This window comes from Aphis gossypii, chromosome X (genome assembly GCF_020184175.1).
Source record: "Aphis gossypii isolate Hap1 chromosome X, ASM2018417v2, whole genome shotgun sequence".
Classification (NCBI taxonomy): domain Eukaryota; kingdom Metazoa; phylum Arthropoda; class Insecta; order Hemiptera; family Aphididae; genus Aphis; species Aphis gossypii.
In genome coordinates this window covers 9,468,772-9,540,860 of record NC_065533.1, presented here as the reverse complement: position 1 = coordinate 9,540,860, position 72,089 = coordinate 9,468,772, and the positions used below count along the sequence as shown (strand labels likewise).

Sequence of the window (72,089 nt, the reverse complement as noted above, 5' to 3'; positions counted from 1 at the left end):
TATTTTTTTGTATTTTCTTAAATAAAATTGTGTCCTAATATAACTTGAAAATGGTTTTAATTTATGAAATAAAAAAGTACCTTCAATGAAATACCAACATTTTTTTCTATTTGTTTATTAATATTGTAAAGTTATAACAAAATATAATTTTATATTTTAAATAATTTTTTACAAACCAAAAATACTGCAATAGAACGTAGGAAATTTAATTTTTTTATAATTTGTGATCAAGTATGTATATATGTGTAATATGCATTATATTATAATATATAGTATTATTCTAATGATTATAATTTTCCAGAATTATATACTACTCATATATAGGTAATCATGTATTTCATGAAAAAACTTAAACATTTTATAATTTATTGATTTCATACCAAACTTGCTACACGAAAATACACGAATTCATACGTGTTCGCTATTCCGTAAAATACTCGTCATGCGTTAAAGAGACGATGGAATTTTGTATAATTAATTTAATTTAATTATAAATATTTAGTATGGTATCAACATTCAACATTGAAGTGGCACTATAAAGGGTGGCTTATTTAATCAAACCAATCACACATGTCAACATCGTAGGCTACACGACACTGCAGTATACATTTATTCGTATTATGGTTTAAATTGCAATAATAATGCTATATGAATCGATTTATTTTGTAAACTCAAATAAGCCGACTACGTCTGTATGGAGGCTTCGAGTAAGTAAGACTATCACGATAGGCGTACTATAATAATAATACGTGTGTTGACCACGTCATTATCGGGCGGGTGTGACATCAAATAAATCTAAACCACCACGAGCGGTGCTTGCCTCGAATTAATATGACCGTTTAGTTTTGCTTTTAGACACTCATCCTAATCGCAATAGTTTATTTTGTGTTGTGCGATGTGTAATGTGTATACGCACACACCTACGGGATACACCCAAATCTGCAGTGTGCGAATCATACAGCACGATAGACCTATAAACACGTCGCGCGGCGAAGTCAGTGTAGGCGGGTAAGTAATTATACTTACTTACACGCGTAACAGTCTTCTCGGCCGGGCGGAGGAAATTTCAAAATCACAATTTTTCACCGACGGGCACCTCGGCCGCCGCCTGCGGAATACACGCACACGTATTAAATCGCGTTTGAGCTCGCGTGTCTGTGTACGCGCATATTATATAATATTATGTAACGTGTAGGAATATAATATACATGTAGGTACATTGTACATATAGTCGTCGGGAGTCATAATATATAGTGTGCGGTGCGCATAACTTCAACCCTCGACCTTAAAGAGCTTATTTTTCCACACACACACGCCGCGTAGGTATATAATACGGTAATGTGGCAAATAAAATAAGGCAGTTTTCGACGGGGCGGCAACCCCTTTGTACGACGCTTTTCCCGAGCCTTCAGTGCGCCTTTGAGCGTGTGTAAAAATATATAACTGTCTATCAGACGACGTTGCGGTATGCCACCGTTTTCCGCCGATTTTGTTTCATTGGTCGCAAAGGATTCGCGGCAACACACGCCAGACATTGATCACGCGCGCCGCACACTCGGCCGGTGCAGTAGCGCGCCCGGGCGGGCCCACTCTTGTGCAGACATTTAGTCCTCTCGCCGCCGGATATTATAATAACCCGTCGGTCGTGTGACGTTCCGAAGTGAAACATATCGGACCCAAGAGACTTCGTCATCCGGCGCGCGCGTTTCCTCCGGCAACGCCGCTTGATATACCTACCTCTGGTTCACTGTATACACACACGCTAATAAATAAAATTCAGACGCGCCAATTTCACTTCTATGTATGGGACCTCTGCTTCCATACCTCGCTCGCGCCGTATTCCTCTCCCACTGCTCTCGATCAATTTCTCACTCTCTCGTTGGTTGCCCGAAAATATATGTATATAATATATATAATATTCTGTAATATACAGCACTGCAGCTTCTTTCGAACGCAAAACGCGATCGCCCGAACAACAGTCCCTAATTATTATCATCATTAGGTACCTATACGCTATTACGTCGTTAAAATCGATTCATAATAAATATAATATTGCGATAAACGGGGAAATATTAAATAGACTTTGTGAAAACATATATATGTATTATATATATAAAAATTATGATCATACAATACGATTTTAAACGTCTATTTAAATTTCAGTCTATGTATCTATAAACAATTGAAAATTGAAAACAAATGTCTATTCGTTTATTGAGTTTATCAGGATTTCTAAAATATTCATTGTATTATTTTAAATTAGATACTTTATATTATATTGTATAATTCGAGTAACTAATCTAAAATTGTTTTATAACATTAACATTTAAAATTTATTATAATATTATATATAAGTATATTGTACATAAATATATACCTACGTGTATAATACATTTTATAAACTATATGTACAATGGATGGTTTGGAAAGTTGTGAAGCAATCCCTAAACAAACACCTCATTTTTATATTTTGAAGTTTTAAATTAATTAAAAATTATATATACCTTTTACGGTAAAATGTTTTTGACAGTATAATTAATATTATTCGATAGCAGGAAATTTTGGTGATATAGTTATTCCTAAAATGGTTGAATTTTACAATTTCATTAAGTACCTATATAAAATATACTTTCATTTAGAAAGCTTTAAATACACTGACTAAATTAACAATTCATGGTTTCGTATTTTTATTTGTTTTATCAGTTGTACACAATGTGTACAGTATACTTTTTGCCGTACAAGAAACTTAGTGACCTATGTGTTGCATATTTAACAACATGCTGTTAAAGTAATCGACAAGACTATATTGTGGTAGGTAACATAAAAGTCATCAATATATTTTGAAGCAATATGTAAAATAATGATGATAACTTGTCTTTTTATACAATCAGACCAGGCCTTTGAGAAATTTTTCAACTATAAATTTTAATGTGCCTATATTGGTCGAAATTGCGTGACCTATGCACTTATAAGTGCTGATTTCTATTTGAAGAGTATATCAACTTAAACTTTACTTGTATGATATATAAATCGATATGTTCTATTTCAGTAGCTATAAGAGACCGAGTAGTTGAACTTTACTGAAAAAAAGGAAATAGACGGAAATAGTGAATAATGTTAAATAACGCGTAAAAATGATTTGTTCCATACGTTTTGTTGAGCGATAAAAATGAAAAAATGCATTCAAACAAAATTGTTCAAGTAGTAAAGTGGGAAAATAGTAAACGCAATATTTCGATAAATCTACATTATATAATATGCATTTTAAACTAAGAAAATTGATCGAAAATTATAGTATGTATAGACCCGATATGCATTAATCACTATTTCGATTTATTCTGAAAAATTACTATTCTATTTGACAAAAGGGTTAATAATCTATATATTATTGGTTTATGTCTTCAATTAATGTTGTTTGTATCAAAAGACCAACGTTCAAAGGACATTCATATATCTATTAACCGATATCTATACAAATAATACTATAAATATTTAGAATACATTATTTTATATTTTAATAGTAAAATATTTACTTTAATATTATTTATATTATTATTAAAATGAAAAGTGTATTTTAACTTACATATTAATATTTATGTTTCTGTTTTTTCAAAGTTTGTTTTTGACTTAGGTATATATTAATCGCCATATAATTTGACACTAACCGTGAATATTTTTCCTTATACTGAAAATTATTCTTGTCATATACCACCAGTAAGCTATAGATACAATAAGCGTCGAAATTTATCAAAAATAAATGTCATACAATCGGCAATGGACGTATATGCTTATTATAAAAACGTCATAACAATCGATAAAAATTAGCATTTAAAATACTGGGTTAGGTAATAACTTTTTTTAGATAATATGTCACAACATTTGTATCATTATAAACGATTTCTTCCATGCATAAATATATAAATTCCATTAAGTTCTGGATAGGTCAAACATACAGCCGGAAATGCGGAAACTTCACTCAAATACTCGTCATGGGATACTCTACAAAAGTTAATGTTTTGAAGCGAGTGTTTACAGCTTAAACATCATAAACCATGTTCGAGATAACTTTACGAATATTTGAAATTGTTATTGTAGTACAACCTGCAAACTAAAATAATTTAATATGAGAATAAAACGTCGAAGTTATGTGGCAAAACAAAATCAAGTAGGTACATAGTTAGTTGATTGGCATGGCTACGTGTTGTGCATTGACCCTTGCGAATATGGTAAGTTCAAGTTCTCCCTGACTTATATCTAGTAACTAACAGTATACCAGTAAGTTATTTTTTTAATTTCAAATAATTATGCTCAACGAGACTTGTTTTCCAAATACCTTTAGTTAGTACTTACACACAACAGTTATCCTGTTTATTAATTATTCAAGTTTGGAAATTGCACACACCTTAAAAAAAACGGAAGAAAAAAATTATCTAATATTATAATATACGTATAATATAAAGATATTATATTTTATTATAAAAAGTAACTAGAATAACATAGTTTTATAATTCAATGAACAACAATAATTAATAAAAATATAATATTATACAATTTAAATGGATTTAAATAATAATTATTAATTATACATACGTTTTAACGAAAAATATGTAATAATAATCAGATATTATCATTATTTTATAAATAAATAATCTTGAAAGCCAGACTCAAAAAAGAAAAATTAATTATTGAGTTTAAATTTATTTTTGTTCTTAACAACTATATTATAATACTACGCTGAAAATATACCCTAATCGGCAATGGCGCTAATATTATAAAAACAATTGATAATATGATTGAATTTTTTAAATCTTTTTTTTTGTACATAAAATATAACGAAATATGCAAAAATATGTTAAGTTAAACTTTTATTTTTAATTTCATCATTTTATAAAGCAAAATTTATTTAATGTATATCTCACTCATCTATAATATCCTCCAAAAATTACAAGAAAACATATAAATATCAAAAGTCATGAACTTTATTTGCATTCCGTTATTATATATTCCGATTAAATTAAAAAAGTATTTTTTTCTTGTCCAATTGTTTGGTGTAACTTGTAAAGTTATTAGCCATTATTTTGAACAAAAAAATACACACAATAACAAAATATGTTAATTTATCAACATTAACTTAATAACCAGTTGTTATAGTATTTACTATGTAGTATACATTGGGAATAATAATTTAAAAACTTTATTTGTTAAACATTGATAAGATTGGTATACTTTTATTATTACATCTTACAAAATTATATGTTAACTACAAGCACATTTTTATAAAACTATTACAAAAGTTAGGTTAGTTATTATAAACATTATTCGTTTACTGTAAAATGTTGATAACATATTATATTATACAAGTTATTAATTTTAATAATGCAACAGAAAAGCTCAATTATAATTGTATAATATTTTATTTTTAAATTAGATAACTTTACTTATACCACAAAAGTTTTAATATTCAATTAACAGACATAATAAACTAAAATTATGTAAAAAAATAGTTTCATAAAATACATAACTACAAAAAATAAAAGCAGGAATTACCTGAAAGAGATATTAAGAAATTTTCAATATCATGCTATTACATGCGTAGGTACTTCAGATTTTTGTGAATTTTCTTCCAACACAATTTTATGCTAATAATGAACGTATGTAATAAGTTCAAAAATGTACTAGTTCGATAAAAAAATCTGAAACTTCTGTTATTGAATAAAATATGTAACAACACTATAATACCTATTTAATAATTAATAAGCATACATGATAAAACTTAACAAATATTTATTAATTTTCAAGTTGTACCAAATTTTTTATTTCTGACATTTTATATGATATAGCCTTTGTTAACTATTGTACTTACTGATATAGAACAAACGGTTTTGTATGTTATATATACACTAATACTCGTACACATTATACGGTTGATATGACGCTTCTAAAAAAAATCAACTTATCTTAAATATGGTCATGCAAATTTTCGAATTATTACAAAATTTACAAATTAAAAATATCTCTTATAGATCTAGCTTGGTTATAATAAAATAAAAATATATGTTGTAAAAATTATCTGAAAATTGTATCAAAGTATAAAAGAATATTTATATATATTTTATGTTTCTATACAGCTTTACGGATTACTTTTAAACAGTATTTATTATAAATATAAAATTATAAACGAAGTTCATAATGTTATTTTACTTATATAACATGAAATTATTAATGTTTAATGTACAGTTTTCTGTATCATGCTAAGTCAAAATTAGTACAGATTACTAACTATAGTCTAACAAAATATAATTTATACCTAGTTAAGTTTACCGAAACAGGTTTTTTACTTAGCATTAAAATGTGAAAATATTGTTCACAGCTACGCTGGTATTGTATAAAGTTAAATGCAGTTAATAATCACAGATTAAAAGTTAAGGGTAGTCTATATAATTTACTGTAATGCATTAAAAATGCTCCATATTTAGTTCTATAAAATTTCAAAATTTTGTATTTTTATAATATTTTCTGTAAAATATCAATAATACCTATATACTGTATAAACAACTGCTAAATATTTAAATTTGTGTGAAAAATTAATATCCATACACCATTATGTTATATATTTTATTTTAATTAAATAAAAAATGGCATAGTGTAATATTATAAACTGTTAGTGTTTGAATAACATTAGAAAGACATGATATTATGTTAATCAATCTTTATATTTTACAAAACAGAAAATTATTTTTCATTAATGATTTTTATTAAAAATAAAATCTCACCAACACTTGATAAAATTTGTTGAAAATTCAAAAACAAATTATCACATTTACACCACTGACGACAATTTGCATTATTTTAATGGACCATTTATAACAAATATATCTTATCATAATAAATCACCGAGTCATACATATACGAGTATTATAATTAAAAGGTGAACTTTAATGCATAATTGCTTTTTTTCACTAAATTTTGCACAGTACATTTATTTTATGGCTTTAGAGTAATCAAAAATAAAAAACAAAATTAAAAATATTATTTTCTGTATATAGTTTCATATTTCAAACTAGTTTACTAAAAACATTTTTTTGATACCTATATAATATGTAAATGCATATTCAATATTTTTTTGTTTATTATGAGAAATATTTTGACTATTTTAGATATTTATTTTTTTTTAGATTATAACTTTTATAATTTCATTATAGACAATACAAACTGTTTATTATTTTATATATTTATGAAAAAATTAAAAAATAATAAGTAATGTTTTAAATTACATCAATAATATGCAATAATAATTTGCAGTACTTAATCTGATCAATCTACGATTTTCAAAACGGTACAAAGGAAAATTAAAAATTTACCATATTGCTTTCTATTAATCTGATGAAAATACAGATTACAAAAACATCTATGTATTTCAATTGGTATGGGTAAGAATATTTGAATATAAAAATAACGAATTATTAATTATATACATATAATGATATTGGTAGATTGATAGTAATTATTTCAACGTTAGTTTTTTAATGCAGTCAATTTTTTATAATACTCGTACATAACTTAATTTAACTTTATAATTTAATAATAATACTATTTTTAATATTGTGTAAACTAATTGAGCCGTTTTTTTATTTGGAAGGTAAACTTATAAAGTTCCAATTAATATGCATAGGGTATTAGCCATTAGGTATAATGTATAAAAGAGAAATGAATATTTTCCATACATTTTTAATTGTTTGACTTGAATCGTTGATATTCTATACAATAATAATATGATATAATCAAAACAATATAGTGCACATACCAATATATATTTTTATTCGTGTGACTGCATTCTCGTGTATTTTATTAGAATGTGTTTTTTTTCGTGCTAATTAAATGAAAAAAAAAAAGATTAAAAGAACCCATATAAAATATTGTATTACGTCAACATTAATGCAGATATTTATTAAACATTTTGTGGAAAATATTATAATTATGGTTTTCATAAATGATAATATATTGTATATCTATTTATTTACATTTTTATATAATACTTTTATATTATTAAAACCATGTTAAAAATGTAGGTACATAGTAATAAATTATAACTATGCACACATTTTAATAATATTAATACTTTAAACAATATTATATTGTGCACCGAGTAAATAATTAACCAATAGCATTTTATTTTAAAACTATGAGGCTAGACAACGGATTCCGTATTGACTGCAAAATGTAAACTAAAAACAGCTTATCAAATAAAATCGTTGTCGACGCTAAATATTTTATAGATATGTGATTTTTGCAGTACCCTTTTAAAAATTTGGTTAGTTATGTTCACGAATCGCAAATTTTATTTATATAAATGTAATATTTTGCATATTTTTGCATATTGTATCATGTTTGTATACCTAATGTAAAGTATTGCATATATTTTTAAATGTATACATGAAATATGCATGTTTGTGGTATATTTAAAAAAGTAATAAAAATGCAATATGTCACGTTATTGAGCGCAGATAATTTTAATTTCATAATATCAATGATTACGTTCCTTGACAAAATAATTTCAAATATTTTAAAAATGCTACCGATTTTTTTTTCAACCAAAATATTATGATTTAGGTATTATAAAAAATAACATTTAAATATGCTTCCTTTTTATTCAATAATAGTTTGGAAATAATTTATAATAATTTTAGTGAATACTTTCATATTTTTATTGCATATTTTAACAAAATTAAACACATATCTTGCTATTTTATACTGGATACAAATCCCATCCGTAATAATAGCTAGATAATAATGTAATGATGATTGTGATTCCAGTTCTCGAGTAATAATATCTTATTTATTCTGAATGAATTGATTGTGTTTGTTAATTTGTTTGCCATTAACAAATAAAAATATAGTAATATACCTATTTGTGTGCAGATTTAAAGATCCATTTAAAACGTCACGAGTCACGACTGTCGAACAGTGAACATTGAAGTCTGTTGACCTGAAACAAACGTTTCCTACTTGAAACACTGCACCTATAATACTTACTTAAGTACTCAAAAAAGTTTTCAATTTACACAGAGTACTGTCACGCTGAGTGTATTGATTTTAAAATACCAGAGCACAATAATTTAAGAGCATAATAAGAGTACTAGAGTAGATAGTGGTGATTTATCTTCTAGTCTATCTTGGAAGTGTATTTTTATATACAAGTTACATTATCTATTCTTCTTGCGAATAACTCATTTACGTGATTAATGTAGTTTTATTCCTTAATATAATATCATGTATAGCCTAAGAATATTAATAAGTATATCAGTCACGGTTTTACGAATAGGAAGCGATGGGTGGCAGGTTCCTTGTATAGATTTGTATAAAATATGTTTAAATACATCATATTATTATAAAAATGTATAATAAATAGAAATTATTTCATATATAATACAAGTATAAATTATATAGGTAATACCTACATAAAATTACCTAACATTTATCGATTGAAAACAAATTGAAATACTATGAAAAATATGATATTATTATTGAACTTTTTAAGAACCACCCATGGTACTATTATCAAGCAACAAACATAACATTATTCTAAATAAACAATATAGCCGAGCTTGGAAAAATATAAGTCAAAATAGAGAACGAGTTTTCATTTTAATCGGTTCAATAGTACATACAAAAATATACGTGTAAACAATATTTATTGTGTAGTGTGCAATTAGTTTGACTACAATGATGTTTGATTAATTTAATGACACTTTTTTATATATATAGCAGGAAGAGTATTCATACATTTCGATTGGTTTTTTAATGGACAATCTATTTGAATAGTGTATACAAAAAAATGGTTTTAATTACAGCAATACTTTTCTTAGCTGAAGAATTGATCTTGGCTATTTATTATTTAAAAAAAAAAATTCTGGAAACTTATGCCAATTATTATTTTTATAACAGTTTTTTGTCTTATATGTTGTGAACGCAAGTAATCTAATAAAATTATTATTATTCATAATATTATAATTTATCCAGTCACTAAAATAGTGTATGAACATGTAAACTGCCACAAACGACTTTAATCAATGAAAAAATGACTATACCTACTTCATATTGAAAACATATTAATATCCTCAGATCATACCTATTCCGCGTGTCATTCACTTACCTGTTTGGTATCGAATATATATTACCAAATAGATCACATCTGTTTTTTTTTTTGTTCTGGTATTATTGTATTAATTATTTTAGACACGTCAATTCTATAAATCTCTACTGAAAGTATAACTTATTTGGATGCTTCTCATATGCAGTAATTGATCATATATTTCTTAATAATAAATCCTTCAGTGTCCTAACTACCATGACAGTATTATTAAATATCTAAGCTAATAACCATATACACAACTCAGAATTATATTGTTAGCAAAATTAGGCATTCTTAAAATTAAATTATAATTTATAGTAAAAAATATTTCTCTATTAACATAAATATATAAAAAAATGTGTTAAAACATTATAATACACATTAAATAAACTACTTTTATATATACATATATCTATATAATTATTTATTATTTAAATATTGTAAAAAAATGTAACCATTAATGGTTAAGTAAAGATACAGATGAAATTTATATGAATATATATAAAAGTATAAATAACATTCTATACTAATATAGGTAGTAGGTACCCAAGTTAAGTTCACTTTTTTGATTTCAATATTACAGTCATTGTGTATTTATCTATTTTCTGCAATCGTCAATTGCAAACCATGACACTCATTATACTAATATGTTGGTATATATATATACCAATAGGTATATACAACTACACAAGGATTTTAGTTGTCATTTATTTAAATTTATTTCGTGAATGATATAATGTGGTTATCATTACATTACCAGATTAATAACTGATAAATCAATTTTTTCAACAAAAATGGTTAAAAATAATATAAGAACAATTCTGCTACTAACGTACCTATAAAATCGTACCTAAAAATCGAAAATTGTAAATTAAAATAGTTTAAATATAAATAAAGTAATATTAGTTTTCACGAAAATTCATAGTTATAGATCTTTGATAAACATAAGCATAGGTAATTGTCTTAAAATGATACTTACATTTCACTACTAATATTGTTATATTCATTATAGTATTTAAACAGGTTTATAAATAGAATTCATAAAACTTATCAATTCTAGTGAATTTGTAATTGATTTTCTGGCCTCATTACAGTAGGACGCATTTTCTAAGGAATATAAAGCTTTCTGTATTTTGATCGGATGTCTTTTTTTTAATAACTTGAATTTATTTTAGGATACAATTATTATACATTTAATAAAACACTACGGTCTTCCAAAAACTGTTTAAAGTTTCTGTTGTTTCTAATTAAATGGGTATAAAAATCAAAAAACAAAAAAAAAAAATATAGTTTATTCTATATCTTAATTAGTTAATATCAAATAAGGATCAAACGAAAATAAACAGTAGTTTATGGCTGCTATTTTTATTTACATAAATTGTGTACAATGTTGGCGCTAACGAATTTCAGTTTGCTCAACTTTCGATATTTTCGTTATTTTTTAGAAAAATAAAATATTAGAAACAATGGAAACAATCGAAATCTGTCAATCATCAGCCAATGTTAGCCGTTACGATCCGTAACGCTCGTACAAGTTAGCAGCTGTGTTCAATAATTCAGACCGATTTATTTTCTGACATAGATCGTAATGTTGAATCGCATTATGTAAACATTTATGTTCACAGCATAGTGTATACAATAAAGCTTAGTATACTCGTATACAAAGAAATCTAATAAATTATTAGAAATAAGTAAAAATGCAAGTGCTCAGCAATTTCGATATTTTGTTTTTTTCCTATAAATATACGCTGTAAACTCGTGAAGATTTGATGGTTTCATATTTTATAACTTTTTTTTATTATTGTAGATTATTTATAAAAAAAATCGAATGTTTATTGTTCATATAAGTGTCTTTGTAGTTTTTCAATTTATTCGTGTTGACGTTATTTATTTTTTTTAAATTAATATAAAATCAAAATGAAAAGTAAAATAAAACAGACAGAGAATTTATTTTAAAATTTATTGTAAGTATATTTTCTTATTTTCTTTAACGATTGTATAATAATTTTCAAAGTGTGTGAAATTAAAATTAAATAAATCATCATAATCTACAACTGTAACATACTATAAACACTAAAAATTCAACGTAAAAAATTCAACATATTTTAGGGCAATTTTCAAAAAGTTATTCGTATAAAATGCACATTTTTTAATATTTTAAGCAACGAATATAATATTTTTTTGTTTTCTTTGCTATCATAGGTACTTATTTAATGGAATTTAACTAGAAAAAAAATTAAAATTATACTCAACTGCTTTTTCCAACTCGAATCATTACATATTTCACGATGGTGAATTTCTAAGTGTACATATTTTAGCCATATAATATGCAGTGTGCAATGCGGAAAACAAACAGAAATAGTAAATCGCTTGCTCTTCAAATATTAAATATTAGCGTATATACCGATATATATTTCATTGTGATACATTCCTCATAGAAATTATATTTTGATATTCTCTTAAAGTCGTATATAATATTGTATGGTGCAATTTTCCGTTTTCATAATACATCGAGAGCAAATTCAATAGTATGATTTTCGCAGAGGATTGAGCTGATATATTTTTTTTCGTACAGTGAGTGCTTTTTGACATCACACCTGGAAAAACACATCAACACGTCATTAAAGCAAACGCACACGACCGTATTTAGAGCGTTTTCCGCGGAAGGCATCGAAACGGCCATTTTTAATTTGCAACGAAGATAACACCTACATAATTTGCACCATCACTGCAGAAGTAGGCGGAATTAGTGTTTGCAATTTGCCCCCAAAACGAGTATTCTGTGTAATCGATTATTTTGTCAAGACCCTCGTTTTATGAAATCCAATGAAAATAAGAATTTTTAATATTACAATTAATTTACAAAATATATATTTAAAACAAATAAATAATATAACCTCGATGTATATTTATTATTTTTCATGAGCATATAAATCTATTTTAGATTCTGAACGAAGTGATGAATGTATTGATTTTACAATGATGTGTGTGTTTTTTTTTTTTGTGTCTGTGTACAGCATAACTAGTCGAAATAATGCTCCAATTTCAAACTATGGGGGTGGTTTCCGATGTAAAAGTGAATATCCTTGGTGCATTATAGAGGTAAAAAGTTAACATTTTCCAACAGTTTTCAAAAAAATCGAGAAAAACAAAAAAAAAATGACGGAAAAACGGCAATTTTTACGCAAAACCAGTTTTCAACCAAATCGATTTTTTTTTATGGTTGTAATTCAAAAACTAATCACTGAAAATACTTGAAATTTTCACCAAATGTTAATGTCATAGGTATCTGTATATAGTTAAATTTTCAAAAAATTTTGACTTTTTTTGAGTTATTTATAGACCACTGAAATTTTCGATTTTTTTGAGAAATTTTTTTTAAAGTGTCGATAAAAAATTTTTGGATGACCAAAAAGTTTTGAAAATTTAATACAAGGTTCCTTATGAGTTGTTTTTAATGTAGCTAAAAAAAATTAAAAATCGTTAGTCACAATTTTTTTTTATAAGCGTTTTTAGTTCAAATTTTTACGAAATCTGTCGAAAACGCGAAAATTTGCAAGTAATTTTGAAGTTAAAAAATCATAAATTTTTTTTCTTTTATAACTAAGTTTTGCAAATTTGGTACAAGGTTCTCCATACATTTTTCTTCAAATATCTGTAAAAAAAACTCTACCGGATTCAGACAAAACAATTTTATGAGTGTTTGAAATTTAAATTTTTACAAAACCGCGTTAAATAACGGTTTAGCCTCAAACGATTTTTGATATTTGTTATTATTCAAAAAGTATAAGTCGTAGATACTTGAAAATTTTACCAGTTATTTAGATTGGCATTTTATTTACTTGATTTAATTTTCAAAATATTTTGACTTTTTTTGAGCTATTTATAGACAACTGACATTTTCAATTTTTCTGAAAATTTTTTTTTGAAGGGTCGATAAAATTTTTTTGGCCCTATCAAAATACTTGAAAATTTTATACAAAGTTCCTCATAAGTTATTATTATAGTGATTAAAAAATTATAAGAATACATAGGCCATTTTTTTTTATTAGCATTTGAAGTTCAAATTTTGACGAAAATTCGTCAAATTAGGAATATTTGCAAATTATTTGAAGTTGAAAAATCATAAAATTTTTTGTGTTTATAACTAAGGATTAAAAATACAACACTAAGTTTTCCATAAGTTTACCTTCAAGTATCTATAGAGAAAACTCGAAGCATCATTATAGGAAAAATTTTAAGTGCGTTTGAATTTTAAATTTTAACGAAATAGCGTAACGATAACGATTTATCCTTAAACGATTTTAAATATTTGTTATTATTCAAAAAGTATAAGTCGTAGATACTTGAAAATTTTACCAGTTATTAAGATTCTCGTTTTCTTTACGTGATATAATTTTCAAAATATTTTGACTTTTTTTGAGCTATTTATAGACAACTGATATTTTCAATTTTTCTGAAAATTGTTTTTTTATGTGTCGATAAAATCTTTTTGGCCCTATCAAAATACTTGAAAATTTAATGCAAGTTCCTCATAAGTTATTATTATAGTGATTAAAAAATTATAAGAATACATAGGCACAATTTTTTTTTATTAGCATTTGAAGTTCAAATTTTGACGAAAATTCGTTAAAATTATGAATATTTGCAAATTATTTTGTAGGTATAATTCATAAAAATGTTTGTATAGGTAGCTAAGAGTTGAAAATTTAATACAAGATTTTTCATAAGTTTAGCTTACAATAATTATAAAAGAACTTAAATTTTGGTGTATTCAGGCCATTAAAACATAAACCACCTTTTTCACCAACAACTGGAAATTATATCCTAGGCTGACAAATCATCTTCGTTCAGAATTGTTTTTTGTATACAATGATAACTATCATTGGATTCAAATTTAACACTCCTATAATATATAATAATGATCCATACGGCACCTAATGTACAGCAGAGCGGTACTCACTTGCCCGCTTTTTTTTATTTGATAATCATAAGAGTAATATCAGTAAATAAAAAAAAAAAAAATTAAAAATACCTCATCCTCGCTGTTACATGTTGTAGCCAACTGCTGTAGTAAATTTTATAATAGAACGACGTTCGGACTAAAATATTGTCATAGGTATGATATACTATTTATGCCTAATATACTTTTGACCAAAAATCTGTAGAGTATAATATATTATTATTATTACTGTTCGACCGACCGTTAAATATATATATGACGTCATGTAACATCTTGTGCGATATAGCTACTTTTAACATCAAATTTATTTACGATTTTACGAGTCCCCAGTGATTTTTCGACCGACCAGCTCTCCCCTGACGTTGTCACGGCCAGGTTATTTTTTCCGTTTTACTTTCATTCTTCTCTTCTTTCATTTTATTTTCCTTTGTTATTAAATTCAGTACACGTACGTCGGTACGTCGGTATGACGGTAAACTGTACAGACGCAATACATATTATATTCACCAGAATACCAGATACGTATACGTATATAAACATATGGGTACTACACACGGTGATTACTCTCGAGAACAATGTCCAAATCGCAATTTTTGGTTAAATAAACTTTTTGTTTTTTGTAGTTTTTTAGAAGTTCAGCATTAACAATTAAACCGTAAAAAATTCCGATAGCCAGAAAAGCGAGTAGTACCTACATTGTTTATGGCGCATTCGTTTTCTTGTTCACGTCGATCTCCTCTAAAATAGATAAATTACTACAGTCTATACTCTATACCCAATATATTATATTCTTATACACATAACACAATGATACCCTTTTTCACCTTATTTGTTTCCATTATTTTCGTTGCGTACGTTTAAACTCTAACAGATAATAATGTAATGTTTGCATATACAAATTATATGCGTGTACCCGTGTACGTCTTTGTATCAATCTGTCCACAGTTTTTTTTTTATTTCTACAACATATTATTACGTATTGTTTCAACATTAATAAAATAACAAGTTTTTAAAATATATTATTGGGTATACTTATTAAAAAAAAAAAAAAACTAAAAAACGATAAAAAAAAACTAAAAACGATGCACGGCAAATCATATGCGCAGTCGTTTGAATTTTGGCGTAAATTTTAAAATAGTTTTACGACAAACATACACTGCATTCGTGTTCACAAAAAGATATGATATTATATATCGTTTGCAATCGTGTAGTACCCAAATAAAAAACCTAGATGATTTAGAAGCCTATATATTACCTGGATTAACTCTATACCAGCCAATTATGAGCACATATTCATTGGGGTTTTCCAGTGATTTTTCAATATTATGCTTCTTAGTCCTCAGATATTCAAAAATTGAAGAATAATAATTTTTTACAGTGACTAGGTACAAGAATACAATAGCCAAAAATCAATACGTTTTGGTTCATCGCTCGCATTTATCGTTCGTTTATTTACTTACGAAAATGGAGTAAACATAAGTAACACGCATGTAGTAGGTACCTAAATAATATTACACATAATATGCCTTTTAATATTATGAAAAGAACGATTCTATAGCAAGTTTGGATTTTTTCGGAAATTTAAATAATATTTATGTATATGTAATTAGTGTCTTGTCTTATTTCACTTCGCATATACCAGTCCATTTACAATAATATATACATATAATACATACTCCAAAACTTGTTTACCTATTGTCTAAACTTAAAAACATATTTATAAATCCTTTGAATAGTTTATGGAGATTAGTGATTTAATACAGCTTGGCGAAGTGTCGTATGCAATCTACCCAGAAGGCATAAATTAATTCTAATATTAGTTTTAGGTATATATACATTTTGTGTCTAAGGCTTTTTAAAACACAAAAATAAATATTTTATTTTTTTATCTGACCATATTTTGACCGAAAAAGTTTTATGACTATTAATCACATGGTTCTTAAACGTAATCAAAATTACCTAACCAAAATCTTTTTCAAAATAATTATTAATAAAAAAAAAAAAAATGTTATTTTTAGTCTTCCCAGCTAGTGGCTAGAATCACGTTGACACCATTCTCCATATAGTTGTATGTACATATTTATTTAATTTTAATTATATTAAACCCACATGTTTATAATTTTAACTATAAAAAATTTTTGAGAAATATCAAATAACTATGTTTCCGCGTCGATTGCTTATAATACATATATCAATGTTTAAAGTATAAAATCTATCGGTGCAAACTAAAAAAACAAAATTATATTATTATTATCGGTATTGCATGGTATTAATAAATTACAAAAAAAAAAAAAAAAATGAATGAACCATAAAGAGACAGAACATTTCGAAGCAAACATTGTTTTTATTTTTTCCTTTTCAAATAAAATATTGTAAAAAAAAAATAATATTATTTATATAAATTCATACTTAGCTCGCTTTGGCGAATTTATACAAAAAAAATCATTTGTCACAAATGGTGATGTTATGAATAAATAAATATGTATACGTTTATAGTTAATACTTATATAGAACAATACACTCTTTAGAATGTATTGTTATTATTATTATTAAACAATTCAAACATTAATTCACTGAACAGCGAGTGTTGTTTCAAGTTATTGCGTTATTTTTAATTTCAATCGTAGGAGGAAAGAGTTATCGAGTAAGTTATTAGTTTTCCCAGATTCTCTTATTTAAATTCTTACTATTTCGAGAGTAAAAAAATCGATGACTACCGAACCACGCAGCGGCAGGCTACTTACGAAATGAAATATATATATATATATATTTTTTTTAAATACTGCTGCGATATTTTAATAATAAAACATCGTCATTTGTAGGTATACGTTTCTAGTAAATTTAATAATTTTTAACAAAAGAATTCCGGATATCCAGTCGTTGTTATAATATGGTTCTTATAAACTAGTCTGAATTATGATATTATTTTAAATGATGACTGCAAAACATTGTGATGCCAATTTCTAGCATATCTGAATCTAAATTTAATGCACTGCACCAGACAGAAGCAAATTTTATAGTTAAAATTATATTATTGAAATGGTATTTTTCATACTTTAAAAGCGCTTGATGCTTGAGAAAAAAAATTTCGGTTAACAAAAACAATTTTTAGATACAAAATGATTAACATTTTCATGAGAAATGATAAAAATTTCATTATTTTCTTCTGTGATAATTTATAATATTACATTGCTCCCAAAATACTCGAATTAATGAAAAACAAAAATTGTATCTTACTTAAAGTAATAATAAGTAATAGCGTTGTCCTGTTATTAAAATAGCATTAAAATATGATTGGTATACACGCACTCCTCAGCTCCGGTGCAATTTTATTATCGATTTTATTTTTATTATATTGTACTGCGCATTCGACGTTTTAAAAATCAATTTTCAATTACACACTAATCGGAAAGTGGACTATAATGTTGAATATTATATTATGTTAATTCGTTCAATAAATCGAAAACACGCTTTTGCCGAACAGTTGAAACACATCAGTATAAAACTGCTATGTAGAAAAAAAAAATGCTTAGCGAATATCATTTCCGCGTTCTGATGGCAATGCGCTGTTGTGACCACACTGGTCAAACACATTAAAATCATATTAAATTTGAAAGCAATTATTTTCAAATTCCAAAAACACTTATGAAAAGAGTGTTGTTTTAAAAGTTTTTTTCTGATTTCACAAACAATTAAAAACTTGGAAATTGCTTTTATTTTAGTTATATAAAGCTTTTAAAGTTTACCAAGTTTCGCTATATAAATATCGAATTAAAATTGCACGTGTATATCATATTATCACAATATATTTTAACTGGTACGATATGGAAAATAAATATTAACAAACTCATGGAAAATACAGCTACATTAATAAACAATACGAATGATATATAATATATATAAAATAATATTATAAACAATAATATACTTTAGGCTTTTTTCTTATAGTTGGTATTAAAAAATATCAAAATAATATTTATAAACGACACAGATGTGTCACATTACGTGCAAGAGATAAAAACATGATATAGATCTACTCGAAAGCTGTTTTCTTAACGATTTACAAATCACGATATCATCTCGGTAAATTCATATTAAAATTTTATAAATGCTGAGTCAAATAGCGTTGACAGATGATCTTATGCAGACATTTTAAAATTAAATAGAAAGACGTTAGTCTTTAACTACAAAAATACCGAAAAAATTATAGTGCATTTTGTAGTGTTAAATGGATATGCCAGTAAAAATTATTTTCGATTATAAATTTATAATGATAACTAATAAGAAATACACGACAATTGTCATGTTATTCTGTCTTCTTAATTTGTACATTTATCAAAGTAATCATAATTTATATAAGCTTAGTGAAGATAATTTTTCTAATATACTTAATGTAAGGTAAAAAATTAAAATAAATATAAAATTTTATGCTTAAAAATAATAAAAATATTTTAGAAAGATATAAAAATTACTTAAAATAAATTTAAAAAATAATTTGTTTAAGTTATTTTGTACAATATATTATGCATTCACCCTTAAAAAATATTTTTATTTTATAAAAAATATGACGATTTTATAATAATTTTAAATATACTTTGTTTAATAATCAATGAAACAAATATAAATTAATAATAAATGAAAGCAATTTAAAAAAAAAATAGCTTTTTAAAATGATATAGCATTTGCCATTTATTCATAGTTGTTTCCAGTGTAGTTGTATTGTTGAAATTACCATAATATATACATTATAGATATTTATAAAAATGCATTCCAAGTATAAAATGTTATAAATTTATAAAAATACGAATATTTATTCAAAAAGTAATTTATTTCATTGGAAATCATATTACGGAAAATATAAATCCCTTCAGTAGATGAATTTAAATATGTAAAAATATGAAAGACAAAACTATACAGGCCTTTATTTTTTAAGAATCTTATATCGCTCAAAATATGCAACCATATCTAGTCAAATTTGGTAAATTATTATGATGCATAAGAAAATATCTAAAGTATTGCACAATCTATTATAAAAATCTTTAAACTACTCGTATATCAATATTATGATTATACCAATGATTAGAGCAGTGCGCGATAAAATCGTATTTTTATACACTTATATGTACACGTGTAATACCTATATAATACGTAATTATTTCAATATTTATACTGTATTAATAAAAATAGCCCAAGTGCTGTCGATGATATCCACTGTTCATAAATAAGGCTTTGCAATAGTGTATAATATTATATTATAGTAAATGTAGTACCATGTTACTCGGGATTTTTGTAGTTCAGTGAGTTTGGTTGTTATTTAAGCCCGATATTTCGCCGCTTAACAATGACGTCTTATATTATGGGTAGAAAGTATAAAATAGAGTGAAAAAATACGTATCTAAAAAATACAATCTGCGTTCGGTTTCCAATCGGTTGACTTGAAAGGTGTTTCATAAACGAAGAAATGATGCATTTTAAAAATAGGTTTTCGAGTACAAAGTGCCATGGTTAAATTTAATAAATTGATGGCTGTGGTGCTAGGGAAACATTACCTTGCCGCTCTGAACTGAAAAACTTATTTTCAAAAACACAGAGTGGTTACAATTTTCTCTCTTTCTTTTTCGTGGTAATGCACCTAAGGGCCTTTTAATATAAAATATTGTTGCTCATAAAAAATGAACAACGCAGTTTAAAAATGTGAATTTTATTTCATAACAGAGTTTCGTTAACTGTGTTCTGTACCAAATACCAATATTAATAGTATAAAATTTTAAATGAACTATAATCGATCGAACATAGAATATTATTCCTAAATTACTATCTCGTGCGCAATAGATTGAAAAACACCATTTCAATGCATTCAATATTTTATACTTAACCATTTTACATATAACACCTAAGAACTGTATAGATAATATAGAAATCATGATTATTTGTTGATGTTTTAACTTCAATGGTTGAACAGTAATGCCATTAATTAAAACTGTTAATAAATAATAGTGTTGCATGTTAACTGTTAACACCGAAAAGGCAAAAACGCTGAATGGTCGATATGCACTTTCCTAAAAATATCACGTATTGGACATCTAGAAACAGTTTTTTTTTAGCCTTTAAAACCCTTTCAAAAAAGGGTTCCAATTAAATTAAAAATGATAAAGTGCCAACCCGACAAAAATAAATAATAATAAAACAAACTTGTTTAATGAACGGGTAAAAATGCATTGATAATCATTTTGATTATAAAACGTATTTGTTTAACTATTATTATAGTTGTAGGAAACTACAGTTGGTATTATACCTATATTTAAATATTATATTAATATAAACGATATTATGGTCGATTTATTTTTAATTAAAAAGTTAAAAATTTAAATATTGATTTTGATAAGATCGCTATATTGTTCGCTTTTTTATTATGCGTGACAAATTATTATTGTTGAACAATATCAACCATACTCGATTTATTATTGTTTTATAAACAGGAAAAAATATTTTAAAAAATATTACAAAAAATAAAAATATATTACTATGTTATAAAATATAATGAAAAAATATAGTAAGTACAACGGATTGTGATATCGATATTGTACTTACCACGGATTTTTTTTTCGTCTTGTCATCTTGTATATCACGGCGAGCACCAAAATGTAAAAATGTGTTCAGAATAAACAGTAATTTATTATTTTGTGTAAGTCGTGTTTCGTTAACTTGACAATATATACACATCTAGATAATATAATGGATCCTTGAACTCGACGACTAGCCTGCACTCGCCTTTCCCCCATAACACACACACACGCACATACTATAATCTGGAAGGATTCGTCGGTATCCATTACCATGGCAAATGCCGAAGCACGTTCCTTTGTGAAAGTCTACGATATCATCATCATATACGATTTTAATAATAATAATTTCGACGCGTCCAGAACCGACGACGACTCGATATATCGCACGCTGTCGGTGTTTCCCAGCGCCAATATTTTAATAATATAATCGAGACCTCTTTTGTTTTCCAATATAATCATAGCAGTGGAAATTTTTTCCATTCGCCGTTTTTCGCAATCTCTTATTTTAACGCTCCACCGTCCAGCGACCTGATTAATTATGTCCTATACACGTGAGAGATTCGGGCCAAAATAAAAACTCGATGTCATTGCACTGTAGAAAATACTTCTATGATTCGTTAGAGCAAACGTTAATCCGACGTGAAATAATAAATAATAAGATAGAGAAAAATATAAAACCGTTTTCAAGAAATCGACCTATACCTGCAACGCGGATTCGGACAGTGCAGAATGCGTATACCTACACTCTTATATAATTACATAACGTATTATATTGGATTCAGTAACTGTTGTGTATCTATTATAGTATTATCTATATATGTACGTAGGACTCGAGAGTATAGGTCATTCGTATTTTATCCGTCTCATTTGTAATTAATAATTATGACGGCGACGTTAATAGACAAAGTTGGTTTGATGTTTATTAGCGGTAATAATTTCACGCCCGTGTTAAGTTTACAGAGTCAAAATTTATGCGAACAATTGTTATAGTATATATGCTAGTATAATAATGTTATCGTTATTCGTTTACATATGGTTTAGACGGTTTAACGACAACAATTAATGTTTTATTTATGCGTTTAAACACTTTAAACAAGTACACATCGTACACTCGGTTGTCACTTGCCAACACATTCATTGATTTATCGAAACGTCAAAATGAACAGACATGTTTTTTAAACTGTGGAAATAGTTATTTTCTTAAATACGCTTTACGATTTCACTTAGTATCTAGTAAAATTGATTGCGTTTATTAACGATTTATTCCGCTTAAACTCATAAGCATCTTTATGTTAGTGCACAAACTATACTCGTTTCAGAAACACCACCAATAAATTTAAATTCACATTTTTTCTTAAAATGGAAAAACTTTATTTTTATCCTATTAATTAAAATCGTATGTATTTATTTATTGTATTAACTCCAAACGGTAGGTATGTAGGTAAACAAAAATAAAACGAATATAATGTGTAACAGTTAGTATAGTAAATTAAAATTAAATTAATGTAATACAATAGGCGCATTGAGAATAAACAAATACTCGTATCTTAAACTCAACATTAACCGATTAAGGCAGATAATCTGAGAGAACATTATTAAGAAAACGTAGCATTCGGTGAAAAGAATAGTTAAAACTATAAGAGGTTAAGTATGAAGCTTAAAATCATGGCTCAACATAAAAAAGAAAATCAATTTAATTAATAATACATGGTATACGACAAGTCTTTCCGGCATAGTGGGACTTGGACGAATCTCCCGCTAATCTACACAGGTAAAATACCGCATCTGTGTAATGTGTGTGAAAAGACTTCATCGAAAAAGACGAATTAACAAGAACGGATTCACACGGATAAAAAATCGTACCCATCCGACGTGTGTGGCAAGTAGATAACTCAGAGTGGACATCTGACAGAACACCACCAGATACACACAAGCTCAGATCTTAGATCAATGAAAATAAAATATAAACTGTTTAATAAAGTTCAATTCAAATTATAATATTATAATATTACTATTCGCATACTACTTTTTAGTGTAGTAGCGGATCACTAATTATAATAAATTGTTATTGGCTCATTTTATGTCCTAGATAAAAATAAAAAAAAACTTAATCTCTGTTTATAAATTACGATTTATACTATATTGTGTAAAATTGTTTATTTTAAAAGTATCGTTAAGTCAATAAAAGTAAAAGTAAGTTTATAGATAATGTCTTTTATGTGCGACATAAATACGATGTTATTTAAAATTTTTAAATTCAGTGATTTTTATTTAATTTGTACACGTTTTAGTATCCTCTGTATTTTAAATTGAAACCCACACTCTTTTTACTCCTAAAACCTTTTGGACTCGATCATGTTTATTTGATACCTATTTTTCTATTTTTATTTTAATCTAAACTAGATACTTTTTAGTTTTTGATTGCTATCTGGAGAAATTTCTATAATTAATTTTTTACCAGTTACTATTTTAATTAAACTAAAATTTCCAATACTACTCATGATTTGTTATAAAGATGAGATTAACAAAACTAAGTTTGCGGTCTTTTTGCCAATACTAATCACATTAAATCATCACAGCATCCAATTTCAAATTGAAAAGATTAAGAACTTACGAACGTGATACGTGTAGAATGTAGATTGACCAGTGACCACCACCAAATGTTGTTTATTGGCATTCGAGATTTTGGCTGAAGGCGAAAAGTGAAATACACAACTTTATTGGACGATTTAACACCTTGAAACGACCGGTGGACTTATCTTTTCACTCAAAACAAATCTTTTAGTGTTATGATAAAATGAATAGCATACATATTATTTGTATAACTCCCAGACAGTAAAAAAAAATTAAACGAATTATGAATCATCGAAAAAATAGATCAAATTAAGTAGATTAATTAATGAGGCTTAAGTCCAAAGACCATGTTTATAGGGATTTATGCATGTATATAATTTTAATTAAAAATATTTAAATTTGAGTATATTTTATAATTTGTAATTAATAATAGTACGAGTAGTAAGTACTACTAAGTAGTTAGTTGAATTTGTACATAATTATAGTAACGCAATTGTGTATATAAATAATATTAATAATAAGTAAACAATAATTTGTGCTAAAAATGTTTAAAAAAAAAATGTATATTTTAGTGTAACTCACTAACGTATTGGATTTAACTTTTATTAATAATAAATAACATATTTTATAAAAATGTTATCATTTTTTTTTTATTTATCAAAAAAAAACTAAATGGTCACCAAAGGTATGTATATGTTTATAATAAAAATTATATTTTCCCAGGTGAATTTTTCATAATATCCAGTAAGTATTTCAAGTTTGAACGAAAACTACACTTTGCCAAAAATGGACGTCCGAAAAAACTGCAAAACGAACAATATTTCTGTCTCATGATATTTTTATTAAATACTATACACGAATATAACAATTTTTATTCACATTAATTAAAAAATAAAATGCTTAAAATAATACAGTAGAGTCTCGATAACTCGAATTTTGAGGGAGGTAAAAATTAATTCAATGTATGTATTTTTTAAGTTACAAATATTACATTGATTTAGTGTATAAGAATTGCATAGAGTCGAAAAGAAATTTGAGTTATCGAAGTTCAAGTTATCGAGACTCGACTGTATTACACTAAATGGTACCACAATATTGTTACAATAGTATTATAGTTTTCTTGTATTTCGATAAAAGTGTATGCGAAGAATATTTAACATTAATATTATTAAATAATAATAAAAACGTACAATTATTGTGAAATATTTGATGATACGATATAATGAAATATTCAAAGCAGTTATTACTTATCTATTTTAATCATGTTTTTACTCAGAATTTGAACAATCGTCCGATTAAAGGAGCTAATTCAACGAATTTTTATTTTCACGTAATCATGAACATTTCACAGCAAAAATTTACTAATCAAACGTCCCCAGAAATTTTGTAATTTTGAATTTAAAACGTAGCGAAGGGGAATGTGTTTATGATTCTAAAAATACTACGGCATTCAATTTATAATCAATAGCACGGCTGGTTATATAAAACATTTTTAACTCTCTTCTACGCAAAAAAAAAATGTTCACTGCAGACTCAATAAATATATTTTAATATTATTTTAAAACACATCATTTTTCAACACAATGTATATTGTGAATCTAAAATATAACACATTCTATGTGAGATAACACAATAAAACGTAAGTATCATGGGAAAAAAGTCAAGCGTTAAGAATGTATGTATCATACAAATGGAATAACTACAATAAAGATTTTTGAGTACAAAACAAACGTAGTTTCAGTAATTTTATAAACACGTTATAATATATAAAACGGGCACGGCAAAATATAAAAATTACATTATAAAATATTTTTGCAGTTAGTTATAACAAAATATTATTTATGTGCTTAGATTTAATGAATATAATATTATGTATAATATACATACATTATTTATTAATTTAGCAATAATTGTTTCGTATTATTGCGTCTTTGAAAACTTTGAATAAAAATGATTTTAGTTACAATTGATATTTTTTATAAAAGTATTAAAAAATAATTAATCAGTATTGTTTGTAGTATAAAATGACGGTCGGGGTAGTATTTAGAGCTTTTGATGATCTAATACATATTTTGTATAAAGTAAATTATTAAACAGTATTTGTCAGCTACTGAGATTCAAGGTTGCATTATATTAAAAAAAAAAAAAAAAAAATACATACCTGATATTTTCAAACTCAGTAAAATAAATATATATATAAGTAACTAAATAAAATATTTTATAAAAGTGAAATGTAAATATCAAATATGTATATAAAAAATTCGATGTTTAAACACGGAATTGGTTTTTTATTTTAATTTTTTTTACCAAATTATTTATAATAAATTATTTTTCTTTTATTATTATTAATTTGTTATAAGCACATATATGTATAATATAATATCATTACAGATATTAAGGAAATATAAAATATATAATATTCCACCAAAATTCGACTATAAGCAATTTAAGAATAAATCATATTATGATGTAAAATAACTAAAGACGATCATATTCGACTACATCTATACTAATTAGATTTTATCCAAATTAACTTAAAAGTAAAATTCTATCATTAATCTGTTGATTTACTTCCTACTAACAGTTCTCAGTGCATTTTGCTTACTACAAACATTAATTATTGTAAACACATTAATAATCCACAATCAAAATCCATTTATAATCACCATTACATGGTTGAAACCGCTTTGAGCGTATTCAGCTAAAATAAAACTCGTTACCGAACAAATTTACTACTCGCACTTTATGCAATTTGCACACTTTTCCAAATATACTGAATAATAAAAAAGTAATGATATTGGATGTGTTTCTGTACTAAATATTTTTACATTTGTTTTTGCATCAAACAAAAATTTAAAAACATTATTAAAAATAAATGGCAAATTTTATTCGTTATAATAATCATAATATATTAAATATATATATTAAGTGTTCACATACTTGTAATTATATACAACAATTATAGTTCTAAATTTAATTTTAATTTTTTTTTTTTTTTTTTTTTTTTTTTTTAATTTCATTTAATGATTTCACAATGATTTGTTGAGTATGTGGATGAAACATTTATAATATTATTGACTGTAAAAAAATAAAACGCATTTGAAAATGCACGTAGAATCTACATAGAAATGGAGTTTACCTTTTTTATGTTTTTTTTGTACTCAAGTAGTGGCAATTTTCAAATATTGTTATGTGTATCAAATTATTCCTATATTTAATTATAATTTTATTTTTATTTTTTAATTTATTAATTATAATATTATTATAACCAAAAATATTGAAATCGTTCAGACGTATAAACATTGCAATGGATAAAATATTTATAATAATAACAATAACATAGATTAATTTCATATAAAATATTATTTATTGTTGTATTATATATTTTTTATTCTCAAATTTTAAACCAACAGTAGGAGCTTTCGTTGTAAACTACCCATTAAAATAGTACACAAGAACATTGTGTAACGTATCATGTATGTAGGTCATATAAGATAATTTAAAATTTGGACTAGTTACAAAAAAAAAAAAAAAGATAGAATTCAAGTCACCGTTGTCTGCGGATCATGACGCTCAGAAATAGCCTGATAATATGTAGTCGTTTTGCCTATCCGAAACGCCGTGTTACTGACGTAAGTTACTGACATGATGCTACCCAAAATTGAGACCATTTATAAAAATGATATGGCAATTACAGCAATACGTCCAAAACAGTCACGGTCGATAAATATTGTTCTTTGATTTACAAGATATAATAAAACAGGGTTCAAAGTGAAATTTTATTATTTATTTTCGGTAGATGGAGACCTTTTAAAGTTGTGTATTATTTCTTGCAAATCGAACGCTGTCATTAGTGCTGTACAGACAGGTTGTTTTCAAAACTTTTACACAGAAAATCTTCAGCTACGTTACGAAAAACCCCTCTAATAGTGGTAAAATGCCGAGCACGTTTCGGCGATATCCATTTCGGTGAATAATACTATCGTGGCTTGAAATATTTACAAACTGTCAATATATCCCGATAAAGGGCCCTGTCAAATATTTTATGTGCAATTTTTAAAAGAAAAAAATGTACGTTAAATCTATATTCGAACATCATAAAAATATAACGTTATAATTGTTCGCATAATTTAACGGTCGTGTGTATACTATGCGTTTGTATAATTATGGAGTGTACCACTAACAGACGACGAGTGTGTCGAAACGATACCAAAAATACGTTACTAATCGCGTATACAACTCTCCGGCCAAAAAACCACGTTGTACATACTAATCGTAATATTGACGTTATCATCAACGAATTCTATTAATATAGTGCGCCGCTTTAAGGAAAAATTTTACAATAACTATAGTTGACAAATTATTTTTGTATTCCATTTAAAACATATTAACTCGTTAACCTTTAACCGAACTCTCGATAAATGTATGTCCACCACGATTTTTATGCTGCTGAACAATTTTAATCTCAGACCCGAAAAATTTGAAGTCACGCCACAAATGATGGCGATGTGGAATAATATTGGGTAAAAAATGACTATCGGTAAGACTTCAAGCGCCACCGCTAACGTGGCGGAAGATGGCTGTGTATAGGTACCACCTGCAGTACACGCAATATTATATAGAAAGGCAGTGGAGAGAAGTGCAAGCGGCGGTGAAAAGAGATTTTGCGAAAATACACAGGGGAAAGAAAACGCGCATACACATACGTACTTAGGGATGTATATATAATATATATATACCTATATATATATATACATCACATATACATACCCCGTATGTGTGCGTGTATACAAGTCACGGTAGTAGTAAAGTCGAGACGGTGAGCGGCAGGGGAGAGATGTCGGGGAGGGCCTGTGGTGGCAAGAAAGCGAGACGGTCGAAGGGGCTGGTGATGGGGTTGTGGCGTTCGGTAGAGCGGAGGGGTTGGCGCAATTCAATTACACGCCGTTAGCTCATTTAGTATTTAGCTGACGGTTGTCGTCATAGAAACGGGGACGCGCGCAGAATCCACCCCGACCGGAGGTGCCCAGGGGGTGTCGTCGCGCGCCTTATAAAACGCTGATACCGACGCGGCGGACGCTCACTTTCAAATCCAAGCTACGATGACGACGACGACAACTACAACGTCCGCAGTTTCAAGCTGGCCACTCTCTCCGACCCCGGCTCCGACTTCCAACACTCAACTGCGCTTTCGAAGTCGTTCGCGTAAGTATGTTTTATAATTTATTATTTAATACCGAGGTGATGATCAAACAATATGATATTATTGCTAAACCTGCAGTGTTGTAAAGTATTTGAATAAAATTATTCGAGTAGAAGTTTTCGAATTGTTTTTCTTTTTTATCATAAAAATAATATTTTAAAATATTTTTCATAAATATAATAATATTATATTATTATATCTCGTTTTTTTTTTTTTTTTTTTTTTTTATAACTTAATTGTTATGTATTATTTTATCTGAAACTTTCATTGAAACTTAATTGAAAAACTATAAAAACCAGAATTTTGATTTACATTAATTTGTTCAATATTTCGAACTATATTTCATAATTTTTAATATTAGGTTCTATTTAAAATTATAATCATATTTTTTATGATATAATTGTGATTATCGGAATCGTAATTCAAATCTTTCCAATTTTTTTTAATTTTATTTATGTAAATCTGAAAATTTTTTTTTTAAGTATTCTTTACAACACTACAGTCTAATATGTATACTACGTAATTTAAACACGCATATGATGTACAAAAATATAATACCTACATTGTATTATGCTTATTATGGGTATAAAATTATGAAAATTTTTGCTAAAAAATTCCTTAAACGGTTAAAAAAAATAAGTTCATATATTTTAAAATATAAAATTCGTTTTACTTATGGTAATTGTGTCCACTCATTAAAACGTATAATAATTATTATACTTACAAAATAATTATTTTATTACTACCAAATAATTTTTATTATATTTTATTAAATTTACTCTCATAAAATAATCATATTTTAAATGGATTATATATCCTTTTATATATTAAAACAATTTCAGTAAAAAAATTAGCACGTATTTTATTTTATTATTGTTTACAACGAACACTTTTTATTATCTACTTTTCTGTATTCTTTTTAATAATTTAAAAATGATTCCATACTTATATATTTTTTTAAAAGTATAATATTATATAATATTATATTTTATAATATTTATTATAAACTGAAAATAAAATATAAGGTTTTACAGTTATTTTTTAATGTTTGTTAATCGAAAAGATTTAAATGCATCAAGTTACATTTATTTTTAACGATTCTATATTTAAACCCCATTTACGCGTCAAAGTATAATTTAATTCATATGAGATTGTAATAAATAGCCAATCAAAACTTTTGGAACAAAAAAAAAATAATAAATATAGGTATATATATATATATTTGAGTAACAAAAACATTAAGACAACGGCCCTTATTATATTATTATTGTTTCTTCAATTGACTTCGGGAAGTGTCTATAAAAACTTTCGTTCCCCCAAATCATAAAATTATTTCAATAAGGGTGGTGATTTTTTTCCATTAGATATACATAATATTGTACACGTACCTACTTAAACATTTTTTTTTTGTTGCCCAGTTCGTGGGTGTTTTATTATTCTTATTATTCAATTCGGGTGCAATAAAGTATAGATGTGGGGGATGTAGGATTCACCCTGGTCGTAATAAAAAAAAAATAAAAAACAATAATAAAACTTCACGTCGATAGGTATGTGTTATTTAGTAGCTGACAAGTGTAGGAAGTCGATGAGTCGATCCCCTGTTCTATTATTATTATATTTTATATAGATAGGTATAGATAGGCAGACGGCCACAGGAAACTCGTACGTAAGTGCGGTGTCGCCGTCCCGTTCGCCCATCCCGTTCACCGATCAAAGGGGGCACTTGGTATACGCGATAAAAGTGCACTTGACATGTTGCCCTGACTTTTCACACGCCGTGCCCATAATTTTTCCTCGTCTCGTAATAAAGTTCACGCCATGTACTTTTGCCAGTAATTTACAGGACCTCTGTTAACAGAAATGAAAAAAATGTACATCTATATCACGCGATTCGAGTGGTAAACAAAAACTCCCGGTTCTTTATTATAATATATTATATATACACAGTTGGGTATTTAAATTAAAACGAGTAACGACGTTTTTCCGGCCGACATCCTCCGCACCCGAATAACAGCAGCAATTAATCGTTATTAAACGCGGTTGCTTATTATTTTTTATTGAATTATAAATATTTTAATTCAATATAACTAAACTGTTTGCCACAATCGTGTTTCATTATTGATCAACAGTGGCATTTTTTTTTTATTATAAATCTCATGACAGGATCATGTACAATAAAATATACCTACAATAAATTCAGTTAAATCGTTAAATACTTAATATATTGTGTATTTTTTTAAAAACGTATTAAAAAAATATTCAACCATTACTAAAAATTAAAAAAAAAAATTTATCTATTAAATTAATTATAAAGCTTTCATTTCTACTATTTAATTTTAGCGAGATTCAATAGTCAGGTTAAATATTATAAGTACCTTTCCACCAAATAAGTCTAGTACAGATAAAAACTTTATGGCTGTGTTAAATTATTTACAATTAATTCCTATATAAAAGCATGTTTTTTGTCTTGAAAAAAAATATGTAAAAATACTTTTTATGTGTTAATTATCATTTAAAATACCATGCAATTATTTTTATTGATATTTGATCTATTATTCAAAATTTCAATAACTTTTACAACTTCTTACTTTGAAAATATTTTTAAAATTGGAAATTAATTTTATTATAAATGATTGAAATTGAAAATTGAATATATTTATTATTTAACACATTTTTATTTGAAACAAGTATTTTTTTATGGATTTTTTCAAATGATTAGTTATTTATAAAATAGCTTGTTTTATACATTACTTTTATTTTAATCTCAAGTATCATAATAAAGTAGGGAGTACTCAAAATAAATATATACTAATAAATGCAAATACTATTTGGCAACAAACGCGATTCGTCTTACTTTCATCTCTAATATTCCTTTTGAATCATTGTTTATCACCCTTCTTTGTTCATAACTTAATTCACAATTTATTTTAAATCTACCTATATAACTTTTTTACATTATTATTATGATTATTATAAAATATAAATAATCTTATCGAAACAATTGTTAATTTATTCATCTAAATTAATGGAAATTAACTTTTTTAACCGCTATGAATTTTCAAAAATAAATAAATGATTTTATGACAATATTAATATCATAATATATAATTATATATGTATATTGAAAATATTTTCAGAAATTATATTTTTAATGGACAGCGATTGATATTTATTGATAAATACTTATGAATAATTTCACGCAAAGTTTTAATACGTGTATTGGACGTATTGATGCTTTTCCACTCATTCATTTTATTATTTTAATTCACAAATTAAAAAATAGAAGTCGTAACAGTTAAACGATACGTAACTGGTAGAAGAGAGCGAAGATAGCGTATGCTTAAAACTTAACCGAATTTCGATATTTCTTCGTAGGATGGTGATGACTGATGAATGATAATAATAATTATTAAATAACCAAACACGCAAGTTTTATTTTAAAATTGAATTACTCCGCGAAAAACTTATCGTTTGCATTATGGTTTAGTTCGCAATCGTTCGATATAATATTACATATATGTATGAGTTTCTATTGAACCTAATGCGTATTCAATTATATTCTCTGAGTGTGTATATATTGAAAATTTGCAGGTGTGCACTAATAAATCCAATAATAATATTGCTATCATAATATATTCTTCGTGTTTATTGTCAAAAATCAAACAAATTAAGTAAATGACACAAATCTTATCGCGGAAGAATATTGTATGTCTAAAACTATTATCAAAATTTGGTTTACAATTAAATAATTTGCTTCGAGTGTTAATGTCCTCCGTGGGGACTAAATTGACAATGCGTACAAGTTGCACCAGACCAATTCCCTAAGTACCTACCTACTCTTGATGTCATATTGATTTATCAACATCATATTTCACAGCAATACATACACGTCTGTTGTACCTATAGGTATATATAAATAATGTCTGAGGTTTATGATGATTTCTCTTAGGATGTATTAAGAGTAATATTTTCCGAGCGTTCATCTCACATTAACTATGTAAATTGTTTTGTTTAAAACCGGATTTTTTTTTTTTGCATTAAAAATATTATAATATTAATGTTGAACTATCTATTTATCTAGGTACCACTTATACATTAATTTAATCTTATAATTCAATAGAAAAATGATATAACTGCTAATACGGTGAGTTTAATAAAGGTCCGAAAATTATATGAAACTTTTTAATCAATGTTCATTTATTTATAATGGTAATAACATTATATTTTACAATAGTATATCTATTATAAGTTATTCGTTTTGAAAATACAATAATAACAAACTTAAAATCTGCATCTCGTTTTGTACAACGGCCGTTACACAAAATGTATTTATACCTATATGGTATATATTTCACCGTCGTATGTATTATGCATTGCCGCGTTATATTTAGTATATATATATATGTACTATTTATATGGAGGTACCTTACGCAATATACTTGGTCTGGATTTAGCATGCACACTTTGGTATTGTTATAATAACTATATATATATATATATATACGTCGTATCCGGTCGCCACCGTTCAACCCTCGATTTGTTCTGATAATTTTTTTTCCTTTCTCGCCGTTTCTATGGTGCATTTTAATGAGCGTTACATGCATATTTATTAAATTGTCGGGTAAATCTACAACGTAAATAATTTAACATGATCTGCAAATAGGATTTTGCACACATTATGTGAACGAAACGTCGACTGCATTGTCCTCGAACGGTGTAATATTATATTCAAATGCATGAATCCAATCTATAGGTAAATAGATACTGCAATTGTATAGCGATGCGGTACAGTGTTATTATCATTTTTGTTCGTGTTTTAAGTGCAAAAATGTTCGATACAGTAATGGCTCGTCATTTAGATATTATTTCCGCTAAGTACATTATATTAATGTCCCATTATTACACATCATTTCGATAACTAGTATAATAATTATAATTCCAATGCTATGTTTAGATGTTAATTTCAATATAAAAATAAATATAAATTAGTCACTGAAAGTTCTTAAACACACATAATTTGAAACAATCCTTAGTTACGAAGAGTTTAATTAAAGTTTGTTGGAAACAATCTCTGTGAAACTTTAACAACAATGTATAAAAATCGATAATTTTCTCGTACCCAATTAGAATTCACTCATATCTTACAATAATAATCAGTTTTTCGTTTTACGTCCACTCGACGTATCCTTGTTTTTGAGACAATTAACTAAAAGTAAAAAGAAAATAACAACAATAAATCTTTGCGAGTAGGTACAAACTGCCGCGGTTATCTGATACTTCAATCAATCGTATTATTATTATTATTATTCAATTACTACTCCATTATATTTCAGATTTATATTTTTGGTGAGTCATATTGCTCTCAAAGTTTACGTAATGAAACATAATTTATTATTACTTTGATGAAAAAATAAATGCAAGTTATCTGGTGGTAAGTAAGTAAGTGAATGTATATATATATATAATATAATAAGCCTTGTCGAGCATTGCTGTCATATCACTAGTCGTCATCAGTAATTATTAATGAATAATCACTCAACTGCAGTGCAGGATTGATGGTATAGAATGAAAAGTATTTTTCCGTTTATCAGAGGATTTGCTTGTCTAAATGAAAATAATATATATTATAATGATAATAACAACTGATAGGCTTCGACATTGATTTTATTGATATTGTGTTGATTCTAACTGTAAGTCAGACCGATAATAATAGTTATACACTAAACATTTGAGCAGCATAGCTACTAATTGATTAAAATATTTTAATATCTCGAATTTCAAAAAATAATTTATTATACATATCAAGTTAATTTAACAGAATATAATTCAATATTTTTGAATTATCGTTGTTTTTGAATATAATTATCGTTACCTAGATTTATGATTTATATGAAAATTTTGTTTTTTTGATACTAATACGAGTATTTGACAAAAACTATTATTTAAGTATATACCTATATCAATAGAACTCAATGAACTATAATCCATAATCGAGTACGTTATATTTAAATACATTTAATTAAAAACTTTTCGACTAGTACATAATATCATAATTCATAAGCCTCTACTCTCTAGCTAGTCTAGCTGTTTTTTTATAGTTATAGAATAATATGTAAAATACCATTGCACTCGTGACCCTATCCTGCGACGTCGGTCACGAGCCATGGCTGCGTTTTGTGCCTACAGGAAATGTCTGTTGGCCCACAGCAATGATATCATTAGATTATTGAAATGATTTAAAATGTATATGACCGTGTGGGAAACGGAGTCGATGACGGTGCACACTTGAGCGGATATCATATGCGTGTACATTAAGGTTTTTGATTTGGTTAAGTATGGTATTTGGAGAGTTTCATATGTGTGTTTTACAAAAAAGAGAGACAAAAAACTAAAGGAATTTTTAATTTGAATGCCATTGTGAACTTTCGTGGCATTTTCAGCATTTAAAATGTTTAAAATGGCCGTTGTATCGGTGCAGCACCACTAATATTGCATAAATGCATAATATTTATGTATACACGATGTGTGTGTGTGTATGTATTTATGTGTGCGAATTCACAAGACAAGGAGGAATGCTGAATAAAATAAGTATATACGATGATCTAATAACCTAATTGAGAAAAAATTCTCAACATTATATCATGTAACCGGAAACTTCTAAAGAGTGATTGGAGATGAGAGGTTTCTTTTTTCTCTAAGCTTCTATTCAGTATAATAATGGTGAGATTAGAAGTGCTAAGGGAGAGCAAAACCTGATTCTGTCACTGATATAAGTTTTAGCTAGTATAATATATATATAGTATATGTGTGCTGTGATGTTCAACTTGTATTTATGTATATTGTATATTGTATATATATATAATATATATATAGATGTCGGTTAGTGGTAAGACATGTATACCCTTTGGGCCATTTTTAGATATTTGTATAGGAGCTAAGAGCTATTAGTTGGTTTAAGTATTATATACGCATCTATCAATGCGAGTATATTCGCACTCGACGACGTAGTCATCAAACAATACAAAAAACACTCCGTAATAAGTATACTTACTTCAAACGAACAATAAAATATGTGTGAATCGCATTAGTAATTTCTCTTTTTTGATATCACTCCTTTTTTATGAATGAAACCTTAAAATGGTTTTATAAAAAATGTGTTTATTATTGCGGGTCGATCAAGCATAATTTAAATTATATGTTGTTTAGCAATATAATTTTAAAATAAAATAGATATATTTAAAATGTTCAAGCACATTTGTCCAAGCAAGTCCAAATTATTAGTCCACATTAACGTAGTTTCATAGTCTGCTATTTTACATGTTTAGGAGTTTCTGAAGTAGGTAGTTTATAAAAAAAAACTTTATAAAATATATCATTTACGAAAGTGCGTTGTAACCATATTATACTTTTTCGACATATAAGTACCTACAAATGTAATTGGACTCTCAAATACGTTTATATAATCTACTTTATAGTACAAATAAAAAATAAATATAGAGTATTACATTTGAAGTAATCGGTAAATTTTAGAAAGAACTTTTTATCGTAATTTGTATGACACAAGTAGTTTGCTGATTAAAAATATTTTCAATATTTTATAACAACGCACACAATAATTTAATTGTTAGATTATTTAATATTTTCTAGTAAATTTGGTTGCAGTATGAACATTTTTCATATTAATTTAATAATATAACAAGAAAATTAGGTACACGATAAATGGAGGACAAATATTGTTGTAGAACAAAAATTTTATGTACAAAAATATTAATTTTGAACAGATCCATTAAATAAATCATAAATGTATATTCTGTAAGAAGAACAATAAATTTTATCATATTATTACTAATCGGCAAAAAAAAAAAAAATCATATTTTTCATTCCACTAGCGTATGCACTGTGTATAATATAATATATAGCAATATTTTGTTTAAAAATAGTTGAATAAAAACGGAATATCTTATTTTAATTACGTAAATATAAATAACAGTTTATATTAGCAGTGGAACAAACTGTTTCTAACAATAAAAGACAACTTAGAACTTGTACATCCAATAAATATCATACCGATGAGATTTTTTTTAAATACATTAATTGATGAAATATTACCACGATTCTTTTTTGTTTATACCTAGGTTAAATAAGTGAAACCTAGTCAAAATGTTTTTATATATTTTAATTTGTTGGGTTCAGTGTTAAAAAATATCATATTAGCTCCTCTACAAAAACACATTATTTACAAGTTAGTGTATTATTTATAGTTCGATTGAAAAATATTAAATATAATATGATTTAACTATTTTAACTCAAAAAATTACCAAATAGTTGTATTGATACGCCTTGTTAGATTTATATGATTTATTACATAAATAATTTTTTTTTTCGAAAAACTCGCCAATTCAAAAACACAATACCTTTAAGAAATTCAAAAAAAATCTACCTCTCTCAAATATTATGAACTTAAATAGTGTTGTAAAATAGTTTACGTTTATAAATCTACGAGTATATACTGAGGCAGTAACATAGACTGTTTTTTTCACAAGCTCGAAAATTCTAAATACGACCCTGAGTGGCTGAGTCACAGGTATAATATGCAAATGTTGTGTAAAAGTAGAACGTATGAATATTATTTGACGCCAGCTGTAATAATATATTTATAGATACGTATTGCGTGTCGGCAAAAGGAAGTGTTTCGAATCAAAATATTGTTTTTGGTCGATTGCGTAAATGGCGTCGTTAATGCATCGGGCCAAATATATAATATTATGCAGGACTGCAGAAATTACAACGCGTTTTATATATAGCTCATAATCATAATTCATAGTATAGGTACATTAGTGTATTATTTTTGGTTACCTATTATGTTAGACTTGACCTCCTCGTGTACACGAGTCGCGACTTCCGCCGTCCCGCCGCGGGACCGATTTCCTGACGTTCCCACGTCATTTAATTCAAATCTAAATAAGATTATATCAATAGAAAAACGAACGATTATTTCAGGAAGTTCGTTGTAATTCCGTGTCATCAAAACGTGCCAATCGAAAGGCATAATATTTCGGATAGTTATATTATAGTATACTATGAGGTCATAATATAGTATGTAGTAAAAAGACTCGATTTCGAAAAAAAGGTTAGGAAACTTTGAAATATTTTGTAATGTTGTATCGTAAAATTGAACGCCAGTGATGTCACAATATCCGAAGCACATTGCTATTGGTCATCGTAGAAAATGATTGAGATTCCCGTGTATTTTGAGATCGTGCTTCGATCACTTTTTCCGTAGGCCTATTGAAATCTCAATTCCAAACGTATTATCGAACGCAATTTATCATTATTATACGATTATAACACAGTTGTATTGATAATAGGCATACTACGGAACAATACAGAGCCAAAACATTTTTCAGTGCCTCAAAAGTCGCGCCGATCAGCACAAAATAATATGATTATTATTTCGGCCAGGACGATTCTATCATCTGCAGTAATAATACAAAACCATTTAAATAACGCGAGACGATATTTTACTCAAATATTATTCGACGAGTCTGTCTGTTCACGGTACGCGTATAAAATAATCAAGATATTATAAAGGGGGAGAATATAACCGTCGCTGTTTAATTAATAATAATAATATCAAAAGGATTTTGGTAGAACGCGCGTAATGCACAAGCGCTCTCTCAAACCCCTACGATCACGCCGCAGCCGCTGCCGTCGCTTGATTGACACGTTTAAAACGCTTGTCCCTTCGTTATATACACAGGAAACAATCAGTTTCATCGGTACGATAATAATTATATTAATAAAGAATAATAACAACATGAAGCGTGATTCTTTTACGACGACCCGTATTTGAAACGGCAACAACAGACGCTTTTAAAAAACGTTCGTCCGCTATGTTTTATATATTATATATTAATATTTGTACGATTTACAAACACGGTACCAAACGGAATTCGTTATTCGTCGCACTCCGATTTCGACGAGATCACGCTCGCTGATTAGACGACGAGTTTTTCTAAAATTTATGAATTATTCTGAATAAATATGAATATCAGTTCGAATTTAATAAGTACCTAAACGCACCTCCAATAAGCCATTATAAATCAAATCTAGGTAAGGTTAACGTATCGTGCACTACAAATTATACTAAGTATACTATGCTAATAAATAATGTTTTTCAATATTCCGTCGTCGAATTTAATTAAATCGATACGACTTTCGTACACTGAATTATGATACTAAATAATATTATGTTGCATCGGCATTAAACATTTTAATCACTTTTCGTTTTAATATCGTATTTTTAAATCTACTATTTTTAACAGCAACACCGCCTAAAATATATTAAACAAGTATTTCATCGTATGAAATTTGAATATCCTGCAAACGTATGCTTGTGTACAATGGTATACACCGCTATAGTATTATTACTTATAATAATTTCATCTAAATATTTGGGATTCAAATAATCGATGAAGATACAAATATGTTATTATCCTTTACACCTACTTAGGTATAACTATGTTGTATGTGCATTATACACTGATACAGTCATACGATGCAACTCTGTGGTTCGTCGATTTCCCTGCAGGATTTTTCAAACTAAATACTACCCACTTTTAAGACATCCATAAAATGCAAGCAGTAGTTTCCGAGTATTTTATTACATAGGTTAGGTAAACCGCAGTTGTATGTAATTCATAACTAATATTTAATAAATATTTCATAACATAATGTACACAAGAAAACGTATTAACGAAGTCGTTTCGTGAAAAACAACTTTTTCCAGCATAAATAATATATTATTATGCTTAACATAATATAAACACGATATATTTATGGAAAAAGTGAATGCAATATATTTCGTATTTGTTTATTTATTTACAACACAATTCTATCTCTTCCTAGGCGAATGAGCACGCCTTATCCCGATCGGGATCGAATAAGTAGAAAAACATTTTCCCTGTTGGCCCGTATATAATTTATAATACATCTTTACAGGTTAAGGCGGGACCTATATGCATATTATATTATGTAAAAGTGCAGCAGGCTTGTGACCATATTATTATATATACTGATGAAAAAGTTTTTTAAACAGATTACTCTTCTACAATCGACCCGGCCATCGTAATTTTTGTTTGATATTTTTCTTTCATTCGAAAAGTCAGAAAATATATTATACTATACTTTTTTTAAGAGAAACATTTTTCAAAAATCTGTTACAATTTTAGCAATAATATATTTATTTTAATAATGAAGTACCAACTTTGTCCTTCTCGTCTTAAGCTGTAGGTCATAAAAATTTCGTCTATAAAAATAATAATAATAAAATTACACAATATATTAAGCACACGTACTATTACTATCACTCTGATTTTCAGTTAAAATAATATAAAATATATGATCATACGAGTACATTAGGACTTCTCTCTTTCTATTCTTTGTATTCTTTATAATTGAGCATTGTAACTTTTATTATAACAAAAAATGAAAATAAATTGCCATTTGATTAAATTACCAACTTTAAGAAACATTAATGTTTCCTGTCTGTTTAGTACGTAATGACTGGTGTTACTTAAATATTTTTATATAATAGTATGCACTATAATACTACATAACCTTAATAATAATTAATCGAGACTCTTGTTCATTTTTTCTATTTTTATTTTAATTTTCAAATACATGTATCTACCTATAGCAAACTCTCGATTTTATCTCATCAATTATCGCACTGTAGATTATTATTTCATCTACAAAATTAATATAGCTTATTAGCTTATCAAAATAATTAAAAAATATATATATTTAATAATCGATAAATCAGTTTTAATTTCCAATAGACCTAATATTATTATTCCATTTTTAATTAAATATATTTTACAATTAATTACCTTATTACAATCAGAATATGCGCAGTGTTTTTTTTTTTTTCATTAAATTAAAATGAAAAATTAGTATTTTAAAAATAGTTTTAAAAAATAAATATATAATATTATATTATGATAATTATTATAAATTAATACTGCACGCATTTGACCAAAACTAAATATTAAATAAAGTAAAATTTAAAAGTACCAGCTGGTCAACGTACCTACCTACTTATTGCCGATTAGTCCCGAGCAGTCTACGTACATAGATCGCCCGCATAACGTTATAATATTAGTATTATAATCTTATAAAACAGGAGTAAGTCACTTACGCACAATATTGGTATGCATTAAAAACAAATAATAGTAAGTCGTAATAATAATAACATATAATACGCCGAGATTACAGTGCCCATATAATAATATTATAAAAGTGCGTATAGAACACAAAACAAACGACGATTGTTATAAAACGTCGTAATACGATATAATAACGCGCATAGACGTATTATTTAGTATACGAATCGTGTGCGGTGTAATGCGATTTGGAGCGTTTAGGTGTATATAAAATTGGTCATTTGAGCGCACTATGTGGGTTAGTGGTGGTATTTCTACGAAAGGGTTGTTGTCACAATAGAAAAACGATCGCGTCTTAAGCCCTCGGCATAGTCTATATAATATGTGCTCTCGTCCGGTAATCCTACTCCGACAAAACGCGTTAATATCTCGACCTGCACGGCCCGCCTCGTTGTTATATTATTATTATTTTAACGCGACCGTCCGACTGACTGAGAGAGCGTTTAAAATATTCCACACGTGGTCCGAACCTAATCTTTTTGCTTTTCCGCGGCGTTCATCGTCGTCGTAGTAGCCGTATTTTAGTAGTTTCGTATCACGGACTGTTACATATCGGTTATCGTCTCGAACGGCGACCGCGAGTAAAATAGACTGCTGTAATGATAATAATACCATAATATACCGTATTACTACTTACTTAGGTACTTATTAACTAAAAACTCTGAGAAATGACGCAATAGAATTTTATGTTAGCGGCAATCTTGAAACATACATCATTACAATATTATTATTCTCTCTCGCCGTTATGTTATAGACATATTTTTCCAATTTGAAGTGTTATTTAATACATTATATTATTATATACGATTATTACGAACGATAACGAATAAAAAAGAACGTTTTATTATTGACGTAGCCTATTAATTCTAAACATTTGATAAGATAACTCGGACACAATGCTAAACTAATGCGGTCCGAACGGTCCGATGCGTCTTTCATCGCACCACCATCATCATCATCATCATCATCATCATCATTATATCTTTCGAAATTCCGACTGGTAAGTACTATAGTTGTAGTAGTGTGCACTGCCGTGCGGACGACAATAATTCGAAATCACAACAATGCACTGCAGTACTATTATAATCGCTCGCAGAAGAAAATATCGTTTCAACATGTTATTTACGAGTACGTTCGTTTTTATACTGCTCTCAAACTCAGCTTTGTACTTTGTACGTATATTATTATTATAATAACGTATTAACATAATAATAATTGTTAACACGTGCGCGAGCTGTACGGAAAACATAATAGAATATAATACGAGATTCGTAATGAACCTCATCGCCTTTGAACTTTATATTACGGATTTTATCGACAACTGTTATTCTATGTATATATATATATATATTTTGGCTTAATCATAATCGATTCGTAGTGCGTATAATATATATTATCACCCGACGTGTAATTACGACGAATTAATCGGTCTTTTGATCTTTTCAATTTCTGGTTAGCAACCGCGTTTCCTTTAAGGATGTGCCGTTGTAGCGCACGCGAACTACGACTTATTATTATTATTATAGTGGTATAATATATTGTATTATTCGAGCTGGTAATATCCGAAATTGAATTTCGGCAGACGGGCCCACAAGTGTGTGCGGGCGCGCTAGCGTTTTATGGGTAAAGGATGACGCGGGTAATACGACCGACCGCTCAAATAAATAATAATAAAAAAGAAACGCGTAACGATCGAATGCACTAACAAAATTTGTTTGAAATGAGAAACAATTTTTTTTTTCCCAGAGAAGTTTTAAACGAACGTGCGGCGTGTATACACATACACAATATTACGGTGGTACGTCGACGTGCGGCGCGTGCGGGCGGTAAGTAAATTGCTTTGGCCTGCAGCGGAAAAACGTACATAATATACACAACGTAAGTTTATATAAAATATATATATTATATTATATGGGAGAGCGAAGATTGAGGTGGCGGCGTAGCTATATGTGGCCCTATGTATATACTACCGAAGTATACGATATTCCTTCTTTTTGCGACTTGCACGCGACACGCGCAAAATCCATACCTACTATACACAGGTTTACTATATTCTGCATACCGATATCGTGTATACAGCCATATGACATTATAATACTTATTCTCGGCCACTAATATTAATATTATATTGAGAGTTGTGCGTTTAGACGAAATCAAATGTGAGTGAGCACGATTTCAGTGGCCGATTTGATCGAGCTACGCGTCAGATGAATAATTTCCAAGGGTCAAATGAACTTGGTCATAAAAATTTTCAAATTACATTTTATATTTATTAATATTTATGATAGTCAAGAAAAAAATCCCAGCAGAAAAATATCTCCATAAAAGTATGTATATTTAAACAGATTTTCAAAATGTACCGACACTTAAGCGAATTAAATTTTAAACAACGCCAACGAATAGTTTTTTTTTTTTGTGATTTACACAAAGATATAGTATACACTATATCAATACATATAAATAACTATTAAATGCAATTTTATGTCCCTGCGGGTTGTTTCGATTAAATTCATTTTTTAAGACACTATGTGTAGTGAACCAATAATGATTTAAAAAGTTATTCAATTTCTTTACAGTAGGTGATGTATCATACATCACCAAAACACATTTTTATTGCAACAGATCGAAACAATAAGAGTTGTATCTCAAATCGTATAGGCACGTATTGTTCGTATTGTATCAACAGTATGTAAACATGCGTTTACTTCCCTAGCTAGGTAACAAAGTTTAGTTTAAACATCTCCATTGAGTAACAACTTCTTATGTTCATAAGTACCTAAGTGCTTATATTAAGTTTACAATGGTAGTGAAAAAAGTAATATTTAGACATTTAAAAACGAGAAAAAGTGTCCAATTAGATAATACGAGTACCTACAATTCGATGAACTATAAAAAACACTCATATAAATCAAACAAATAAAACCTTTTGTTAATAGTTTTATTGAAAAATTTAAAATTACAATTTACATACATAAATAAGCGAAGAATTGATTAACTCATTATTTTTTTATTATTTTCCTTTACAAAACAATTTTTGTTTTACACGAATAATCACTACAAATAGTAGGTACTCGTATTCAAATGTATTAAAAAAGTGAGCTCAAACGACCCATGGTAATTTTAGGGTAAAAAAATGTCACCCGAGCTCAAAAACGGGCAACGCCCTTATTATACGGAACGGTCTCCAAAATAAAGTTCCATCTTCCGCCGCCCGCATAGTCAATTGTTTAGACCTTGTCGACTTGGCCATTGTACACATAACATTATGTAATACCTATGTGACTTTTAAATGTACAATATAAAATAATATATTATTATAACATTATTTAGTGTGACTCTACAATATTTTTTTAATATTGTGCGGTTGCTCTATCGAAACAATTGAGTGCTGACTGCTAAGTGGTGTACAATACAATATTGTGTGTAATGCATGAAAAAGATATCTCCACATTTAATAAAGATACTGTCCCCCCGACCTTATTTTAGTTTTACAAATTCATTTTTCATTTTATACGCGTTGATTAAGCACAGATTTAAACAGCAACAGAATCCCTCGCTAAAATGTACTGAATTAAATAATAATATTATAGTAGAATATATTTATTTAGCTTTGATTTTTTAATCAATCTTTATGTAATTATCTTATTAGGATAAATTTCAAAACAATATTGTAATATTTTATAATTTCCCGTCGAAAGATACGTTTAAATTGTTTAAGTGGATTCGTTGATATATTTGCGCTTTTCACTCATTAATGATTATTATACTAAAAACGAACTTTTATATATACTCCGTCCCTTATTTTATTCCAGTGGCGGCTCGTGTGCTTTGAAAGTGGGAGGGTGATATGAAATTGCTTATTTATGGAAAGTCTCGAACACAAATAATATTAACAATAGTTAATTAATTAAATCCATTTATACATATAAATTATTATGTATATTATTTAGTTATTATGCTACAACCGCACAAAGCAAATAATAAACACAAGCAAGTTTGGTATCTGTGCACATATCAAACGATTAAAATCATCGCCCCTGCGGCAGTATTATTATTGTGTTCCCCCTTCTTAGTTTTTGTATTCCGATCATAGTTATAACGAGTGACTTTTAAGTTAACATCAAAAGTTTTAACATCGCCCAAGCATCGTATTCGCTGCTCGCGGGTCCTGGAAAATTGTTATTGGTAATCGATTCTTAGAAGCTACAGTCGCTACAGTGTTAAATGATTTATTTTTAAACTCCTCTTATCTGATAATGTTTTCATAATATTTATTAATGTAAATATAGGAAACACAACTTTTATTTTTAAGTTTTTTACAGTATTATACTACAATATAAATTTTAAATTTGATATTAAACATATAAATAAGTAATAAATGATAATTTTAGAAGGGAGGCGATCATCCAATCACCCCTGTTTACGATCTGCCACTGTTTTATTCAATATTGAACATAGAATAAATCAAAAATCTTCATTAAATTTTAAAAATTTATGTTTCATTTTTAAACTATTATAATGTATGAGACGATGAAGTAAAAAGTGTTATAATAATCAAGTCTTAAAATTGTGTGTTACAAATGTTCAATATGATCTAACTATTTGCCTAATAGCAAATACATATTTCTATTACCTATTATATGGCTATATATTTTATGAATTATAGTCTTAATACGGTACCTATTCAAAATAAGATATATTTTGTTTTTGTATTTAATCATCTCGATGCTAATTGACTGTAGTTTTTTAATCATTACAAACGCTCACAAGACTCATTTATAAGTGACGAAAAGAAGAATAAAAAATAACCGATAATTATTTCATTAATATGAAGTTTAATGCAACACAACTAACATGTATAGGACAAAAATGTGCATTGTACATGACAATGGTCCACGCTATCGCGTGATTAGTAGCGCAAAGTATAGATTATATAATAAGTATAACCAATTTACGACGGAAAACGTTGAGTTATTGACAAAAAATAAAAACGTACCTAATCATAATATTTGATGTCAAGACAAAAATCTACACCGTAAAAATAACGGTAAACTGTTTACGTTATTGGTCGTACTAAAAAGTAAAAATCAATTTATCACTATAAACTATGTTTATACTTTTAAGTACAGTTACAGTGAGTTACACAGTATTATTATTTACCGACTTTGTGTAACCACATTTAAACAAATATAAAACTGTATTCAAAATTACAGTTTACATAGGTATCAAAGAGTTAAATTCAAATGTCTATGTTTACGTTTGATACTTTTAGAATTTTAATTCATTATTCTACAAAATAAACAAAATATGGTAATTTAAAATATTATAATATCGATTATATTGTACAAATCGTTGTATTTGCGTAAGTTAAACAAATATAAACTTAAATCTACGCATGTTAATCACTCACTTACTTGACGTTATTATTTCATAATAATAATTTCATATTATTTTTAAATGACAAAATTTTGAATTCAAAACTCAAATATAAAATGAATTATAATACAAATATAACATCATATTATGATTCAAATTTAAATTATATCTTTTTATTTTGTTATGGCACTACCTATGTAATTATAAATAAAAGCCCAAAAATAATATTATAGTATAATCGTACCCATTTAATAATATTAATGATAATCTTTTAAAGAATCAGAGGCAATATTGTTATCAATAATCATTGAATTACAAGAAATTATTAATCTGATTCCAAAATCAACCTTGAAATAGAAATTTAAATACAAAGAATAAAAACAAGTATACACCACTGACCTCATAAGACCGTTAAAATTAAATTTTATCCAAAAATTTATTATACATTATAAATTATAATGGGTTGTAAATTATAGGTAGAATTATGTCTAAAAAATCAAAAATGTAATAGTAACTAATTCTATTAAATGGACAACTGGTTGTTGATTACTTTGTAAATCATAATAATAATCGTACATTATCTCTCGTGTACCTAACTATAAATAAGTATAATATTATTAATATCATATTATGTAATCGATATTATGCCAATATGAATAATTTTTTTCTTCGTTTTTATGTAACACCTACGTCCTACATGAAATAAAATTATAACGTGACAAATAATCGATAAAAAAAATAATAAAAATAAACTGCGACGGTCTGTAATTCCATAATAAAATGTTATAAACTATAATAAATTCATCTTAAATGATCACGAACGGTGGCATATGCCAAACACGTACACGTAATAATAATGTAATATTAATCGTCTAGAATTAACATAATATGTATACCCATTGTAATATCGATATTGCAGCATGCGTGCAGTGGAATATTATTTAGGATTTCATCAAGGGGATACATAGATATTGTGAGGCCCGCACCGTTTTCAAAATGTATGGTGGCTTATATTACTATTACTTGTATTTGTATATATTGATAAAATTAATTTCAAAAAAAATATATATATTTATTGACCTTTAAAACATAATATTTTATTTTTATTCAAATTTTTTTTTATAGATTACTGGGCCTCACTGAGATAACTCGGTCCGGGGTTATCTATATTTTAAACATGTTTATATTTCATACATAATGTTTACAATTAAAAATTTGATATAGGTACTAATGTAAAAAAAAAAAATAATTAATTAATGCATAATGTATATTATGTAGTGTATAAGAATTTAACAAAAATTTGATTAAAATAATAGTATATAAATTTAAGCAAGTTTATAAATCACACATGAGCCAATAATAAAGTAAAATATGTTTATTTTAAAAATAATTTGAACATTATTGATTATATATTTATACTTTTCATTTACTTGAGAAATAGGTAAAAAAAAATATTTTTTTGTTTTGACGATTTTATTCATTCATTAAGCACGTTTGATAAAACATACAAAACCAAAAATATTCACTATTTTCTACAATTTACAACCAGAAATATGACTGTATAGTGTATATATATAAAAGATTGGTATATTTATTATTTATAATGCCAAATATGTATAATAATATAATTCAATTTAAGGTGTAACTTTCAGAAATTGCAATTTTGATTTTTCATCAGGAGATCGACTTTTCAATCAAACCGGAATTAAAATTTACTGACTTTCACTTAATGTCCTGTTTTTGTTTTGATTTTCAACAGACAAATTAAATTTGACTAATGTAATAGTCTAAGACTAAAAAGATAATTAAGAAAATAATAACAATTTAATTATAATTGCAACAGCAACATTAAAATAATAACGATTAGCTGAATTAGTTTTTTGTCGTTGTCAAACATAAGATACAGATGGGACGTTTATAGTACATATTATAGTTCGATGGTTGCGTATTTTGTATACCGACACATAGTGGAAAACATGTATTCCAATATCAATATTAAGTCAGTGGGATAAATAGAAAAACCAATGATTGATGATAATATTAATGTTAACCCACGGCATAAATACAAGAGAAACAAAATTTATAAAACGGATTGACATTTAAAGCACCTAATAAAAATGTACATTTATTTCGTTTAATTTATGAAAATATTATGATAAAAGGTACAACACTATATTAAAATCACGATATTTCAGTACAGTTCAATGACAAATACTGAAGTTACGATAAATCCCTCGAATCGCGTCCTCCTCTTCCTAAATACGCCTCTGCACTCGTGTGTACCAATATTATAATATCTAATATATCATAGATTTCGATAATATTATGCGTATAGCATTGGATACATTGCGAATAGTGCAGAATTTAGGGAATCGTAGTCCGATAATTTTAAAGAGGCTACAAATATTAGCTTACGATAATTTTATATTTTTACCTAATACAAAATAAGATATGATGGCTATACACGCCTTTATTTATTTATTTTGTTGAACAAATTCAAATAAAAAAACACCAAAGTGATACAGAAATTTAATTATTTTTTAAGAGGAGCTGAACTCTGAAATAAACAGAGTGGACCGAGTGAACCCTACAGTAAAAGGTCTTATAAACATACGGTTACTTAGCGCACATAATAATATAAAATTATTATTATATTAACATTATTATTATTATGGTCATAGAATTTTCGGACAAGCGGTCAGACTTTTCTATAGGTACTTGCCGAATAACTTTGAACTAGGCAGCCACAAAGTCTGACCGCGAAATGCTTCTGTGTATTACAATAACGAGCAAATTGTTCTATACTAAATATACCGCGTATAAATAAAATTAATAATAACGATGATGACGACGATAATACTAATAATTACAACAATATTGCAATAATAATAATAGTAATAAGAGTCTCCGTCTGTCTGCTAATGTAGGTGTATTATTAATTATTTAATAATAACGATGGTATTATACGTCTTATATAGCGACACGATGATACCTAATAATTATAACCACAGACGTATTATATGTATTGTTTCGGCGGGACTTCCGATATTAAATTTATGAAACGATATGGGCGAGCTAACAAAATGCAAATGTGACCGTCGAAATTTAAATCAAAAAAATAAATAAATAAAAATAAAATAATAAAATTCTCTAAACGATTTAAATTTATTATCATTATTATTATTATTGTCAACCCTTTTTGCATCGCCTCGATTAGCCACCGGTTGCAGCGCTAGCGCTCACTCACGCACGCGCGTTTCATTTATTGTATTTTATTCTAATGTTATAGCCGTCCCGTTCTCTCTCCACTCGGCACTCGCGCTCCACACTCGGCCGACGATGACGACGACGTTGCGACGTTCATTTGGCTCGCGTGTGCCGTACCGGTCCCGGTGCGGCGGCAATCGTTCGCGTCACGCACTAGGCCACTGCCGTTCCCTGATCGCCGTCTGCAGCAGGACTCCGAGATCGCCATCACGTCCGTCGTAAGTATCCTGCGCTTTCGGTAATATCTCGTTTTTAACACTGTACTCTATTATTATATTTTATTATTGCTGACGTCCCGCAATTATTCGCGTTTCTCGTCTTTTACACGCAAACGCGAGCGAATTTCACACCAAAAACTTCAAACCACGTGTTATATAATTATATATTCAATGCTATTGTCATTTATCACGCTTTCAAAAAAAAAAAAAATAGACACTAATACTACACTCGGCGGAGAGGTACGAAAATCGAAATTCGGGCTCACGAGCGAGACTTCCACCGCCCTTCCCATCGCTCCTCCACCTCTCGTGTGTGGGCACATTTCGCGTTGGTTGAGAGCTTTTATTTGATGCCATCGCGCATAATCAAAATAAATCGTGAAAAGTTAATATTTCTATAATACAAAGAACATACATTAATTGTGTATACATTTTTTTACATCATCAATTATTATTTTGCGAACCATTTCTACGCCACCGTATACCCACTTTTTCGGCGGTAACGGTTTTTTTTTTATATTCATATTATATTGTATACAATTTCAAACGAAAATACGTATTTTCAGCGTGCCCCTTCGTTCTGCCTAATTATATCCCTTGGAACATTCTTAGTTCTTTAACGGTTATGGATCGCTGATGATACGTTTTAAGTAAGTCTGACCGTGGACAATGATTTTGAGCCGAAAGAAAAAATCATAATAGCGGTGCATTATTATATCTAATTTATTATTCAAAAAAAAATTATTAACTATATGTCTATATCTAATTATTTGACGGTCAATATAATATTATCGCCCGCTAATGATGGCATTGTATATCTGATTATAATAATATGTTATATAACTTTTGAGCAGTAAATATATTTTTTTTTCGTTAACAACCATAACATTTCCTGTTCATCATTATGACAATGTTATGACGCACGAGTCTACCTACAACGAGTGCATAATATACGAGCTCGTACAATTGTATGATAATATTCAAAACAAAAAGATAAAATAACCGCTCGGAGTTGGTCACCACTAGCCGAGCATAATAATGCTCATCGTGGTATTATTATGTAGTCAATTCAAACGTTTATTTCAAATTACATTGCTAAGAGTAATATATGTATATAGAGTATAGACGGTACGAGTGTACGACAATATTACAATATTGTTATTGCCACGCGAGATCATTGATCCAATCAACCTAGTGACCTTATACACACATCATGTTATATTTTAGTACATTGAACGTTCCAATAACGATACACATCGCTTTGTATAAATTAATCCGCGCGCGTTTAATTTTGATCGCCTGTTATGGCATTTTGTTTTCTAATGTGTCCGGCCACGAAATTAATTTATCTTGGCAATGACGGTTAGACCGTTTGGTCGTTAACGGCGTCGATAATTATGATTCGTCGCAGCTGCGCCCTTTCTCGAATTAATTTCTATACAGCGTCGAAAATCGAGTTGTATTGTACCTATGCTGCAGTGTATTATACGATATTATATCCCCTAACACCCTGCACGCGTCTTTTTTTCGCCACGGCGTTCTCCCCCCGCCCTCTCAACACTTGGCCGGAACAATCCGGAAAAAAAGACGTAAACGGATTTCCAAAGTTTTTATGAAACTTACCCGAAGCGCATGGAAGTTTGACGTCTACGAATATAAGGATAAACGACTCCCGTTTAAAATCCCATCATCCATATTTGATTGCGGTTTAGAGTTAGTGGTATACTTTTGGGGTGGAAAAAACGTAGACATTTTTATAACATAATATTTTACCGTTATATTATGAAGTTTTATAGGTACATTCCCCGCGTTTAAATGATTATACAGGTTAGGCGAAACTATGGAAGTCGACTATTACTGAATAAGTAAATTTGTTCACTAAAATACTAAAAAAATATATAATATATAATATTTATCATGGTTTTCTCCATAAAAAATCGATTACGAGTCGATACGGCTCACTAAAATTTTTCTACCTATCGATTTTTAAAAACAATTTTAATTTTTGTATTGGTATACTAAGATAACAAACTCTTTTACTGCAGAGGTCGTCGTGCTTATAATTATTATAACCGTTCCCTAATAAATAATAATATTATAATTTACAAGTATCTAATTATCATATTTTAAATATACCTACCTTAAATATTATTTTATATTTGATGTCATTGATCTTATAGATTTATAATACAAATCAATAAAAAAAGCACAGCTTATGAACCGAAGTCTTATCTTAGTACGTAGTGTTAAATTACACACCATGTTTAAATATATTATTATAGTTCCGATACAAAAAATATTAAATTAAAAATCTATTTTGAAGAATTACACAATATAATTTCCATTTTTATATTTTTTTTCGAAAATCTTTTACTTATTACTTTTTATTTAGCTTATTCTTGTACATTGCTTTGTTTAATATTTATTATGAAATAATATTTTTGTTTGCCGATCAATATTTGCTTTATTCAAACTTCCGTAAAGTATTGCTTTTGTAATTTCGACTATCAACTGAATTTCGAGCTAAAATCAACTGTGAAACAATACCATAATTTTAATTACTGAATAATAATTACATGTCAAACATATTTATTAAAATAACAATCACCATATTAGTTGGTAACTTACAGTTAATAATTAAAAAGTATTTTCGGTCGCGTGATAATTAAACCTGTATATAGGTAATAACGTTACTGGCATTTGTGCAGAAAGCATATTTTATTAAACATGTTACAAAATGTTACATTGTATTATATTATTAAAATTTTATTTTTGTCGCATTATAATATGTCAGAAAACTTAAGAACAAAAACATTTTAAGCCTTTATTGTAGACTTAGACTACAGGATAATGACCAAGTGTCAAGTATACATGACTTAAAATGTGATATTTTATTGAGTTTTTATTCTTTCTTTCTATTTTTTCTTTTTTTGTTAGGAGAGGGAGGAGTGACAATATCGGAATGGCTTTTGTCATTTTTTTTCTGGGTCACAGTGACAGGTAGTCCTGCAAAGTAATTAAAACGCTCGCTCATTTTACAAGTCTGACAAAAAGCTACAAGCAAATGAAGGGCAGAGGAAATTGAATAGTTTTCTATTGTGTTCGACAATAATTAATGGCAATAATACCGTTTTGTAATTTTTTTATTATTATAACAGTCATTGCTTCCTACATAATGAATTTCCAAATCATTCGCAAATATTAGATATTATATTACTGACCATCAATATATTTTATTACATGCGTACGACTCATGTTTACAATATATAATATACATATAATATATATATATATGTATGATGTATATGTATATGCATAAATATATATTATCTACAATCCACCAACATATTATTACATGATTCACTCGGACTTGCAACACAAAAAATATGTTACAATGTTTTACAGATGTTACCCTGCAGGAGGGTCGTATTGCACACGCCTGTCCGCACCTGGAAAACGGTAGTCTTAAATATTATCTTTATTTGTGCGTGCACATGAATGCGGCTGCATACTGAATTTCGCAACCAGTTAAATCGCTGCACACTCTATGGCAAAATATATCACTCGGTTGATTTTTTTTTCTCTTTTTAGAAGCGGTTAATTAAAATCGTATTTCCCCCTTTTTTATTGCTGAGCTATACCGGCGAATGCGGCAGGCATTCTTGTGTAATCCCTTCGGGCAAGTCACCAACTCGTGTTTAATTCTATTCTAAACAATTCGTTTGATGTGCTCAACTTTTTCATAAAAGCTGGTTGACCGTTTTTATCTCGTAATTTTTTTTTCTGAAAGTTTGTGGGACTGTAAATTGTATACAGCAAACTACGTTATATTCCTGCGGTGAGTTTGGCATAGTTATATTATATTATGTATATATACATATTCGGGCGGTTTTTTTTTCTCCGGTTAATACGCGCACTGCCGTCCTTCCAGAATTGCCTTAAAGTTAATTAAAATTTTATCCCGAAACCGGGCTTACACATTATATACTATAAACAACAATGAACCTAACTACATGCATAATGTATTTGTGCTGTGCCTCTGTAGTATCGAATCTATCCCTTTTGCCGGGAAAGCTTTTAATATTGAATTTTTATCGTCACGAAAACGCCCGATGGACGAGAATTATTATTATTATTATTATTATTACTATTATTTCTGGCTCGGTTCACTGCTACACAATAATTTATCAAATGTGTACGGAACACATACTGTTGCACGGTGCATACATAAGACACGCAGCCAGCTGCAGTCATCCCTATTATATAGTTATAGTATATACATGTATAAATATTTTGCAATGTGCGGGTCGAAGGTAGCCGTTATACTTGACCGCCATTTTTTGTCATCAAACGTTTGATTTATGGCCGTGCTTGTCACATATTAATAATATATTAAACATATATATAGCTACCCGACTAAAATGAAAATGTCCACCTCGACTGCTGCTAGCAATGTATGAAATGCGTTCAAATTAAATAAATGCCACCATGGAGAACGTAAATATCAAATTACCACTGTCACTGTCACTGTGTCATACTAAAGCTGATCTTCAAATTAAATACCATTCGAAATTCCGACGGTTAATATAGAAACAAAAACAAAATATCTATAGCGTTTACCAGTGTATTACAGTTGAACTTATCAAAAACAAAGGACACGACAAAATCTTACTACCGTACGATAGTACATAAATCTTTGTATTTTATTTCACAAATTATTTGACATTTAAATTTCGTCGTTTTCGTTGCTAATAATCATAAATGATTGCGTTTATAATGGTAGCTGGAGGTGAATGTCGGACGCTTAGTTACCTATTCGATAATTAACATAATTTATAATGTGTGTACACTGTAGTCTACAATAATTATAAGTCTCATTATCAGTTCGAGTTACACAGATATAAGATTATACGTTAAACGGTTACAGTTCAAACATAATAATTGTCAATTAGTTTGCTATGACGTAAAACGTTTAAGTTTAAAAAAATATATATATTAATGATAGGTACCTAATAGTATTTAGTGACACCACGTAAAGTTCAAATAACCTATCAAATCGTACATCGTATAAAATATAAATGGTGGGTGATATATAATGCCGTGACCGAGACGGAATTTAAAATAATTATTGGTATAATATATATTTTGTGGTTTTATACTTTTCATACAAAACACTGTTTATCTATATTGTTATCGATTCACTATTTACAAGGATTTATAGCTCGTGTTTAAGACACGTGTGCTGGAAATGTAGAAAAATGTTTACCATAAAATGTTGTTATTTTCTTGTAATACGTGTCGGCTGTTCGTTTGTCAGCGACTGGCTTTTAGCTATAGAATGTTGTAGATATTTATTCTTAAAACTATTTTCGGCGTTTCGAAAACCGTTGTATGTTTCACTTATTTTTCTTACATATTACCCTATATCGTGTTCTTATACTCTTCCGTCGTTGATCGCACGTCATAAGTATAAAACCGAATATAATCCTATTGTGTTGCACAAACAATAGTTACCCGGAATACTTAAAGGGCCTAAACAAAATAATAATAATAAGAAGAAGAAGAGAAATACGATAAATATAAATCAAAGGGGATAAAAGCGGACGGGTGATACGTGACTGACGCCAGCCGTCTCTAACCTTCTACCCGGCCGTTCTATCGTCCCTCGTGGAAATGTCTTTACAAAGTCTTATGACCAAAACGCACGTGGTAGGTATTCTGGTTGTGCTTGTGTCATTTAATGCCCGTGTAAACAATACCTACGATAATATAATACATAATAATATTATATACGGTCGCCACCCTCGGGGAATGCCTTTGTTGTGATAATTTTTTCGTCCACACGCGTGTGCATCGTACGCGTAATCGTGGATTTTCAATCGTTTTACATTATTTTTACAAAATTTAGCACGCGCCCGCGATGTATTGTAACGTACGCAATTGTATATGTACAGTATTATGACGTGAATAATGTGTATAGGTACAGGGTGATTCACCAAGCATTTTCAGCCCCCTTTTCTTTAACAATTCATTTATTCAAAATCTGATTTTTACCGTTTTTAAGTAACTATGTATAAACTTAAACACCATATTTTAAAAGCCTTGAGATTTCTGTATGTTATTTAAGGATAATCCTACACAGATACAAACTTCTATTATTCAAATGAAAGAACAAATTTTTTCTATTGTATATTATTTGACGGATAATTTTTGTGAAAATTTTGACGTATCAAAATCAAAACTCGAACGAATATTTTTTGAGTTATTTCATTTTGTATATTCTATAAGGATTAAAATTAGGTTTTGAAGTACGTGGAAACTTTGGCGAGTTTATGATATTAGTAAATAAGTATAATAAACACTAGATCTCTAATACTAAATCTATTTTGTATTTTATAAAGCTATTTTAAGGACAAATAACTATTAACATTTAAATAATTTAAAAATTACTCGTAGAAATTTTGAATTAGATACATCAATATTTTCAATAAAAATTATTCGATAAATAATTTACAATAAAAAACAAGGCTCTTATTTGAAAAACAGAAGTTTGTATTGCCACGTAACACTTAATATAGTATAATCTATACAAAAATGTTTATGAATTTATAAATATGGTCTTTAATTAAATAAATTTTAAAATTTCAACATTCAAAATTTGAATAGATTAATTATTAAATGAAAAAAATCGAGGTGTGTAGCATTTGTGAATCACTATATGTGTACGACCGTGGACCGGGCTGTTATTCGAGATAGATCGTCGAGCCGTCGATCACCACGGCCGTGGTATGAAATCTTTCGAAAGCAAAGTGAAAAAAAAATAACAATTAAAATTATGACCGAAATAATCATAATAGTAATAATGAGCCGCGCATTAAAGTTTTTTTGTGAGAAGAATGAAACGGATCTCGAAAGAGGGTGATGGAAAGAAAATTCGACACGGGTTTTATTTTAGCGAAAAATTTGCGTTAAACTATTATAGATAAGTACACGCGCGGAAAGAAAGCGCCGCCGTTTGCCAATCATTCGTGTATTGTTTTTCTTTCATCGCGTTCCTGCTCAGTACGCACCGTAAGTAGGTAGATCCGTGCGCGTATTTCACACAAATATTTCTCGTTTAACCAAGTCTGAATTTCCGTTTTACGGTCGAGCCTCTTTAAAACCATACATTTTTATATTATTATTTCATAGAACCCACACGCGAGTTTTCGACGCGCCCGTTGTGCAAACGAGTAATCGTGTTGTATATGCGATGCATTATGCCGTCGATCGTCTCGTAAATAATTATTTACAGCACTCGTATTATTATTATTGTCTTTGATCGCCGGAATTCGTCGACTTTTTTTCGAAGAGGGAATCTGTTCTCTTTTCTCTTTTTTCTTTTTTTTACCGACCAGGTGTTGGTGGAGGGTTTACTGCGTGTGTATGCTGCTTTTATAAACACAAAAGGGGACACCCCCTCCGTGGCACAGCTGCGCCCGTTATACAGAGAATCAGCTGGCCCGCAAAAATGTGTGTGAGAAACGCTGCAGCGACTCGGCCGTACGCCCGAAATAATGTGTCTGTGATTTGTACAAAAAAAAAAAAAAAAGAAAAATTAAAAAAAATCGTCTGTATATTTGGTTCATCGTCATATTATTATATACACAATGTGTATGCGTGTGTGTCTGTGAAAGTAAGATGTACGAAAGGTTTTTTTTTTATATAATATATAGTATTGTGTATTATCTCTAACCTTGTGGGTATAAGCACGCACGCATTTAAAATTATTTAATTGATTTTTAACTTGAATATTTTTTACAAGACTGGTCAAGTTAATTTTTATACGCTTGTGACCTATTATATTTTTTATAATTTTATTATCATAAAACATATTTTAATTAATTTAGATTAAATTTAAAAATAATAATACTTAAATTCATAACTCTCATAGTATAGGTTTTACGCTTTTTACATTTCTTTATCGAGTTTTTTATTTTATTTTAACTATAAGAACTATTATTTATTCGATAATAAATTAATCACACGCTGTAGAGTGCAAGTAGGCACACATACGAGTATAATATGTATTGTTTGAAAAAAAAAAAATAATTATTATTATAAGAAAAAATATCATCAAAATTAATATTTCTCACAACATTCTAAGTTTTATTTACCAATTAATAAGTACGTTATCATTAAGTAATGCATACGACAAAACGTGTTTCTGGAAGTATAAAATACGTATATTTCATGTCGTGTACTTGCAGCATGAAGGTGGATTGTGGATTATGATTGCTTCACCATATAACCACTATAACAAATTGTCTTAATTAAGTTTGCAAATTATCGTTATAATATGATATATTTTTGTTTGTGTGATGTAATTCTAAAAATAATTCGACTTGAAATTTCATTTATACAATCAACATTTGCATGTCATTTACAAAAGTATAAAAAACACGTTTCACATTGTAACCACGCAATTTCTAATTTCTTAAAAAAAACGCAATACACCGCATATAGGTAGTGTAATTTTAAAAACTTTTAATGTCGGTCAATAATTGAATTTTCAAACAAAAAAGTTGTACAACGGTTTCAATATTACGACCTCTTCCTCCAGTTGATTGGAGGTGGGTAGTTCGATGGAAGGACTACAGGGCCGGCTAGGAACTCAAAGTTATTCGTTTCGAAATCGAGCGAGAGAAATGTAGGGCGACGACGAGAACGGTGATGTTTTTATTATAGCTATAGTTTGCTACGGGTGTTTATTTTTTAATTATTTCTGCCCCTTCGTTTAATTATTACGTTTGGAGGAAAAAAGAAAATTGAATTCAATCATGCGTAAGCCGTAAAAAAAAAAAGAAACCACTCTAAACTCTAGATGTATAATATAACTATCACTTCTCATTGAATATCACTGAAATGAAAAAGCATTTATTGTTTCGATCAAAAACTATACGATTTGAATAATTATAATAATAATAATAATAATAGTTGTTATAATAGGTACCTCATTGAAAAAAACAGACTAATTTAAACGACGCTATAATAATATTTTGTTTGATAAAAAAAAAAAAAAATGAAAATTTTATAATAATAATAATAATGAATACAATACATGAATAGATATAATATGCATAAATTATATATTATTTAAGTTATCGAAAGAATAAAAAATGGATTTAATTACGGACAGCGGTATATTGGCTGGAGCTGACTGTGTTCTACGCCAAAGAATTCAATAAAATAGATGTTTTTATTTGTATTTGTTTTATTACAGAATAATGTATATCGTAGGACCATTATCGTAAATAGTAAATCGTTCGCTGTCTTTGTTGTTGTTGGCGTACAATATGTCCCGGAATTCCAATAACTATCCTAGTGAAAAATCGATATATTTAAAATAATGTGAGCTTTTAAAACAATTAAAACAAAAAAATTACTAAACATTTATCAAGTTACAGCAGTATAAGTATATTAATATATATATAATTGTTGCCAAGTAATATTTTGTTAACTTATTACTAAAACGAAAGATAACAATAATAAATATATTTGAATTATGATGTGAAGCCGAAAAATCAAACTGGAATTCGGTTTTCGAAATGTCCAAAAATTTAATTGCACAAAAATAATCTTTTTTTTCCGAATTTTCAAAACGTATGCCATAAAAGCAGAATTGTTTATTTTATTATAAGTTATACCGTTGAAAAACCCGCATATAAATATGTAAATTTATTTTCAACGGAGATGCATAGGGCGATACGAGACTTTTGTTGGGACAAACCGCATATTATTGTAGTGCGGGGCCAGCCGTATTATGAATATTGTGAACGAATTTGGAGCAATCAAAATGATTGTATAATATAATATATATTTATATATATACGTCCGACAGATGTTGTCGATTTAATACGACGGAGTGAAACGTCGAATGCGCTTTTAATATAATAATAGTAATTCTGAACAGTATAGGTATACACAACGGTACCAGCACGGGTAGTCTGAGTACCACTATTTTATTGAAAGTATAATATAATATTATATATCATGATATAGTTATGATAGCATTATTGTATTATAACGGTTTGGTGTAATATACATATATTAATACGATATTGTATAAATTTATAATACCATATAATATCGACAGCCTGCTGTTTCGGATACATAGTAATCCGCAGACGTGGCCGCGTTCGTATTTATTTCGCGTTCGGTTTTTAGGCGTATAATTCGATAAAAACGGATTTTAAAACCGAATTTACAGTGCAGTGCGACGTATTAAGTATTAATACATTATAATATCGTGTGTGACCCGACTGCGACCGCAATCGCGTCCGTACGGCCAATTTTTTTTCCCGCGGTCTTTCGTTGTTACACGCGCACACAGAACTGTCGTCAAAACAATTACTTCCGTCAGTTTATTTATTACGTTTATAAATAATGCACATAATGTATTTTATAACCGTGGTTAGGGCGTAAAAAAAAAAAATCGTTTTTATGGACTTGGTTTGTATAGGTATTATAGGCGGTATGTGTAAACATCGCTGTCAAATCAACAATAACATTTCTATAAGAATGGAAACAAATGTTTACGAAAAATAAAAAATAAAATCTTAATTACGTGTAAACTTTTCGAAGGTTAATCGAATAAAAACGTCATTGAAATAATAATAATAATAATGTTATAGTATGTTTCGACTGATATAATTGAACATCATGACGGCTGCGGTGACGACGTGGGAGCGTCGACCACGCAAAGACAAAAAACAGTAGTGCAACGTTCATTATAATATTATAGTAGTATAATAGTCGTGAAACACATGGTGTAGGATAATTATTATTAATATGTTAGTGTGCGCGCACGCGCGAGTAAGTCAGATTAGACGACAATAGCGAAAAGCGGACGTTCGCGATGATTATTATTATATTGAAAGAGCGAGCGTGTAAATTATGATATTAGTATATCTGAATATTTCGAAGCGACGCCACTGCGACTGATGGTTATGCGCGTACTACTGCTGCGGCGAAACGTTTCAACAGATTTATACGTATTTTGAAAACTTTTTCTGTTGTTATATCGACACGACTGCGATGTCGAACGCGAATTTGATCGTTTCTTCGTATAATCGTAACGCACAAGGCGTCGACAAATTTAATTTGTATTCGAAAATCATTTTACAATATACATTGCGCACAATGTCGGCGCGGTTAACCATATAGTGCCTAGGTATACGTTCCACGTCTTGTTTAAAACATACTCTTATCGTTTCTTTTCGATGTTTGTAGAAGCGAAAATACCAGAACGGCTGCAGACTTCGCAGGGCCTTTCGTCTCGACCGTGCGGCGACACGACGACGATTCACGTCCTACAACTACCTACAACTGTCCTGACGTCGAGTATCGCGTCGGCGAGGATGCTGGCGGACGGACCGCGACGACGACATTCGCGCACACACCTCGAGAGGTACGCACAATATTATAATATTTACTATAGGTATATAATATTATATATAACGCGCGTCCGTTCTGTAACAATAAAATATGCGCGTACCGCCGACTATCGCCGTCCAGTTAACTCGCACCGTGTCTGTGTCGTAAATATGTATATTTCGCATATATACCTATATATAATATTATACACTTATCGTATGCTGTTGTGTGTAATGTGTATACCAAAAGCATCAGTGGTCACGTAACGCGTTGTTGTTACACTATTATCAATAATACAGATATGTAGAGAGAGAGAGAGAGAGAGAGAGATACGTTTATACGATATTATGTATATTAGTTAATTGTATAATACGTGTGGTGTGTGTGTACCATTGCAATCGTATAGGTAGCCGTTTCGCGTGCTCGACTTCACAGAGTGTTGAATGTAGTAATGCGAGTACAACACAGTAGGTACACATATATAATAATTCACACTCTGCACACGCATTGCAGGTACATAATATTACAATATTAAAACAACGTCCGTCTCGAGCGCGCGCGCGCGTGTGTGTGTACAATTTAATATTATGCGAGCTTATATATCTACATAATATCACTATAAAACGTATATAGGTGCATACTCTCTCGTATACCGGGGTTATGTTATAGTGCACTGTATATATTAATACATAATATAATGTTAATCGCATTACGCGTTGTACATTATTGTGCTGTCGCATTCTGTGCACCTCGTTCCGAGCGCGTTTTACCGTTTCGTCCGCGAGCTTTTTGTTTCAATTACTGTACACGCGCACGTTATCCGTATCCATATAATATCGCAGGACTCGGTGCGACTCTCCCTCGGGTACGAGATTCGAACGCCGCCGCCGAACTTTATTTATGACCGTTGTCCGAGTGCCGCCCGTACCCTATTTATTATATATTATATTATTATATAGTACGCCGTATATACCGTTATACCTACGTTCCTCCGCCCCCTGCCCCGTGTGTGCGACTTTTTAAGTATACGATAATAATATAATTCGGTAAACCGTGTGAACGGCTGCAGTGACGATATACCGCCGCCGGTGCGACGAGAAACGGAGAAAAATGACTCGATCGACGACGATCGTACACAATATGGCCTCCGTTGCTCGGACGTGTGCAGGGATAGACGAGCCCCGAAATTTATTTTCCCGTGTCGTTAAATATAACGCTGTCGATTATACTTTTCTCGCGCGTTTCTTGCAATCGATCGCACAGTGCGTGTATACGTATTTATTTTGCCGAGGGTAGATAATAGAGGTATTACGTGCGTACACAGTATAACAGGCGATAAACGTCGTCGTAAAAGCACAGACGTTTATATAACAATAATTAATATTATTTGTACTTTTTTTTTCACTACGAATTTCGTACGATTTTTTTGTCACGCGCTAGCGATTCCGAAACATCTGTTGAGCGTGCGATTACGATTTGTGGTGAATATCGATGACCTATGCGGTTTTAAGATACGAAACGTTAAATTTCCGGTCGATTTATCGCCATCGAAAACGATTTCTGCAAAAAATTACAAACGTGACGGAGTGACGTTCAAACACATGACGCATTAGATTCGGTGCGTGCCGTCTGGGGTGTGAGCGTATTTTATAATATAATAACACAGCTGCGGGAAAGGGTGGTCTTAGAACTGCGAACGGGGCCGCTCGCATTACTATTTCGAACTGATGCAGTCGGTTAAACTATTCATTTGTTATTCAAACAGATCATCAGTAAACCTCTAGTCCCGTGCGTGATGATACTTCTCGTCGCACAGACTATAACCACCCAAAACGATAGCCGCCTTTGCGACGCGTATAATGGTGGTAAAAAATCGTACGAGACCAAAGCCACTCGGAAATCCAAATCTAAAATGACGGCTGTGTACTCGATAATTTTACGCGAATACAATACTTCACACCTGGCACGCGTAAATTCGGTCTATATAAGAGCGGAATGATGATTAGGCGTTGCGTTATATTCTCACCACCGCTCCTAATTCGGTCACAAAAATACGACACGAACACATTGCATATAATATTATACTATAGGTACTTGTACATTGCGCATATAATATTGCCGATTTATCGTGTTTTTAAAACATTGTTTGTTTTGTGTTTCAGACGTGCGTGGAACGCGAAAATATCGTTTCGCATACCGGTCCTTATCATTCTTCGCCTTGTGTGCAATTTAAACAACTGGACGGAGAACTGATAAGGGCTGGTATGTCGATACTGCGCCGTGTAAGACCTGCCCGACGACAACGACGACAGAACTACTCATACCATTAATATTTTGTACAATATAATATATTAGTTTATTTTGTTGTGATGTGTCTTAAATCTGATATATTATGCGTCCACCTTGGAGTTGTCTTTTTAAATTATTCCAATATGAATAGTATGGCTATACCACATTGGCATTTTTGGGTTAACATGCAAATTACAAAAGAATAAAAAATATATGCAAGTACTTGATATTCATTTTAAACACAAACTAAAGTTTGTATATTAGTATTGGGAGATACTCACTTAAATATATTTGATTATTTTTTTTACAATATGTATCATTTTTTTAATATTGTTACATTTTCGTTAGAAGTAATAAAAAAAAAAAATGAGTTGAGCTACTTTTTAAATTTTAATCTCAATATTGAACAATATTTTTTTATAATATTATTTATTTATAAATATTACTTAATTACTAAAAAAAAAACGAATTAAATACTTTATTCTCATAACGATTCAATTACACCAAACTCTAATAAATCATAGTCCACAGTCAACACATAGATATAATAATATAATATATTATATTATATATTTAAAAAAAACAGGTCGTCTATTTGACTTGAATGTTTCTTTGAACAGTGGCCTATCAGTCGTTTATTTGACTTCAAGGTTAATAATATTATGATATACGACAATAACGTCGCAAAAAAAAATGTAATAAGTTTTTTTTTTGTTTACTAAGAAATTACTCTTGCAATTGACATTCTCCGCCATCGATCGCCCCTGGACATCTACCTATCTATAATGACTGGGGTTCAAGTCTTATTGTAATTACACATCCATATTGACTATTGAATATAGTAAGACATAGTAGAGTAATAATGTAAAATACAAAGAATTCAAACACAATATATTGTCAATATTTTATTAATAATACTTTTTTTCACTTTAATGGGCTATAAATTATAAACTAATTAGGTATTGTATTTAATTTGGTTTTCCTGTGAAACGTTTAAAAATGAATTTGTTTAAAAAACTGTTTGTGCTTATAATACGTTTTAATGTATAAAATCAATTTATTTTGGTCATTTATAAGCATACATCTTATAGTATCTAAATGGTTTTTATGAATTTATCGTTGGTAGGTATATGTATTTGGAATAATTAACAAATTCAAATCTTTCTTAAAATATTTGCACTTTTTCGTTTCAATTATGTACGCGATTTAAAAGACAATTTTAACATAGATACATTTGACGGCGTTCTTAGAAAAATAAAAATATTGTATCAATAATTAATATTCAAAGTATTTTACGTGCGATTCCGTGTCATTGTCGTTCTGTAATTATTTATTACTAAATTATATTTAAAACACTAAGACAATAATAATATGTTAATGCAGGTCAGCTATTATAACATCTACTATAGAACGACTTTGGTAGTAAAAAGTCTTAATCAACTTCTATAAAATGAATAACGTTTTGATGAAAACGACGTGTTGACCTACCTATGTATTTTTTTTTCACTCTTCAACAACTGTTTCTTTTTTGTTTGCAATATCTTTTAAAACGGGTATCTAGGGTACATTATGATGTTCCTTATATTATTTAAATTATCATTTTTTTTCTCAAAAACGTTTGTAACATGAACATATATTTTTCCTCCGTAATCCACGACACGCACACTCATTACACAAAGAGTGATATTACAATGTTCTCACTACTATTATTTTTCGTCGGTACGTGTTTTCACACTACGATTTTGGCGGTTTTTTTACATCCGTCCTCTCGATATTATATTCGATACGACGGACGTCTATCTCGTACGATGTAGGTACCCATATCGGTTTAGTCACACCGCTCCGCCATGTGTGCACGAAAATAATATTTCATCGCACAACACATGGAGACTGTCGGTATACACTGAACGACGTGTGCGCGTATTATATTGTATATTATGTATTATATAGAAAGCACTGAGCCCGAACATTTCGACAGACAAAACCGAATACACATGTATTATACGAACGTATATATAATATTAATATTATGTACCATATGTGTTTGTGTGTGTGTATGTGTGTGTCGCTACCCGATCGTTAACGATGGTCTCGGAATTCCATTAAAATAACGTCGCCACACACTCCCCGAGTATATATAATATTATTATTTCGGGTATATAATATAATATGTCCCTTATTACGACGACATTCTCGCATATACATTATATTGTGTGCGTGTGTGTGTGTGTGTGTGTGTAAGTATGCGCCGAAACGATATTGTAACTATAATAGGTACCCGTAGAGGTTTTGCAGATGAACCCATGTCCGCAAACTGTACACACATATATATATAATTTAGAAATTGTACATAAGTATATTATGTGTGTGTATGGTACGCGATATTATTTATTAGGCGTGACACGGGTTCTTCGGGGACACGATATTGGCATTTAGCTCCATTACGCATATATATCTTATTTTGAAAATACGTTCCACTAAAATTATCTATACAATACATCGCACGCACACACGAATTCCTCGTGGAATCGAATGTGGACAGGTCGGCCGAGTGGCGTTTGGGTGATAATCGTATATTATATTTCCACGGGCGGATTAAAATTATAAAGATTGTGGGCCGAAAAAGTACCCAGGGGACGCGTTGGAGGACACGCGAAACACCGTGTACGGTTTTTTATAATATACTAATAAATATAACACTAATATTGTTAGCTATATGTACCTATATTAAATAAAAAATATACTTTTTATTTTCTGGTGCCTACATAGGTAAACCCACCACGAAATGCTAGACCTCGAGACTATCACTGTTCCTATAGTAAATATATACCTACTATGGCTATTGCCCACTGATATAACATTGTACTGTTCGTATTCCTAAAATACAATCGTTTTTATTCACTTGGTAATAATCTCGATTATACGTCCAGTTAATAGAAGACCGGTTAGTGGGTAGAATAAATAAGGTCAGAAAAACTTTCATTACTTATCGATGAAGCGCAGCTAAGACACACTATAAGATCATTGAGATCCATAAAACTGAAGTTTACAAAGTAATAAAAAAAAAGGAGAAAATGGTCTGAATGTTCAAAGGAATTACCTAAATCATAAAAAAAATGTACAGAAATGTAATTAAAATAAGTTTCAAAATTAAATTCATTATTACATAATATAATATAAACTTTCTATTGAAAACTACTTTTAAAATAATCTAAAAAATGCGCTTTGATACCAATTTTATAAGTCTTTAGAGGGAAAAAATCGTTATTATTCATTTAACAACTAATTTCAACTAATTTGAACTTCAAACCCTTTGAAAAAAATTATAATTATATTTATTAAATTCTGAACGAAGTGATGAATGCATATTGATTTTACAATGATGCGTGTTTTGAGCATAGCTTGTCGAAATAATGCTTCAGTTTCAAACTTTGGAGATGATTTCCGATGGCAAAGTGAATACTTTTGGTATATTACATAGGTCAAAAGTAAACATTTTCCCACGGTTTTAAAAAAACTCAGAAAAATACAAAAAAAAGTGACGAAAAAACAGGAATTTTTACTCAAAATCAGTTTTCGACCAAATCGATTTTTTATATGATTGTAACTCAAAAACTTATCACGTAAATATTTGAAATTTTCACCAAATGTTTATATTAGTGTTATCTATATAAAGTTAAATTTTCACAATATTTTGTATTTTTTGAGCTATTTATAGACAACTTAAATTTTCGATTTTTCTGAGAATTGTTTTTGGAAGTGTCAATAAAAAAATTTTGGATGACCAAAAAAAATTGGAAATTTAATACAAGGTTTCTCATAAGTCATTTTTACTATAATAGTAAAAAATAAATCAAAAATTGTTGATCACAATTTTTTTTATAAGCGTTTGTACTTCAAATTTTTACGAAATATGTCAAAATCGTGAAAATTAGCAAGTAATTTTGTAGTTGAAAAATCATAAAATTGTTAGTGTTTATATCTAAGGTTAAAATATTCAACGCTAAATTTTCCATAAGTTTTCCTTCAAATAGTTATAGAGAAAACTTGAAACATCATTATTAGGAAAAATTTTATATGCGTTTGAATTTTAAATTTTTACGAAATTGCGTACCTAACGATAACGATGATTTATCCTCAAACGAATTTAAATATTTCTTATTTTTCAAAAAATATAAGTCGTAGGTACTTGAAAATTTTACCTTTTATTTAGACTGACATTTTCTTTAAATGATTTAATTTTCAAAATATGTCACTTATTTTAGTGCTATTTATAGGCATTTGAAATATTCGTTTTTGTTTATAAATAATAAATATAGATAAAGTATTTTTGGCTAAGTCAAAATACTTAAAAATTGAATACAAGGTTCCTCATAAGTTAGTCTTATTGTGATTCAAAAATTATAAAAATACTAGGCATCATTTTTTTATTAGCATTAGAAGTTCAAATATTGACAAAAATTTGTTAAAATCATGAATATTTGCAAATTATTTTGTAGGTATAATTTATAAAAATTGAAATATTTGTATATTAGTATTTTGTATTTTGTATATTATTACATAGTTGAAAATTGAATATAAGATTTTCCATAAGTTTGGATTACAATAACTATAAAAGAACTTAATTTTGGTGTATTCAGGCCATTAAACATAAATCACCTTTTTCACCAACCATTGGAAATTATATTCTAGACAGACAAATCATCTCAGTTCAGAATCATTTTTCGTATACAATGATACCTCTCATTGGATTCAAATTAAATACAACAATTATAATGACCTGCTATACAGGCCCACAGCCTCCTGGGGGTCCGCGATACTCGTGTCTAGAATCCGCGGCAGCCTTAATACGTCGTGACGAGATATAATTATAAATGTGTATGTTTTGTTATGTCTACTTATGTAATTATATTATAAAATATTTATTATAATTTTGGTTATGTTAACTTGAGATGTAAAAAAAAAGGTATTCGAAAAAAATTGGTTATGGGGTCCGCGTTATCTAAAAAAAATTTATCAGGAATCCGTGATTTACAAAATGTAAAGAACTACTGTTCTATTGTCTTCATGTTTAATCGTGTTATCCATACCATATAATATTTCAAGTTTATGTGGATATCTAATATTCATATCTTTCTAACTATTCAAACAATTATTTTAATAATAATATAATATTTTTAACAACAATTTTAAGAACTCTAAAATATCTATTTAAACATATTCATATTCTCAAGACAACATTAGTCGAATTAATAGCTTTAGGTAAAAAAAAAAGTGTTGAAATTCGTTGCATCGTGAACTTTCCTTTAGATTATATTATACAAAATCTAAATAACTGTTTTCTTTTTATTGAATTGTATTTGATAACTTACCATGAATTTCATATTAAACTTTCAAAATAAATAAAAAAAAAGTCAAATATTGTTATTGTGAGAGCAAGAACTTTCATGAACTAAAAAAATCATCAAATATTCTCTTATAATCAAAACATGTGTTCTTTAAACCCAAAAATGTCAAAATATGTATTAAAAACTTCGAGTTTTTGATCACAAATATTGTGAAATGTATTGTGTATTCTTGTGTTAATGTATTCTGCATACGAAAAAGTTAACCAGAAAAAATTTGTGAATGCATGAAAGTCCTTGTTTCTAGTTATTGTAGTTATTGTATATAACATCAAGAAAATACTTATAAATGCTATAATTATTTTATATTAACGTTACAAGTCTATAGTTTTTTATTTTAGAATTATAACAAAAATACGAAATCAATATTATAGAAAACTGATGTTGCACCATTATTCTTGTAATAAAGTGTTTTCCGTAATATTTTTTATAACTTTTAAATTATTTTGAAAAATAGGCACTGGGAATTGTATACTTTTGATCTCCTAAGGTACCTCGCTCACCAAAGACACCAACAAAATTAGAGATTAAAATATTTTTACTGTTCCTAAGGGTAATGTCAGATGGGTATACAAAAATAAAAAAAACATAATTTAATACACGATTCAGAAACTCGCCAGTAAAAATCCCCAGTACCTATTTTCATTGAAAATGCACCTCTGACCGTGCATTATAAATGTTATTTCCGCCCGGATTTGGTTTAATACATTATTAGCTCGAAACGATAATTAAAAAATAAAAATATTTAATCTAAATCTACATATTTTTTTAATGTATACTGTATTATTGTTGTTTGTTACTGGTGAAAAATTTTATGACCCAGGCAATATCGTTTTAATAGTATGGTTACTGATTAGTATTAGCTCATATTTGTATTATAATATTTCATATAGGTACTTCAATACTCGTATATAAACTATATATTGAAATACTTTTTTAATTATTTCGATGTATACTGAGCAGGCATCCTTGACTAATATCTGAAAACCTAATGGCTAATGCTTACAATGGTAATTAAAAACCTATGGAAAATGTATGTAAAAATATGCGAGACCAAATTATTGTCTGTACGAGTTGCTTCAGTATAATTCATTGCAAACCGAGCTATTCTTTTTTTTATTATGCAATTAATGTATAACCTAACCTAGATACTTAATTTATTGGTCGTTGATATTATTTATGTATTATACCACGGACAATAATTACTCAGTCAGAATGAATTTGTTCTCTATTTATATGTACATATTATATAACTACGAAGTAATAATTTACAAATAACAATTTTACGTCTTAAATCGTCAGTGTTGTAAAATTATTCAATACTCATTACGCACTTAACTTTTATTTAACTTTAACCATCACTTTTTTTTTAAACGATGAAATTAAATTACTTTCTGCAATAGCTTTCTACATAATTTTGGCGTAAATTTATTTGTTTTTCTGATTTATCAGTGAATTTAAATGTCATACATCAATTACAGTGACCTGCTCAATTACGAGATACACTCGAAATCTACTTTATACAGCAGAATGATTATCTACTTTTTAGTGTTATTCTTACGCTTCAATTTATAATCAGAACTAAACATTAAAATTATAAGTAATATCTAGATATAATGTAAACAAAACAATATAATTTATAACAGAAAAACGTAAATTGATCCCAACTAAAGGAAGAAGTTGTAAATTTCGCCCGGTATTTTTCAGTTTTAAATTTCTATATATTAAATTCAAAATTGCGTCTAATAGAAATATTAATTTTATGATAGTCGTTTAGCATTATCTAATATTCCAGAGGACACGACGAAGAGGGGATACTATATCATTACTCTTCAAAAATGATTTTTCGGTAAGTTAATAAAAATGGAAAAAATAATTTCTTTTTTTAAATCAAATAGTATGGAATTAATAATTGTTTTAAATATTTTTTGTTAACTTAGTTTTTACAGTAAATAATAATAAAAAAATCAGGTACATTATTTAATATGAAGTTAATAGTAATACAATTTTAAGTTTTATATCAGCATAGTAATGAGACATATCTTCACATATTCAACCCTCGAATAGTGTTTTCATTGTGCTGATAAATAATTTTTTTGATTTTTTTTTTTTTGATTTGGCGTTTTTAAATTTATAAAGTTTATTCTTAACTGTAAAAATCGTATAAAATATAGTTTCTTTTTTTAATAATTATTTTAGGGAGATGATTATTTTTATTGCCAAAATTCAAAATTCAAAAGACAAGGCCGAAAAACTATTCTATCAATAAATCAAAATTAAATAAGTTCAACTAGGGACAATATAGTACACCTATTATCGAGATTAAATGATACCTATGCAGTTTTAAAGCTGTCAACCACTCGAAATTGTTTATTGATACGAAAGTAGGAATATTAATATTTAATTTAAAAAAAAAAATTCAAAAATAAATCGATAACTGAAGGATAAATGATATTG

The 72,089-nt window shown here is 28.4% G+C and overlaps 1 protein-coding gene across 2 annotated transcripts; it reads left to right on the top strand.

Annotated features, from left to right (window-relative positions):
- Positions 1 to 29,332: 29,332 nt before the first annotated feature.
- On the top strand, positions 29,333 to 64,449 carry LOC114122278 (uncharacterized). Of its 2 annotated transcripts, none has more exons than XM_027984884.2 (4): positions 29,333 to 29,440; positions 50,328 to 50,523; positions 61,795 to 61,972; positions 64,101 to 64,449. In XM_027984884.2, exons 1-4 carry the CDS (start codon positions 29,338 to 29,340, stop codon positions 64,266 to 64,268), a joined length of 645 nt encoding a protein of 214 aa, XP_027840685.2. In that variant the 5' UTR covers positions 29,333 to 29,337; the 3' UTR covers positions 64,269 to 64,449. The 2 variants fall into 2 exon arrangements, with proteins under 2 accessions (XP_027840685.2, XP_050062487.1); XM_050206530.1 differs by lacking the exon at positions 29,333 to 29,440 and adding an exon at positions 43,414 to 43,540.
- The last annotated feature ends 7,640 nt before the right edge of the window (positions 64,450 to 72,089 follow it).

Bases quoted from the DNA above. Each gene is read 5' to 3' on its own strand.
- LOC114122278 (XM_027984884.2), top strand. From the start codon at position 29,338: ATGACGACGACGACAACTACAACGTCCGCAGTTTCAAGCTGGCCACTC. The intron at 29,441-50,327 runs GTAAGTATGTTT...CTAATGTTATAG, and splicing joins GCGCTTTCGAAGTCGTTCGC to CCGTCCCGTTCTCTCTCCAC. The intron at 61,973-64,100 runs GTACGCACAATA...TTTGTGTTTCAG, and splicing joins TCGCGCACACACCTCGAGAG to ACGTGCGTGGAACGCGAAAA.